At 37.8% G+C, this 69,901-nt stretch overlaps 1 protein-coding gene across 1 annotated transcript; it reads left to right on the top strand.

Moving 5' to 3' along the window:
• Positions 1-22,410: 22,410 nt before the first annotated feature.
• Positions 22,411-47,644, top strand: LOC140227773 (uncharacterized). The gene is made up of 9 exons (XM_072308171.1): positions 22,411-23,162; positions 32,305-32,504; positions 33,298-33,478; positions 39,796-39,980; positions 41,042-41,322; positions 42,578-42,755; positions 45,325-45,663; positions 46,439-46,855; positions 47,445-47,644. Exons 1-9 carry the CDS (start codon positions 22,411-22,413, stop codon positions 47,642-47,644), a joined length of 2,733 nt encoding a protein of 910 aa, XP_072164272.1.
• The last annotated feature ends 22,257 nt before the right edge of the window (positions 47,645-69,901 follow it).

The following is a 69,901-nucleotide window of genomic DNA, read 5'->3' on the forward strand; positions in this document are numbered from 1 at the left end:
GGATATAATTGACTTGTCAGATATTTTATCCGACAAGTTCCTTCATGAAATGCCCCCCAGGTAGTGAGTTAATGATGATAAGTCAGTTTTCTTGTCAGTTTCTCCTGTGTGTTATTCACAATTGATTCACTTCTGTATGGTCTGGGCAAAGAGAAATAGACATGTAATGATACATGTATCTAGAATAATTCCAGTGCTCTCCCAGCCCACTCAGTAGGCATTATGTAACAAATTGAGCACTGAACAGATTAAACTAGAACAACATATTATCGTAATAGGCAGACAGCATACTCATGTTATATGATTTTGGTTTCACATGCTAACCAAAATCAAGTAATTATAATCTTAGATTGAAGAGGTTAGAACATAAAGGTCTTATTTGATTATGACATGTAATTTCTTGGTCATTTTGTGCACCCAATATTTGCTGTGTGTGGAAATGATCTGTCTCCCTCACAGTAGTGTTTGCCACTGAATAGAACAATCTACTAGTATCGGTGATCTCTGCATTGCATCATGTACAAGTTTACAGTTTATGAGTTTTTGCTGTTGTAGTGTTTTGCAATATAATTATTCTCCTTCTTCGGCTTCTTCCACATGTATTCAGAAGTGTTTGAGAACACTGATTGTTCATTCATTTGCTTTCAAAACTGCACGTTTGTTCATGTTTTAGCCCACTGAACTTAGCCTGTTACTGAAATACAAGAGAAATTGTTATCAGTAGTTCTTTATCTCATTCTAAGTCATATATCTTTTTTATTTTAGTTTAGTTTACAAGTGTAGTTTTTAGTTGATGGCTGACTAGCTTGCCTTTCGAGATGAGTGCAGGCAAAGTGCAAAAAGAGAAAGGTTTTCTTTTGTGCTGTTTATGTTGTTTTTTCTTTTTCTTTTTTTCTTTTTTTCTTTTTTTCTTTTTTTCTGGGTAAGGAATTTTCTGTCTTTTGATCAGGCAGCAAGTCCTGTACACATACTTTCTTGGTAATTCTTCAGTTTTCTGCTCATATATTCCTAGAAAAATATCACCTTTTTTCTGTAGTTAGCAACTGTAGTATTGATTTCCCTTGGGCTGAAACTGTTTAAATAAAGAGGCACACCTCCTTGGTCTGGCATACACTTCAAAGCTGTGCCCTCAAGTTATTTCCTTTTCATGTGTTGTGTAGTGACATTCTGCAATATCAGTTTACTGTCTCGTTAATCTGCTGTATAACATTTCAAGCGTTCAGTCATTCTATCTTTCACATTTCTTTCTGAATTGTTACCCTTTGTTTCTCTGCTTCTTACATGTTCTTTTATCAGAGTGTTTGCCTAGATGGTGTCATGTATTCTTTTGGGCCAAAACTGAAGCATCATCAGTTTGATTGACTGAAGTGTGTAATGTTTGAACCCTAATTAGATCGAAGGAAGCAAATCATTTCACTCAACGTTTGCCATGCCAAAGAAAGTGCCAACCTGCCCATTTTGGTCCAGTTTCAACCTTAATTTCCCTTGAAATGATTCCTGCTTTACAAATCACCAAAATCAGTACTGTAACATATTTATGTAATGTTAAAGCAAATGAATTCCCAATGACTGTGCTTCGGGGGTGGATCATGATATTCTGATAGAAATGCGTTCATCAAAAAAATGTATCGCTTCATTTGTGAAGAGATCCCATTAAGCCAAGTGTTTCATAGGTCCATCTGAATATTTCTTGGTGTTTAAGACTTTGATATTTTTTTTTTTTTGGTGTCAAGGATTAATCTTGTTTGTCATTGTAGAAAGTATCAAATTCTAGGAACAATTTTTCAACAGTCTCTAGCTGCCCTTAAGAATTATATTAAAAGTTTTTGAGAGCAGCTGGGTAAGTGAGGAAATCCATATCTGTTTTACAATATTTTACCAATACCTAGCATCTACCACAAACGTGTTGAGGTTTCTTGACACAAATGGTAGTGTAAAAGGATCAGTGAGCTAGTATGCGTGATTGGGTGACAGGGAAATTTTTTTTTAGGTGTTAACTTGTTGCAAATCTTGTATGAAGTCATTTATAAGCACCTAGGACTCTTCATCATAGGATTTTATTTTGTTGGTTAGCCACTCTGGTATCATGACAAGGATAATTCATATACATGTAGTGTGAACTACCCTTTGTAGGTAGAAGTGGTCAGATCACATTGGAGTTTTGTGACTTCATCACCTATTGTTCTTCCTGTTCTTATTTCATATGTGGCTTGGGTCAAATGCAATGTCTTTGGGACGTATTTGAGTTTGTTGTTTGCTTATAATGTAGTGTGACAATCTTCCTGAGTATTATTACAGTATTACATGCCTATCAGCTTCAGCCACTTGTAATGAGTGCGGATTGGCAAAAAGTTTCTCTTTTGTCCTGGATGGTCCAGGTTACGTGGGAATAAAAATCTGTGTGTACACATAGAGACTGAAGTAACCAATAAAGTTCATGTTCTTGAGAAAGATATCTGTTTGTGTGATGTACATGGAGCCACGTCACTTGATCTCGCTCCATTTCAAATGAAAGACCAAAGCATACCTAGTCTGGCGTGAAGACCATCTGCCTGTGAGCTGGATGGTCTGAGATGCTTTGTCTTTGGCAAAGGTGGCGGAGGGCTCATTTTGTGGAACGGACCAAAGTTGGCAAAGGGTCTGGAAACCAGACTAATGCATAACTGATAACTGGTCAGTGCATGCATGTAATGTGTGTGTATGTGTGTGTTTGTGTGATGGCAGTTTTATTATGTGGTATCAGATCTGCCCGGGGATATCTGTGACTGTATTATGTGTGCAGTGTATTTATGTATGCAATATGTGGTACTTTTTATTTGTGCAATTATGTGAGGTGATGACATGAAGACTAATTGCCTTTGGCTGGTTGGTTGTTTGGTCGTTTTTGCTTTTTTGGGGGGTTTTGTTCTTGTTTTGCTTTCATTTGAAAAGAAATTGAGGTCTGTTCCAACTATGAAAAAAAGAAGAAGATTAGAAGTCTGTGAACATGTATCTTGCTTTTTGTTTGTTAATCATCTTCACCTTCTTTTCTTGTTCTATTCAATTGTGTGTGTGTGTGTGTGTGTGTGTGTGTGTGTGTGTGTGTGTGTGTGTGTGTGTGTGTGTGTGTGTGTGTGTGTGTATGTAATTCTTGTACATGTATCAATTTCATTCACACTGTTATATCAAAGCATCCTAATACAAGTTACGTGTTCTGTGTAACTTCTCGGGATATGCCGTCCCTACTGTTGGCTATCGTGTGCCATGTAAATGCAGCCCTATATTTTGTGATTAATCTGACTTGAACAAATATATCTGAATTAAATTGAATTGAATTGAATTGAAAACTCCTTCCGCCTAATGGATGATACATTACATTTTCAGGTATATACATCAGTTCAGATATTCATTCGCAAAATATCTACACAACCATTTAAACACATTTTTGTGTGCCACAGTAAAAAAAAGGCCGCAGGCAGTCAAGGATTTTTATTCCGAGAATGAAAATGATGTTCTCTGCCATTTTACATTTGTTTTTTGTTTTGTTTTGTTTTGTTTTGTTTTGTTTTGTTTTTTGTTTTTTGCAGTTGTCTGTACTGAATTCGTTGCAATCAAGCAAACTGTCGTCAGTGACTGTCGTTATTATATAGCGCCATCATCGACAAAGTTAGTCCAAGGATCTACCTTTGTGGTCAATATTGATCTCTGTACTGTGTACTAGAGTGCAAAGTGTCGACATCGGTGGCCTGGAATGAGCGGCTGGGTTGGTCCATTCAATTTGACGTGAAAAGTCCGAAAGATATTTGGCAGCGATCCCGATGCTAGAAGAAAATAATGCTGATGCTGGGTTGTAATTATTAGCGCCATCTACGTCTGTGCCCGTGATGCCATGGCCTTCCGTCGCGTCGTGTCCACGCATCTGGGTCCGATCGTTTCTTTGAACAGCTTATTTTACCTATGTTTCAAATATGATGGGTGCTCTTTTAAATCCATCCTTACATACTCGTCACATTTCCATACTTAAGACTCACTTTAGACGTCTTAATTATTGCTATGTCAGGCAAGCCTAGGGCAAGCTTTCTCATTGTTATAGGTTCTATCACTTCATTTAAAAGAAAACTGATTTTCAGACTTTTTCATTTGAACATCTATGAATAATTGATACACTGGATACAGAGTTAACAAATTTATAGTGAATGGGATAAGAAACAAGAGTTTCTTCTAGAAAATCATAACACATCGATCACAGTGAACAAGGACGATGACATAGAAGTTTCACATACAGACATAAGAATACTCATGAAAGTAGAACAAAGGAAGAGAACATGCATAAATTCAACACAGATGAATTTGTTGAGCAAGACAGTATGGGATTACATTGCTATAATATTACTGGAATATATGTTGACCTGCTATGTCATCATCCTTGTTCAGTGTAGATGATGTGCTATCAATATGCTGTAACATACCAGAAAACAGATGACAGCGTGCGCCGTGTGCATGTTTATAAACAAAGTGTTTTGCTTGAAGAGATTACATTGAAAATGATTTTGTGATATTTGCCCCTCCTTCATGAATACTGATTACTGATTACCAAAAACAATGTCTAACCTTGCATCGCACATTCCAGCGATATCTGTAGGACTTTGCGGTGTTACTGTTTGAGTATAATTGTCATTATTTTACAGAAAAAGGTATGATAGGGACCCATACTAGCATACCAACACGCCAAATTCCCAGTCATTTTTCCTCCTCATCCACGCTCCCCCCCCCCCCCTTTCCAGGGAAGGGTGTGACAGGTCAATCACTGAATATAAGATTAGACCCTAAGATAACGACAAGGTTCAAGGTTCAGTTTTTGATCAGTTGAAGAGGTTTACCACAGTATAATGTACTAGTGGGACCCACGTTGAAGTTTTGCGATCACCATGGCGACAGTGAATCAGAATAGGACATTAAAGGGATGGTACATTATTGGTGAAGATGAGAATTGGACTTTTAACTTTTTGAGAGATACAAAAAAAAACACTTATGGAATAGTACAGAGCAAACCATTTTGAGAGGAATTGAAAGTTTATTTGATGACAATCGGGTTTCGAATGTCTGAAACAGCCGAAAACAAAGTTAAAAAAAAAGTGATCCTAATAAAAGGCGGGTCCCACACTTTATTAGAATCGCTCTGTTTTGGATATCTCGGCCATTTCAAAACCAATTTTCATCAAATAAATTCCTCATGAATTCCTCATGGAATTACATGCTCTTTCATATTCATAAGAGGTTTCTCATTATCTCACAAAAAAGGTTAGAAATTAGGTCTCAACCAAAACTATACGATCCCTTTAATCTCATCGATTGCCGCTGAAGGTGCTAAAGGTATACCACGCCCTTTTCTGCCCGGCATCGTCGTGATTCAATACGTATACATTTGAAGATGCATAGGACGGAGTGGATCGGTGAGACTTGGATGCGCGAGTTTAACTTTGGAACTGTTTAAACCCACTCGCTGCGCTCTTGGGTTTTAGACTTTTCCAAAGTTAAACGAAAGCATCCAATTCTCATCGATCCATGAAATAGGCCTGTGCATCATTCGTTTTGTAAAGCGGGCCCGTAAAATAATTCATGAAATTCAACATTTTCCCTATCATAAGTTCAGTACACCTACAAAGCTTGAGCCATGATTTTACCGGACACATGACCAAGTTCATTGCCACTGAGGTAATAATTATGTCACGTCAAAAAATGTAGTAGAATTAATGTCATTTTTATAGTGTTTAATCGAAAGAAAAATATCATGGGAGCTGCAGGGACCTTAGTGGCTTAGTGGTGCAGTGACCCTTTGTCAGTTTGCCGTAAGTCCGTATGGTCCTCTGGAAGCGTATGGGCTTGTGTGATTAACATACGGTCTTCGTCCCATATTAGTTGCTCGCTCATGCAATCTTAAGCACGGCGAATTACGTTTTAGTGAAGCTGTAGACGAGTTGTCTTTTTCTTTTAAGTGTTAAGTGTTATTGAATACTGACAAAGGGGTCTGGAAATGTGTAAAAGTTACAACAAACAAACAAATAAACAAATAAACAAACAAACACACCATCAATGCGGATGCTTCCATACCACGCATCAGCAAATGCCAATATTATTTCTATTCAAATCAGGTATATATACGGGGTGGGGACACATTTTCGTAAGTTATGACAACGGGTCCTTTCTGTAATATAAACCAAAAAAGCACAGCCGAAATGCGTATGTGATCAATCATGTTTTTCCCAATATCTAATTATTATCGATATATTGAATAGCCCTCAATTACGTCATCAAGGAAGACATCCTTTAAATTTGAATACTGCAGGCGTATTGATAACTTGGCGCTATCGGAGAATGAGCTATTTATAATTATATCTCTAGTGGCCATATAGGGATGTGGCAGGTTTCACATGACATGTGATTTACCATATACTTTATCACGCTTCCAGTCTGTCAGAGCAATTCAAATATATATTGACTGTGATGGTGTATTGTTTAGTCTAATTATTGGTTGCATCTGTATGGATGTTGTATGTATACTTGGTTACTTTACTTACAACCTGTCGCAGAATGAAAGAGAAGGGCAAACTTTTGAATTGTCATGATCGAGCACATCATGGTAAATCAATCAATCATGGTATCCTCATTCGTGACGAATCAGAAGTTTTCTTGTGCATCTTAAACACTGCTAAATATCAGGTTTCATTTTGTTTTTCGTTTGTTTTTGTATATTTCTTTCAGATAATTATTTGACCTATTTTATCAAGGGTTGCGGATCATTAATGTTTTCAAATAGAAGACATTCTGTACTAATTTAAGGTGTCAGAGATGAACAAACCCACTTGGACCGTAATCAAAATGCAGGCTTGATATATACGTTTAGATGTATTTTCAACGTAAGTGATTGCTATACAAGTCTGTATTTTTCTGTAAACGTCGAACCTTTAAATAATGAGTCAGATGTAATATCTTATCTTCTCAGGGACACTTCTTATAAAGATGATACGATGTAGTAACTGCGCTGGCTTTGGATATTTAAGTCTTCTATTTAATAGGGTTTTCCTCATAAATTACATTGAAGGGATTGCTGTTTTGTTCATTCTGCTCATCGCTGTTAGTCTTAAGGATTGTAAACACAAGCCAGGCATTGCTCAGTCAAATCAAACAGTTACTTTTCTGAAACCTCGCCGAAAATAAAGCACCGCAGTGTGATGCCATGTCGCCATAAAAAGCCATGTATCGTAACTGTGCGATAAACATCTATATTTGGTTTGTATTATAGGCGCGCACCATCAAAAAGCACGGTTTGAGGAACTCTACCATCTCGTCGCTTGAGTGCAGCCGCCGAATGGCCGCTATATCAATAGATTGTGGTGGTGTCATGGTTGGAAGCTAAACCTCCACAGAGATAACATTGAGACACTCGGTACATAAAATCGGAATAGAGCGGAGCGCGTGTATAGTTATATAGATAAAGATTTGTATTCTTTGCATGCAGGTGCTAGCAGTTTAACCATGATCGTGAACCTCTTCCCGTGAGCTTACTGCAGCTTCCCTGAAAATGGTTCCGAGGCTTCGCTGTAAAAAAAAAAATATATATATATATAGATAAATAAAAATTATATATATATATGTATATATATATATATATATATATATATATATATATATACATATATACATATATGTATATATATGTATGTATATATGAATTAAGGAAAATTATGTTAAATTTACAGCTACAGATTTCAAATAATGGTACGAAGCAACATCAGTTCCAGTTCAGGACAATTTTCTTTAACAACTGATCTTTTTTATCCCTGTAATACCACAAAATGTACCTTCTATTGATGCTTTAAAAAAGAACCTCAAAACCTGCCCTTTCGATTCAAATTGACAATATTGTTTACATGTATGTATATATGTATGTATGCGTATATTGTTTGTTTGCTTGTTGTTCGTATAGTATGTCTTCTATGATACTCCGTTGTAGCATAATACATGTATTCTGTTTCCACAGCGCTATGGGTGTCTTTTTAGGTAGAATGAGCGCTTTATAAGAGCCTCTCTATTATCATGTCATTAAAATTTGGAATATACTTAGGAGTGGAATAATTGCAATTGACAGGGATGATTTCAATTCAACTATATTTTAAATCAAACAAAAAGTATCATAATACAAAGTATACATTTGTCATTTCATATTGTTGAACAATATTAGGAAAAAGTACAAATCATGAAAATGATACAGAATATTTCATTTGTTCAAGTTACTGAAATATGATAGGTCCCTATATACATGATATATATATATAGACACATAGGCCTATACATTTGTATTGATATAGGCCTACTTTTTTTTAAGAACATAACAATATTTTATTGCTTCCAATTACACTTATCACAGCCTACATGACGGTCTACGTAAAATGTTTATCTTATGATGGGACATAAATATCGCCCGAGTAAAATGTAATATGTGAAACATTTTTGAACACATTCTCAAAATATGCGTGATGCGAGGAACGTTTTACTCAATGATGAGCTATGAAATCAAATTCCAATGCAGAATGAAATTTATTCTCCCAGTATACATATAGGCCCACATTGTAGAACTGAACTAAAGGTTCATCTTCTCGTGTGTGTGTTTGTGTGTGTTTGTGTGTGTGTGTGTGTGTGTGTGTGTGTGTGTGTGTATGTGTGTTTTGTTTTGTTTTTATCTCTACAGATCTAAGAGTGGCAAATACTGAAGATGAGTTATCTCGGCCTGAGATCGTGAATCAAAATTTGGCGTAAAGATTTGGTGTTGACACGACCCAAAAACGTGACGCCACAGTATAACATGCTGGGCCCAGGCAAGTTGTAAGTTCTGTCTCAAAGGGTCTGCTCTGTCGTCATTATTATACTACTCGGACGCCATTGAAACACAGTCATGCTAAATCAAACAATCTAATTCGATGATCCTTTTACACTTAGAGCTTTAGTATATTTTTGTGTGTAATTTTTTTGTAATAAAAGAAACAGCAAATTGCAACTTTTAGAATTGAAATGACATTCCATGTTCATGGTGAATAATCATCAAGTGGTTTGCACAGAAATATCATGAATGTGTTTTTTTCCCTTGGTACAAGACTTAGCAAAATACTACCACTCCACATACCCCTTTGTATAGTGACCGCTTCTATACTTACAGCGCTACTGTAATTTGATGGAACAGTAATTTAGACAACGTAGCATCATAATTGCAGTTCATCTCCATATTTGGTTGCGGCCATCATCACATCGAGAAAATAAACGGAACTTTGAAATTCCATACATAAGCTCTTTTATCTCTGTGTCTCATTTTCAGTGAAACATCTGCCGCTCTGTCTGATGTTTCACTGTTCGGTTTAAAATTGTACTTGAACGTGTGTGTCGAAGTATTATACACTTTGTGTACAATTGGGCATGGATAACTGAGTTTCCATCTGTATCGATGTTGAATATCTCAAGCTAAGGCAATATTCATGTTAATGAATCATTGTAGCTATAATGGAGTGTTGTGATAACAACAATGTCATTTCAATTCTAAAAGTTGCAATTTGCTGTTTCTTTTATTACAACGTCTACACACAGAAATATACTAAAGTTCTAACTGTAAAAAGATCATCGAATTAAATAATTGTTTAATTTAGCATGACTGTGTTTCAATGGCGTCAATCAGTTGCAATAAAAAGCATCTTGACGGAAGAATTTCATGAATTTGAATAATTACGCAGTACCCGCTGCATGCTATAAGGATTAGAACCAACACTTGCTGTCGGGCGAAAGTTCAGTGGTCTAGTGGAGATGACGCCTGTCCGGTGATCAGGAGGTCGTGGGTTCGAATCCCGCTCGAGTATGTACGCCCATGATTTTTATCATGGCTACTAGTAAAACACTGATCAATTCAGTGCTTATTTACGTCGATGCAGGGCAATTTGTCAATCAGTTGCAACAATGATAATGTCTATCAACTATGATTGCAATGATCACTGGAATGATAACGAGAGTGAGATTGCTCATAACAAACACATGAAATGATATCCATAACATAATCATCATTAATATCTGGTGATGTGACTTTGATGTGACTAAAAACTATATTCTTTAAGATAAATCAATATGTCCAAGATGAGAACATCCGTATAGATGGTTATCACCTCGATCCGTTCTTGCAACACGATAAATATCGACTGAAATCCGATGTGTATTTTATATAAGAAACGAATCGTACGCATTAGTATGAACGTATGTCACTACTGCTCAATGTACTAAAAATAGTTAGTTAGACGTTCCACAAAATAGGAAGACGAATGTACTGTGCTGCGATCTCAATGCGTTTGTTGAAGAAAAGATAAAATCAACCTACAGTATGTATTTGGCAAGTCGTATATCCACTGAGTAAACAATGGCTCACATAATAAAACCACAATCGCTGTTGGATACATACTTTAGGCATAAAACTGTTTCGGAAGTAGGCCTAGTATGAGTGTATTCAGAAGAGATGTGAACTTGTTTGACATATTTCTATCGATTTTTTTTCTATCGGGATATAGAGAGTGTCACACTCCAACTCACATACAAAGTACTAGGATAGCAAATATCAAAATATTCGTTCATTTTCCATTTTACGTTCTCTTCATTTTCCTTGTGCTGTATATACAGTTGGATCGTATCACGTGTCGCCCCATGGGGATTGATTAACAGCCTAAATGTATTTTTCTACTGGAGATGATGACTTGAGTATTGTTATTTATTTAGGGTGAACTGTCAACTTTAGCTTGATAACTACTGAAAGCCAATTCTGTTTCGATTTCTTCTAAATTATAAAAATATCTCTGGCTTAACTTTGCCCCTTCTTATCTCAGCAGATAACATCAATAAAGCTGCATGAATTGCACAGAATGGTTTCATAGTGCACAAATACAGTAATCAACAACAGTACCCAAGTTGAATGTTAGCTACTGTTTGAGGTTGCAACACCTGCACATAGCCAGAATTAGCTGGCCTCGTGGTGAATCAACATAGCGTTTTGCAGATATGGCAGATGCACGGATTTTTACTCACATCAAGCAACTCTTCTTTCCAAACTAATCCTACGCAACTTCATCTTGATTTTTACTATGCATGCAGTGATGAATGATCACATTCACTCGAGGTGAACGTGATATCTGAGAAAGTACAGGCAGAAGTAAAGGAATATTATGATGATTATGATAGGACAAAGCTTGACCAAAAAAACACGTAATTTGTGATGACGGTATATCACATTATGAGGGCTCTCAATCACTATAGTGTTTGTATTTCAGAAGACATAACAGAAATTGTATCAGTTTAAATGTCTGGACTGTAATGAAATCAAATCATAATATTAGAAAGACCACTCCCATGGTAAGATATTATCGACCCGAAAACCTATCAATACTGGAAGTGTATGTATCCGTCTGGTGAAAATACAGCTCATAAATATTGATTTTACACTCGATATCAACGCTAGGACAAGGAATACTCCTATAGTCCACTTGTCAGGCATTTTTCCCCACACATTATAAGAACATTTCCAAAACTAGGTATGAAACTTCGAAACAAAGATGACAAATAAAAGCATTTCCAAACTTACTTTTCAGCTACCGCGTAATTTTATTTGCAATTCAGGCTTTCTTGGTAGAAAGACTCCTCCTAAATAAAGATGAGGTTTGATGGTTCACAATTGACTCAATACAATGAAGTGTACAATATGGGTAAGTTTCTTCTCTATCCCCGACACTTCCTGGCTCAATGGGATGTGACGAGTGATCACAGAATGTATTGCCTAGTATATGGTGTTTTTTTTTTATCATGTAATATTGCGACGACAACAACAACAGCTACAAAAAGGAAGTTCGCATATACATTAATGATTGAATATGTCTTGTTAAATTTTGTTTGGGAGCCAGACATAAGATAGCATTTAGCAGCAGGGTTGAAAAAAAGGAAATTTAAAAAAAATACAAGAGAGAAGATTTTTACTATGTTAACCGCATCTATCGTCCGGCTTATTTGTCTTCTTTTAATCTCGCGACAGTCAATCAGATTGGAGTGTTTACAAATATTTCATTGTTTAGATTGTTTGTCAAAGGAGGCAGAAAGGTAAACAAACTAAAAATAAAACCAATAAGCAGCATATTTTGTGAAAGCAGATGCATGTAATGATTATAGAGAGAGCTCTGTTGTTAATTCTCGTGAAAACAGCGATGTCGGCAACAGGCTACTTTCAGCGACAATCTAAGCATATCTGACATGGAATTTTGAGCTTTGATCCTTGATGCGTGTTTGGTTTTTCTCCTCTGTTGTCAAGATGTTTGAATTTTCATACACCAAATGCAGTGAGGGATCCTAAAACCATAAACGCATTTTATAGCTTTATTGAACGAGTTTTATCACGACGAACTTATATTTCAATCTATTCCACGCACCGACACAAATTTTAGGGAAAAGGAAAATCTTTTCCCCTGAAATTTGTGTATTTAAAAAAAAAATGTATACAGTGTAATACTCATCAATGCTCATTTAGTTAAGCTTTTAATTACTTCATCAGTACTACAATGCGAAATATTACACTATTGGTGTATATGAATATCACATTCAGATTCAGATTCATCTTTATTGATCTATGATAGGACATAGAAATATTGCTGCCATTGACATTTTGTACAATGATGCAAACACATCGCTCATCACAGTTACTTGTTTCCATGACAGTCAATGAACGTTATGAACATAACATATAAATAAATCAGCTAAAACTGTCCCTATGATTAATGTGCCTCCGTTGTGTCACATTAGGGCAACACAATATCATGATATCATTATTCAAATAGTTCTTACTTTTTTAATGTATTTCCAATTATCATGATTCTCGACTCAATAATGATAAAAGCACTGAAAAGAAATCGTCGGATCGGTATACCAAAGAAGTGTATAGAGTCGGGATGAACTTTTCCGCCCATGTCGTATCAAATCGTCACTGCGTCATGAGAATTTTAATGCGTACTATATTCAAAACGATATTAACCAAGATGTTTTACTGTTATTATTGTTTGTTTGTTGTTATTTTTGTTGTTTTTAGAGGGAGCACAAAATTTAAGTGAAAAGATCAATGAATGAAAGACTTTCATTTGTTGATCAGTTCAAATCATGTACTCCGCGAGGGGCTTGCTGAAAATTCGATCTGCATCTACGCCAGTTCTCCGGCGGGATGATTTCTGGGGATTGTCGCGCTTTTCACGTGCTCCGACATTTGTATACAGAGCACACTGGATATTTTCCTATTTCACCACAGAGCTCGACCGTAAAGACTGACTACACTGTTTGTTGGTTTTAGATGAGTTATTCGAAACTTATCCTTTTCATGTCGGGGATTCTGAGAATTCTTAGATGAATTACAAAAATTCTTTAAGAAAGTACAACTTGTAATCAATACGGTGGTGTATAACAAGCTCATAGTCAGGTCATTAATAAGTAATTTCGGTTAGAATAGAAACATTTCGCGACAAACGATGATAGCTAAACTATCATGAATTGTCAAGCAATCTAGCAACAGAAATTCAGTCAAAGATGTACCCCAGTGGCAGAAAGATATGAACAAATCACCACGGATTTAGAATGAATAGGGGAGAGATAATGTCCATTGTTTACAGTATGTGTCATCTTACTTCTCCATAAAGCTATGGATTATCATTTGCGGTCAAGCAAAATATATCTCATATCTTAGATATTAATAGGATGTACATTGATTTATGATGATTGTGAAATGTAAGAAAAGCACTGGAAAACTACCATAACCATGCCAAACTCTCATTGCAATAATAACATCCAGCCCTTTGTCCACAAGGCGAATAATATTCAATATATGATTTCATTGTCGATGAAAATTGATAGAACGTCTTGGCATTGTGGATGTGTGCTGTAATGTTTTATTTTCAAATACTTTTGTTGAGAATGATCATAACTTTCATAACTTCTTCCACATATTCATCTAAAAGATTGTTTAAACAAAGTTGTTATTTGTAAGTAACACAACCAAATTTCTTCTGTGATATCTGATCATTCCACTTAATAGCGATTTGATTGATATTTCGGCATTCTGCATGATTATGGTGAACTCATATTGTGGCATATTAGCTTTATGCTACTTTGCGATGTACACTATATATCTATGTTTTCTTCTGTATAGACGTCTTGCGATTCAATGTACATGATTATGTTCATCGATATTATTCAGGGGCCCATGGAAGACTACTACTGATTGGTGAATGAGCTACCCTGACAAAAGATTAAGAATAAATATTAAAAAAAATGAATAATAATAGCAATCTAGATATGACAATAAGTCATTATCACTGCCATTATCGACGTTATGATATGCATCGAGGTGTTTATCAACAACCATAATTATATACAATAATATTTCAAGATTGAGTTCAAATCGACGTGATCAGCAACTGAAATTTATTTTGTGAGTGGTTTTGTAACCGTGGGTCCTTTTTAACAGAAGATGGAAACTGGTGAAGGCAGCCATTAACTGCCGGAGTGTCAACCAGCATTCACCTCAATCAGGGACGATTAATTATGCAAAACTGGTGATTAAAAGCGCCTGGAATGTTTATTCTGCTGGGTGTTTTCGGTAGAGGTACAAAGTTCGGACAAAGCAAGATCCATTGGATACTTAAAGGCAGTAGCGCCCGTTAATATTTCTGAACCTTGAAGACATTCTTAACACCTTACCTTCAGCGGCATTTCGCCACATTAATTTAAGCAGGCTGATGCCACACGGACTTAAAAATCCCAAAAGAAAACAAAAGGGGAAAGCGATTACGTCACAAAGTATCTTTCACATGCATCAGCTTCTAAAGTTTTGCGCAATGACCGCAGAATATGCCGCGTTGCACTTTTTTTCCCTTTTTTATTACATCAGGGTTTTTTTCCTCCTAAAGATAACGAGAGTCACATCCATAACACATGAGATAAGAAACTGAACTATGCAGATTATATCCGCTTGGATCTTTATTCCATAGAAATCAAATTGTATAAAGTTGATGTAGATACGTAGATTCTGATTGTATGGACGACTATATATAATTCAAGCTTGAATCTCTTGATATAACCAGAGAAATCAAAATGCAATCTTATTTGCTCAACAAGATTGCTTTATTCTTCGCTGTTCTTCACTCTCCATTACTATTGTTGATAATGATTTGTGTGAAAATCAAGACCAACAAACGCCTTTCTTCTGTCATGTTGCTTTTTACAATAATTATAAAACTTGAAAATCATGCCTATAACTATGTCTTACAAAATCCTATATGCAAGATACTATGCCAGAAAATTGTGATTTCCATGTGATTTTAAAGGTTTAAGCAGCCTTGATGAGTATTATTTCTGTAACAAAATGACAATATATTGGAATAATTGTGCAAATATCACATTTATTGTGTATTCTTTATGTACACAATACGAGAGCTGTCTGAAAGACAAGCAGCAAGGGCAAGTAAAAAAAAAATCCAGAAGAATGGTGCGATTTTTGCTTTCATTTGAATGTGTTTGAATATCTTAAAAGTGAAACATGTAAGTTGTGATAGAAGAGTACCTATGATTCATCACCAAGCTGACAAACGCTGAATTGATTTAGAGCTAAATAATTTTTGATGCTGTGCTGAGTTTAGAAGAAAAAAGCATACTATAATTATCGTCTGCTCTGCGGCATGTATCAGATGAACATACACAATTTTTCTCCTTGTTACGTCTATAGGTATTTATGTTTTCGTTTAAATTGGTATAAGCGTTTTATAATATTTCTACTAATTCTACGAGTGAGATTCATTTTTGAAACATTTTGATATTTGAATGAATTGTAATGAATTCAAAAGCGGAAGAGACAAAGTGTAGCTAAAGTATGTAAGAAAACGATTCGAAGGTATGTGAAATAAACATAAACGAATAGCTACATGTATATTATGATAAACGATTTCAAACACAAAGGTCACAGCCGAAAAGTCTCAGGCTAGCCGTAGCACTCGAAAAGGAGACGGACACAGGGACAAGCAATGAAAATGTCAAAATGAAAATTATCGGAAACATTTCAAGATGCTTTTGAAACTTGTTCAGCTTTTCTCAACCGAATACACGCACCACCCCAGCCCCCCTCAAGCGGCGCTCCCCGCATCCCAACAGGCGTGTCTTCGGCGTAAAGAAGGCGAGACGGAGCAGGTTGATTTGGCGCGCACCTCATGGTAAACCTCTACTTGTACACCCCTGGGTCTCGGGCGACATCGTCAATGATTAACCCCCTCGCAGATGGACTTATGAAGAGTATGAGTTGGGGTTCGTGGGTTCGATGTTCGACTCCTTGATTTGATATGTTGTTTGCTTAGGAGTTTAACATCGCCGGCCTGCGTTTCCCTTCTTATAAACTTCTTAGACACCGAAAATAGTTTTATAAACACCATGCAGCAAAACTAAAAAAAAAAGGGGGAAAAAACATGAATTCGAATACTAATACTATTCTTGTAAATAAAATAATTGAAGTATAATTGAAAGTGCGTACCACAAAGTTTGACACTTTCAGTTAAGCCTACTGTGATAGCAAAGATCATAAGTTACTGTATGAACGTAAATGATAAAATCGTTATTCCGTCCATCGAAATTTTTAAAGAAAATTTCGTTGTATTTTACACCTAACAACTGGGTGAAAGCACGAGTCTTAATGCAACGAAGGTATCATTTATACGTATTGTACTTTGGCAAGAACTGAGTTGTTTTTAGATTATGAATCTTCAGAGAATATATGTAATTCGGAGTGTTTGAACACTTAAGGCTTAAAGGGGATGGCTAGTAACTGATCAGTGGGAATCAGTGGGAATGCTGGGGGTGATTGTTCCAATTCTTGTGGGATTCATTTAAGAGTACATTATATATCTATTGTTGTGTGAAAATTATTTGATTCAGAATGGTCTCATATTCATATTAGTAATGTGCAGTTTAATGTTTCCAGGCTAGCATGCCTGTACAGTGACGGGGCATTAAACTGCACATTACTAGAATATGAGACCGTTCTGAAGCAAATAATTTTCACACAACTATAGATATAATGTACTCTTAAATGAGTCCCACAAGAATTGGAACAATCATCCCCCAGCATTCCCACTGATTCCCACTGATCAGTTACTAGCCATCCCCTTTAAAGGTCAAGTTTTAATAGTGTCTTATCGTCTTGATGTGTTTTACTGTAACAGTCTATATAGTAAATCGTTACATCACTTTATTGTTTGCTCTTCTTGGCCCAATGCATACTGAATCGTATTACATCCTTCATAGGATCCTCATGCTGTCACAATGTATACATTTGAAACTTGGAAGGAACATAATTATGATGACGTGGCGATATCAGCAAGAAACGCGTATTTAAGATCTATGTTACAGACCTCGCCACTGCAATGAAAGGTATTCGATGCAAGTTATTCATAACATTTGCAGGAATCCAAATTCATGAAATTCATGGAGGTCGCAGGTTTCGAATCCTGCTCGAGTACGTACGCCAATGTTGGTTTTTTTTTTTCGTTTTTTTTTTAATCATGGCTACTACTAAAACACTGATCAATTCAGTGCTTATTTACGTCGATGTAGAGCAATTTGTCAATCAGTTGCAAAGCATTTGCAGGAATCGTTACATATTTGATGAAATCGAAAATGTTAAAACTCGGTAACTGTTGTTGAAAAGATATTCTTTAACAGTGTGTTGACTCGATTTCAAAAGTTGCGAAACTTTGTTGACTAAGCTGTGTAGTGATAATAATCAATTGTGTGGGGAAAGCACTACAGCATGCAAAAGTTTAAAGAATAAATTATGTCACTATCAAGAGTATGACTAATTGATCACCATAATGATAAACCGTTTATTGAATTACTCGTCCTAATGATACTCTCTAATGGATAAATGGAGTATGCTGAATCCGATCACTCACGGATTTTCGCTTAAAAAATCTTCAACCTTATTTTTCTTCATAGCTTATACACAGTATCGGAGGCACTCTATAGCATAATTATATGTAGGTAGGACCATTTTTCATAAAGGAATATGGTGCCTTTAATAGCACGTCAATGCTCAACGTGAGATGCTGAATGGGTGAGCGTTATGAGTGAATGATATCCAGACTCTTCAAATGTAAACAGTATAAGTATATTTCGCTGTTCAGAAATCATAAAAAGACAGTTTCGGGACATTTAAGAATACTTCATTTGAAAAATAAAAACGTGAGCGGGGAGCGGGGGAACTAAATATGATGTTGAAAGTAAAATTTGATAGCTCAGGTTTATAACTAGAGATATAACTGTCAAGTGAGTGATGACGAAAATTGGTATTATTGCGAATCACTCATTATTTTCAGTCATCGTAAGCATGATCAATCTAAACTCCTTTGGTTTCTCCAACGCATACCTTTACGAGCAATTCAGAGCCTGACACATTAATGTAAGCTGAATTTTTGTGTGGTAGTCATGGTTAACTATGAAATGATTGTTGCCTATCTTAAACAGCAACAGCGAAAAGCAAAAAAAAAAAAAAAAAAGAAGAAGAAGAGAGAATCCATGTAGTATCGTTCATTTTCATGCGCCTTATATGTAAATTCTTAAAATGATATTAAATTACTGTAGCCTTGTTATTTAAAAAATGTCAACTCTTGTAGCACACATAATCAGACACTGCATTTGCCATAAATTTTAATGCTTGAACACACTCAAGGTACCCTACAGCAATAAATGTCATTTGCCCACTGAAAGATACAGGTTACTAGATCTTGCAGAGCTAACACGTTAGATAATTCATTAAATGTATTCATTTTTGTTATTCGGTTGTCGTGACGCAATGATTTAATATGTATATTATACTCCGTAACTCATTTAAAATCTTGTTCTGTTGTGAATGATGAAATCAAATTTACTACTTAACACGATTTTAGATTTTAAAAAAATGATGAAATCGAATTAACATAAGAAGAAGCTCTTGAATTAGTTCCGGCTCATTACAGTAGTATATAATATACATAATATATACATGTGTATATTTTCAAACGAGTTTTAGGGTAAGTGTACCATTCTAATCCGTTCCCATTCCGTCCTGTCACCTCAATACGGTTCAATTCCAGTGACGAGCTGAATAGATAAACTCTGATTTTTTTTTTAAAAAGAGAGAACGAACGGACATAACATAATATTGTACAAAAAAAAAAGAAGAAAAGCAGGCACAAGACCAAGAAGAAGACGAAATTGAAACAGGCTTGCTTGGCAAAAAAAGTTAATTGGTAGGGAATTAATGAAAGAAGGAAGGTCGCTTCATCGGCTGCGTGTCGTGAGGGGCGGTGTCACTTTGAGGCCGATAAACAAACAAAACTCGCCAGGTGAACACTTTGTAGCGCGCTCTTTGGGTTTGTTGTTGTGTTTATGCAGTGTATAGCCTAGGTGGTTTCAATTTAAAAAAGAAATAGTTTTTTCTTCTCTTGGTACAACCCATCCTCTCCCTAACATAATGTGGAGGATATGTCAGTTTACGAAGATATCTGTGAAGCGAAAATTCGACAAACAACATTGTGATTAACGTTCTGAAATACCGTCTTTTTTAAACTCTATCATAAGCATGTCCACTTCAAGAATCAACGGGTAATACTGAGATACTGAAGCTGGTGTTACTGTGTATCTTAAGTTTCTGTATGGCCCAAACCCACACAGAGCAAAACTCAAAATAGTAATAGAAAGCGCCCTCAACGATTCTAAACAATAAGTGGAAGTATGAGACAACAATGATATAGCGACATACACGAGGGGTAGGTCAGACCACAAAGAAGAAGCCTTGAAAGAAGGAAACAATTTCCCGTTGATTAAGGTAGCTTTCAACTTCCACGCATTGCGTACTCTAGAAATAAGTCTTTAAATCTTTAAAGTCTTGAAATAAATCTTTAAATCAGATTCAAAATACATCAGGCTCGCAAACTCATGTTTCCGAATAATGATTTAAGTGCCTTCGAATTCATACAGAGCAGAGATAGATTCTAATCGAGAATTAATGAAATTTACAAACCGAAACCCCATCGGGCTTGACTTCTTCGCACACCTGTGAATCCAATCAAAGAGGAAATAGTCTCACGTTTTAATGAGCTACTGCTACTTCACAAGACTACTAGTATCTCAGGCACACTCTCACATATCGCATACACAAACATACAAACACTCATAAGTGAACGCATGTTTCCTCTTGCAAGTTTTGCTTCTTTTCTTTTCAAGAACTCAACAAAAGAATCGTAAACGTCAATCATGACATAATACACTAGTCCCTAGAACCGAATCAAATAGGAAATAAAATTAACGAATAATAAGATGAACACGTTTAAATGATTGCACTTTTTTCTTAAGCTATACAAAAAATAAAGTCATGATGTATGATATTTTATATCAACTAATAGGAAGTCTCCGACCTAGACATATAGCCTTTTGACTTTTATAACTTTTGAGTTTTTGTTTTCTTTTAAATCGTTTTGACTTTTTGTCTTCTGGTGGCCTTGAGACGAAGAGTACTACTTCAGTAGGTTTCAAAGAGCTGTTTTTATACTTGCTTTAGTTTTTGTTTCTGAATATTTAAACAGCAAATACAAAACAACCACGCTTTGATACATTTAAAAACAGTGCACAGTAGGCCTACACCACTACATTATCGAAAGCAAGAAATAACACACATTTCAAACCAGGAACCTTCAATCTTAACGTATTGATTTTGTTAATGTTACATATCATTTTAACGCTTATCAGCCATCGGGGATTTTGGTAAAGTGTCTTTAAAAATGAGAATGATAATAATGATATTTCAGGGTGTGCCGAGACCTCTACTGTTGGAGCCACTACAATCAGGCAATCCTCATGGTATTTTCAAATGAATGTTGGAATCAATAGGCAGAAAAGTATAATGGGTTCTTTTCCCTATATTATGTATATTTCTGCGTCTACCTTGAAAAAAAAATGGGTTGAATCACGAAAAAAAAAAAAAAAAACTCTGCAGTGCAACATCAATTGTTATTGCTGTGAGATGTAAAACTAAGCTGTTACACATCAGCTTCAGTACAAAAAGAAAATACCCCATAACCCCATCTACAGAATTCTTTGGGAGAATAAGCTATACGGTTGTCATTTTTACCCTGCAGTCCATGATGTATGTGTGTTTTCATGTTGTGTGAGTTAAGAGTGTTACTTCTTGTAAAAGCACTTGTTGTGGCCCGTACATCCATTTAGAGGTGGTTTGCGTGTGTTGTGTGTATTTTGTGTGTGTATGTGTTCTTTGAATACATAATGGATGTATTTAGAAAGGGCGAAAGTCACAAAAGGAAAATGTAACGTAAAAACTGCTGAAAGTACCTATTCATGTGACAAGGTGACGAAGGAATTTACCCCCCCCCCCCAAAAAAAAAAAAAAAGGCAGAACAGAACAAAAAACTTAGAGAACCTAATTCGTTTATCACATAGGACACACTCGTGAAAAGGGAGGGGGACGAGAGATAAAAATAACCGCACATTATGTCTGTGGAACAAAGAATCATAAATATTGTAAATTTGGTACATGTGTATTGAAATCAATTGATCGCTGAGAAATTGTTGTATTCAAAGTAAATAATAAGCTCTAGTTTCTCGACATCCTTAAGACTGTTCTGTCAAAGCTTAAAGAAATTAGTTGGGCAGAATGCCGACAAAAATATGAAGTCTTGTGCCAGCGAAATTTATGAATTGTGTGGAAACATATTCTGGTAACTTTTCCTCTTTCTGTTTAGAACGAGCACGAGCTGGTTGTGTAAACATTGTCGAGTTGTGTGTACACAGCGGGAGAAGCAGTTCACCAAGGCACCAACCCTACGATACAGCTGGGACTAAGGCAAAATAACATGTCTCTAGCGTTTTTGCTCCGTGACGCGCAGTAGACGCAACGGTCACAAAACAGGTTGCCCAGTTGGCCGCTGGCTGCGCTTTCGTATCATATACGGTTGGATATCGAGTACGATCATCCCTATGGGCTGCGGCAATACTTTGTGATTAAAAATGGCGGGAATCTGGCAGATACATTTTAAAGACGATTTCTGCAATTTTGTCACATTCCTCGGCCAATATTTGGTATAAGCTGATAGGTTGGTATAAAACACTGTGTTGCTTTTTTTCTACCCCCCTCGGCTACGTGTGTTGTCATTGAAGGTAGAAGAATCATAATATCCGGTTTCCGCCGTCTTTTTATACATATTTCATTTCATCGTCTCATAAACAAAGGTTCATATCTGAAACTAAAAATGGATTTATGACTTCGCTTTTGATGTTCATCAAATCATGCCCGGAAATCTCACTGAATTACAGCGGGAGTTGATTCACGCTTTGTTTGATTCGGGCCTTAGCCCCGACGATATACTCTGCGAATTGTCGGCCGAAAGCCTTCGCGTGGATGACGCCGAAAGCACAGAGAAAGCCGCCAGCGACGCCATCGACTGCAGGCCCGAATCTCTGAAAGTTTACTCCTCCCCGACCACCATCGCCTCTTCAGCTATAAATGAGGATAAATCGGATGAAACATTGTTGTCGTCTTCTTTGACGGCAGCCGGTGAAGAGCTATCCTTACAACAGACAGATTTGAATTCATCGGACCGTAGCCGCGGGCTCACCGTCATCAAAGTAGAAACACTGCAGCGAACAATAGCCTCACACGCCACAATCCCTATGTCCAGCGCCGCCGGAGCAGCCGGCGAGCAAACTACACACCAAGAACATTTGGACTCCCTTGACCAGGTGACGGATTTTGGGCCAGTGGGACCCGATCCGGAGGTGGTGATCGAAGAGGAAGAAGTAGAGGGGGAGGAAGAAGGTGTGGTCGGGGGCACGGAGGCTAAGCAAGTTTTAGAAAGCAATCTTGGGGGTCAGGACATGCTACATACAGAGGACGGGATGGTGGCGAACGCAATGGAAGAAGGTGATAACGACAGCAATTGTACCAGCATGTCGGACTACGCAGACGGGGAGGAGAGCATTCACGATTACAGCCCGGAGGACCCCGACAAACCATTCACGATGAAGGACCAGCTGCTAAGGTGAGAGAATACAACAGTTACATCTATTCTAGACCCGCGAATGTCTACGTCTACTCAATCATTCGGCAAAAATAAAATTCATCGGATCTTATTTCTCATTTTCACAAATGATTTATTTCATTAACCAATTCCCGGTTATATTTTAAACCGTTAACCAGATAGCCAGAAGCTTAATCAGCTTAGGACTAATCGATGCTAGTTATTAACACCCTCAGGTTGCACTTTGCATCTGCCGGGGCATCGAATCGTCAATAATTAATAGTTAATTACCTCCATTGCCCCAGGCGATTGATTAGAATCTGTTAATTTGAGCCTGGTTATGTCATCTGTAAATCATTAAAACAATTCAAAGATTCTTATCAATACATTTGCATTCTTCTTATCTATTTTCAACCCAAGGCCAATGAACACTTGGTTGAAACTTGACTTATTAATAAGAAATCATATTTAATTACTATAGGAACACAGCAATATGGATCAATACAACGGGGGTCACATTTCTACCTTTCCATACTATGTTGCAGTCGTGTGTTTTTTTCCAAACTTGGTCTTTATTTCAAATTGGCTTACAATTTAACCCACAATATAATAGACCATGAATTTACAAATCATGCTTGAAATATGCAACCCAATATGGTTTCCATTTTTGTTAAAGCGAAATCTTTATTTTTTTGGACATAATGTTAGAAAATTGCATCTTATGAAAGTTATTTCTGCATTCCTTAAACTATAGTGGTGGCATTGTCAAGTTTCTTACAAGGGTCATCGGTGAAAAAGAAAAGTAACGGACTTTGGGGGAGTCGTAATGATAATCCTCGATAGAACTTAATTTTCTTTCTTCTTTTTTGTTTCCTTTATTCACTTGTATTCATCCAGTCAGGAGTCTGATCGATTTTCATTATTTCCAATTTATATTTCCAACCATTATCTTGTCTTTTCAACATTCTTTAATCCAATCATTCTATCTTTCTCTTTCTGCCTTCATATGCACCATCAATTTGATCACTCTGTTAAACACCGTTTGGGTTAAACATATAAAAAAAGATATGTTTGCTGCCATTTAATGTTTAAAATCCAGTTTTCCACTTTAACACCGTTGCTTTGTTGATCCAGAACAAGAGTTTTAATGATTAAAGTTCAGAAAGTGAATAACAAACCTACATTTTGATTAAGTGAATTCTTTTCTTTTTCAATTCCACTCAATTCGAAATTTCAGAGTTTATTCCACTTTTCAACAGAACACAAGTTAACAAGAAATGCGAATGAGAGGACGATACAGTGTTATCAATTGGCGATTATCATTCTTGTGAAGCAAATCTGCTTACCATTGCAAGAAAAGCATAGATTTGAAACATGTCCAGCGAAAACCGAAGAAACCAACTCAAAAGCAGTGCTTGTTATGTGCGGGTCCCTCAAAGAAAACCCAGATAAGCAGATGAGGAATATGTGTTTATGTGTCCTACACTTATCTTATAATATATTGTTCCAATTCATGCAACCCCTGATCATCCTTCTTTAATCGTTTTTTTTTTTTTCTTTTGTCTATTTCATACTGCTTCACTCCTAGGGAATGGAAACGATATTGGGTACATTTTTATTTGTTTGATTTTTGGTCGTTATTTGGGGGAGGGTTATGTTGATATTTAATACTTTGTTTTTAGACAAAGCACGGAAGAAAACGAGGGCTACTTGCCGTTGCAGTCTTTATAATATTCACTTTCCGTAGGATGCATTGTGTGATACACTGCTATTAATGGGTCCAACGCTTTACACTGTTCTCGACGAACTCGATAATAAACTGCACGGAGCAGAGTAAAACGTGTGTATTTTGGTCGGGGGAAACTCGACCGTAAATTGCTCTATTGAAAGTGGTGAGTTCACCAACGTCCCAACGAGGTGATATATGATGCAGCCATTATTACGTCCATGACTCATTAGAGAATCGGCACTGCAGTATACAAACTCTAGAGGTGTAAACTTCGGTGACATCATAATAACAATTGTCATGTTTCACTTAAAAGAAAAAAAAATCCAGTATAAAGTCGATCGTTTTACTCATCAATACGCACTTGCACACTTAAAAGCGACAGCTGATCCGATCTGACATGACTGATTCAGGCATCATTTTTTTCCACTTGAAGAGTTTATTTTGTATTTTAGAGCACTTCTAAGGAAACGGAGATAAACATTCTGTGCTTTAACACCACGTGTAAATTTAGTTTGCTGGAAAAAACTGTCAATAACATAGCTCCGGAAAGAATTGTTAACACAGTCAATACACTGTACTCCGTTTACCATTCGGCATTAGTCACGTCTCTACCTTTTGTCAAGTTAAAGTCTAGATCCTAAATTGGGGTTTTCCAAGTTTTTATTCACAACTTCTCATCCTAAGAGTGTAGGAACTTTAAAGATATCTAAAGTATAATCAAATCAACTTCAAACTAATGAAATGGATATCAATATTGAAATTGCATCCTATCTTGATATTTACACATACATAGAAAACGAATAAAATAGAATTTAATCAGAAAAAAAGTTGAGTAAGGGTAACAGGCCAACTTCCAAACTAAATGCAATTAAATTTATGGATGTGTATTTCCGTTATAGTAACAAACTTATTCAGTCCACCTGTTCCCATTAAATGCATGTATAATTCGTCATACCAGCAACCCGCCAATTTGCAGTCATTTTCTGTTGTCTTTGATAGGGTATGATTCCCCGCAAGGTTTTTGATTGTTAACCTTTCTCACAGAGGTGTGCATACTTAGTCAGGTCTATCATAAGAATATTAAATACTTGATGGTCGAGTAATGACGAGAATAACAGGAACTTCAAGAATCGAGGTAAAGATACACCGTCAAATTCCCACTCATTTAAACCTCTTGTCAGCCGGACATTACCATTACCTTCTAATAGAAATGTGTATGCACCTATGGTCTAAACTAAAGTTGTGTTATTCATTGGAAATATTAGCGTATAGCTTCAAGCACAACATGTTGATTCTTATATGTGTAACACAATAAATTCATTACAAGACGCTGTATACGAAATCCTGCGAAACCTTTGTTGTCGTTGATGTATCCTCAATCTATGGTTGATAAAGTACGCATAGTATGACAATTCATTGTTGTTTCTAATGTTGAAACTAACTCAATATGACTTTGCACAGTTTGTAGAATACACCGAAGACTATAAATGTTTCTTTCTTTCTTTCCTTTTTATTTTCGGATGACTTTACATGCTGCCATGTTAAGCACTGCTCAACCGTGCTCCTAATCTTATCCATTTTCAAACAAAGAAATGAAACTCTTATTCGTTCTGTACTTTTATATTACCTCATAAGACAGGCGAGAATATCCTTTCAGAAGGCTTGGAATAATTGCCTACATCCAAGAGAGCAATAATATATAGATAAGAGAGCAAATATTCATCTTTTACAATGATGCCTCACGCTTGTCCAGCAGATTTTATATAATCACATCGGCGCAACAGGTTCCCATACCACCCACAACATTAAAAACAAAAATTATGCATTATTTGAAACAAATTTAACACGCAATAGCTGCTTATACACAGTTAAAGTGCTGAGAAGAATGAGCAAAGTTCTCTTGTCATTATTGACCATAATTACAACCTAGAATCGTCTAAAAGACAATTACTTATATCCCTAGCTTCAATTATTGTGAAAAGAACAACGTGGAAATAAGATCAGCTGAAAACAATATCACAGCTTTGTAGGCACACCTGAACAGAAAAGATACGATTCGATATGCAAAATATTTGTCTATGTTGGTTTGAAAAGAAGCAGATCAGACAAATATAGTGATATGCAGTACAGAAGGGTTGTCATGGTAAAATATCGTAAATAATCATGTAACCAGCATTTGCCACATGTAATATCGTATAACACTAACCGTTGTAGCACACGCCTTACCAAGACAATGTAGTGTCTGCATGAATATTGATGGTCAACAAGTGTCCTACGTCAAGGGGAAAATGCAATATTGATATTTTGAAGTATCTGTGAGATATTCCAGCGTATAATTAGAAATCCAGTCACACTGAAGGTTACTTTCCTGATATAAATCCGGTATCGATATCCTGAAGGATCAATGTATCGCTGCTCCATCCTTGAATTTAAATGTCCAAAAGCATATCGATGTGAATGGATGGAAATACGGTTTGAAATGCGAATCCTCACAGATGAAATACCCCTCGACCAACTGCAGCGCTAAACGCATTTGTTTCTGAGGGATATCTCAAGTAAAGCACTTCTTATTAATTCTTAACTTACTACAAAAATCTGATTGGGGAGGTTATAAGTTATGAGCTTAATGCCTGGTTATTTCATAACTAGACCTACGTACCAAATAAATAAATGATCAACTTGGTATTATGGCTTAATTGCTAAGAACATTGAACGGCGTTGGTAGATCATTTGCTAAGTTTATAACTTTATCGGTCCTGTGGCTGGATTGATTTGTGGCTTCGCTCAGGGGCGTCAAGATAGTGCAGAGATATAAAAACTAACACGACCGTGATAACTGACGTGCCTAAATATAAATTTGCTTCGAAGTGTTACTTCCCTGAAACAAAGTCATTGATGTGCCAGTTTTTCCACGTTTGCCCATTAAAGGAATGTAGACAAAAAATCGTGTATTTATGTCAAATCACACACATAAGTCACAATGTTGCACTTGCGAAGTTTTCATTTGATTATTGTATCATTTGCTAGAGGTGTCGAATCAAGCTTGGCAACAGAACGTGTTTCTTAGATCAAGACTTTGACCCTGTATCCATTAGTCTCCTTCTTATCTTCCCATCTGCGCACAGCCACCAAGATCATGGAGTGGGTCGACCCGTGTACAATTCGGCCGGTCACACACCAGGGGACAACGCCAGAAAACACCCAAAAATCATGCAAAAGTGATCTGATGCATGTATCATTATATTCTTTTTTCTTTCTCACAGCCTTTGGAAAAGTATAATTCATGGCTTCGCTTTGGGAGAATTTGAGTTTTTCCGGATTTTGTTGATGGTATTACGATAGCCTAATAAATGTCGTCTCGTCATACAGTGAACAAAAAATATGGCAGACACAAAGTTAAATGCGCCAAAAACGACAACAGGAATGGCAGAGTATATAATTGATCGTTTTATTTCCAAGTAAACGAAATAGATCGATGCGTTTTGCATTTCAATACGCCATGGTTATTATCAGGGTCGAGAGGGTACGGCATTTGAAAATCTTGTTTTGCGGCTGATTGTCTGCAATATTGGTACAGGAAACTTTCAACTCTAATTAATCAATACCTGTGAAAAAATGATCACACAGGCTTCAGAGAACTTAATTTACATCTCTTCTAAAGATGTCTTAAATATTAATGTGAAGATGTTCTTGAATTTGAATATCTTTATCGAGCAAAACAGCATCCATGAAAAAAAAAAAATATCTTGTACAACTGCTTTTAAGACTCTTTCAGTAATGACTGTTCGTAGGAAGAAATTGGCGTTTCTTTTTTGTTTTATTTTTTTATGGTATTTAAAGAAAAAGTAACAGACGCTACAAATTAATGATTTATAGCAACAAGTAGCATGCCACTGCCCTGTAACCAACAGGTTAGATAAATGACCTCCCGTAGGTCGACCATCAATACAGCACCAAACCGCGTATCTCCCATTCCCCGCACAACCCTGGCCCATTAGCACTTGCTTCTTATACCATGTATACCCTGATAGGCCCTATTTGTTGATATTTCTGCCATGAGAGGTATCATTGAACTGCATGGAATGATTCGGAAAATTTATACTTTTTTATGTTTTTAATATATAATCATGGATTGATGATATTAAGCTTGTCGAAAACGTTTGAAATTAAGCACGATCTCGATTTGGGTTTATGGTAATCATGATTTTATTTTCATTGTGTCTGGACGCAATTGCTTCAGCGCATTTTTCTACTATCTATAGCCTGTCAAGAATAACTTGAGGTAGTTTCAGACATTAATTGAATTTGTGAGCCTCGTTAAACATTACATGCCAATCATCGGACCATTGCACAATTTCATTTATTAATTCTGCAAACCAACTTGAATGATGATGATATTTATACCAATAAAGATATCTTAAAAGTATATCAAAAATCTCTCTTACTGTTCAATTTAATTAAACTATACTTTATTTCCATCTAACAAAAGATCGCACATGATATACAAAGTATACATTTTATACAATTTAAAAAAATGGTAAGAAGTGCAAGTAATAAAGTGCAACATAAAATAATGTACGAATTGATACAACACGAGGTAAACAAAGCATACTTTAATGCGTATAGCTTCTCTTATTGTATCGTAGATGGTTGTTTAATCATGTCAAGTCAACATTAATGAGCCTAGCTGTGGAATCGCCGGGAGTTCGGTCATGAAGCACACCAGTGGCTCAAGAATATACTGGAAAACGAATTAAACAAGAGCCGTGATCAATTTGCATGTCGGCTATGAAACAACTTACTCTATATGACCAGTTCATAATGAGATTGGCATATGATCATGTCGTCTTTCATGAGATATTTTGAGTAGTTTGTTGAGATGGAAAGGGATTGCCAAAAAGTATTACAAAGGAAGGGCGAATTCAGAGTTTTATATAGTTTGCATGGTATCGCATAAGATCAGGCCCGTAACAAGATTTTACGATATGCATATCCCACTTAACACACTCGACGTGAGTCATTGCCTTTTCACCGACTTGACTGACGTAATGAAATTAGGATTAATCGTCAATCAAAACGATGCCCATTATTTACGATATATAGAAGACCTCTCGTATTGTCCTCTACATGTAATCTGAACTTACAAAAAAGTTTCCCTAATTAAGACTACGATCGTGCTGCCCAACTTTGTGTTCTGGCCTTTTTAGACAAATATGTGAACAAGATAAAGTGCGAATGACGATCCCTCGCGAATTAGATGCCTCTTTTTCTAACGATTCCGAAGAGTGTGCCGCTGGCGCTCCCCGTTCTCTGCTCTCTCAACTCGGTTTGTAAGGTCATCAAGAAGTTTAGCACGTTTCTAGTTGTCTTCCGCTATGATAATCCACTGGTTACATTACCTTTGGGCTAGTCTAAACGATGCCGCTCTATTATGTATGCCTTTAGGGTTGTTTAGAGCTATCGTATGTTTTACAAATAGGATTTGGGCTGGATTGCTTGTTCCTAATCCGCCGCTTACGAGTGGTCTTTCATGGCAAATCTTCACAAGACTTCGTATTAACGACCCCTCTGCCCCCTTCTTGTACTCATTCCTTTTTTGTTCATGTTTTCTCTCTCTCTCTTATATGCGGGCAACAATTCCATTTCAATGATATCATTCTGCTTGTGGGCCACATGGTCGGAATCTTGTTCCTGTTGTTTGGAGGTCTGTTAGCTCACCAAACATTTAGTCCGCTTTAGGCTTTGCGCAAACAGAAAACACTTCACTCTCAGCTTTGCGTTGTGCGGGTACTTTGGACCGCGCGGTTATCAATCCGTCTACTCGTCGCAACAGATAGAGTGTTGAAATTGGGGTTGAAAATTAACAGAAAATTAAACCCTACCGTGCGATCTCTGCAAATGTTGGGAGGCATGGAATCCCTTTATTAGCCTATTGTTGCTAAGTGTTGAGCCACGAACAGAAGTCAATTTTAGATTCAATACACAAAATCGTTACTTTTTTTTTTGTTACAACTTTGTTGGGGGGATAGGTGCGCGCGTAAGTTTGGGAAGAGAAACCAACACGTCTCGCGCGCTGCGGACGAGAGTGTTTGCCAATGTACAAGGGTCATGCTACGCCACCTTGTGTCTCTCACTGAGTCACTCTCCCCCTCCCTCTCTCTGTCTAGCTTTTTTTCTCTCTCCGTCTGTTTTCCTTCTTTTCATTTCATATCACCGCTCAACCCTCATATTCTTTTCTGCCCGGTATTTGCTCGTCATACAGCCAACAATGTCATTACTGGGGCTCTACTTTTCATCGAGACATGCGGGCTTACTTTTATGGGATTGCTCGAGCGATAAATTGGGCAATTTGAACGGGATAAAGGACAACTTTGCTCAATAGGAGTTTATGGCAGTTTGACACCAGCGGCCTGCCGGGGGCTGTGTGTTCGCTGTCATACAACGAGGAAGCTGTCCAACTTTGAATTTGAAATCTTAAAACCTTCTGACTCTGAATATTTTCTCTCCGAAAAAGACAAAAAAAAAAACCTCATATAAATGAGAGTAACAATGATAATGTATAGCCTAAAATCTAGCTCATCACATTTTTCTTTGAAGAATCTGGTATAGATTTATATATATATATATATATATATATATATATATATACTATGAAAATTCTAGCAAGTTGTTTCATTAAGACATATAAAAGTTTTTTCTTTTTTTTTTTCTTTTTTTTTTTACTATACGTATGGGAAGTATAAGAACTCTCATACATATGCCTGAAAAATAAAGCATTCATTTGTCGCAATGGGACTTTTTTATAGTAGGACCATAGGATGATATGATCTATAACGATGAGTTAACAATAACCCTGTATACGAGCGATTTTGACTTCGATCCTTGTAAGGTACTGTTATCCTTTGTTCACACCACTCTGTATTTTCACATTCAACATTCCCTGACGTCTTCTTCTAAACCTTAAACCAAGAGTTTCCGAAGCGTGGTTCCGCTATATTTTCCACATATACATTCATTTTTACACTCATAGTATTATGATAAAGACAGAATTATGATGATAGCCCTAAAATGTTCAGTTACATAATATTCTTGCTTCAGTTTGAATCATACAAAAATGCTTATCTCACAATATTTCATTTGATCTTGACACTTCTACAAAATATGACAAAGACAGTTATGTTAGAACTTAAGCCTGTGAATAATAGAAAGCTTGCATAACACGAATTTCGAAAATGTGATAAACAACATTGCTTTGTATTTGACAGAGTATGCCTACTTATTATACACTAGTTAAAAATACATTTTTTATTATAGTTCAAAAAGCAAGAGGACCAATAGACTCTTTTTTTTTAATCATATAACAGCAGACATGATGATTCGGGGGAAGTATTATTGATATATATATTTTTTTTTTCATTATCCACCCATTTACAGGCAGGACCCCTGGCAGGTGGCAAAGATGATAAAGATGTACATGCAGCAACATAACATCCCCCAGAGAGAAGTGGTAGATGCCACGGGGCTCAACCAATCACATCTCTCGCAGCATTTGAACAAGGGAACGCCCATGAAGAGCATAAAGCGTGCCATGCTTTATGAGTGGTACGACAAGAAACAGAAGGAAGTCATGAAACGTAGGTCAAAACACATCATTTTATGCTTGTATATACTAACGACAATAATATTATGCATACGTCTCTTGGTTTAATCATGAATTATGTATACTGTGTTGCTATACAAATTGTTGATATCATTAACGCTGTTTTAGAGAGTATTTTGTTTTACCAAATTTGTCACCAACACCTCACTATAGTAAGTTCTTCAAACAGATCACAGTCTACAGCAAGTGTTTGTATTGCTGAATTTGTCGGGAATATGTCGGGATGGGGTTGTTTGTTTGCTTGTTTTGTTTGTTTGCTTTTTGTGTTTGTCTGTTTGTTTGTTGTTTGTTCTTTTGTCATTATTCGGGTCGCGAAAAATGTTAACTCTAGCGGGGATTTATATAATGACACTCTTGTATAAGAAAAACTGTAAGTATGAATCTTACTCCACATTTCTTTTGGTGGCATTTATAAAGTTACGAAGTTTATTTGAATTTCCGTGCGCTGGCATCGATTATTATATATTTTCATAGAAAATGGGAAGGAAATAGCTTCATGGGCAATAAATCAAAGTTATTTTGGGAAGCAGCCAATGTAGTTGTTTCAGTATTCCTAGTTTGGTGTAGGTTGCAAGTCACGGCTTCAATCAATAAAAACAATGATGGAGTGAAACTTAACTTGAGTGCAGCTTTATCATGTGTTTGTGTGTGTGTGTGTGTGTGTGTGTGTGTGCGCGCGTCTGTGTGTGTGTGTGTATGTGTATGTGTGTGTCCGTGTCTGTTTTGCTCTTGTTATTCCTTTTTTCAATGAATGTACGTGCTTTCAGAATTCACCAACCCAGACACTGGTCACTACGTCTTCACCACCGAGGAGAACCCGGCGAAGAAACAGCGGAGAAATCGCTTCAAGTGGGGCCCTGCCTCACAGCGAATCCTGTATCACGCCTACAACCTGAATCGGAATCCGAGCAAGGAGGAGCGAGAAAGTCTGGTGATCCAGTGCAATGCGTGAGTTTCGAATTTTGAAATCCCCAAACGAACTAAAAGATATGAAATTTATTTTAAAAAAACCCCACCTGATTCATGAAAGATGCACTGATGTCTCCTGACCAAAATATAACGTCAATGTCCTCGCTTGTTCTAGTGATTTGCAATTACATATTCCATGTATATAATAGAAATATTAACTCCATCGAAACAGTTCGTATTCGGAGGTTATGTTTCATGGCAGTTTCTAGTTTGTTTAGACTAAGAATTGTTGTTTTTTGACTCGAAGTATCAGTACGAATTTTCGGAATGAAATCTTCGGGAACTTTACATTTTTAATTTGTCGCTTCCTCTGTGATGGTTTTGTCTTCACAAACACGATTTCACAAACCCCCCAAAACATGTCTTTGATCTAACACACACACACACACTCACACACACACACGCATAATATATGCATGTATTCATAAATGCAGGCTTCTGCTCATGTATACCATGTATATGATACAGAGACAAAGGGGGTAAGAATTTCGACGTAATATATCCCTTAACAATGTAGCAAGACATTTAATATTCACAATTCATGTTTATACATCTATTGACAAAAATTGAACGAGGGAGAGAGAGGGAAGAGAGAGAAAAAGAGAGATTCTTCATAATTATTCATATTCTCTGTGCTGTGACAGACAAAGTTTATCTGTTGTATCATTTCGAAAAGCACCTGAAAGTAATAATCATTCGTTATAAACGTATATCGGAATACTAATAAGGATTAGTTTGATTAGACCATTGAAGTTATCAGGCTCTTTCCGGTTAATGATGGAGTGGGGTTTTATTTCTTCTCCTTCTTCAGAGTCCCTTCCCAAATCTAATTTGCGTGTGTGTGTGTGTGTGTGTGTGTGTATGTGTGTGTGCGTGTGTGTATGTGCGCGCGCGTGCGTGTGTGTCTGTGTGTGTGTGCGTGTGTGTCTGTGTGTATGCGTTTGTCTGCGTGTGTGTCACCAGTCTGTGGTGAATCCTGAAGTGACGTCACCATCGGTGTCGCAGTAACCCAGATTTTCGACAAATCCTTATAAGTGCCCCGCCCTGCGGTTCTATCATCATTTAAACAAACGACCATGTGTCCGTATACAGTCTCGATTCGATTCGTGGGAAACGAAACATACTCTCCAAATAGAATGACGGAATTTCTATTGTCGGTTTCTATAGCCTCTAGACACTTTCATCCTGAAGAGACATTCGTTTATGCCGAAGACCCGATTTCGTTTCAAATATCACTGAATGCTTGTTCCGAATTCAAACGGCATTAACTGTTTACATATTACTTGAGTGGCTGACAGATCAAGTTTCGGATTTGAAGAAAAAAAAAAACCGATCAAATCAGCTGGAAAGAAATGGTTTCTATCCGTGTTTCAAGAAGTTTACAGTTGTGAATTGGGCCATATAACGAACATGAGCTCTTTATACAGGCAGTAAATTTGCACGAGTACACGATACGTGTAGAGATATAATATTTTGTGCACCTGTTTTCGAATATTTTCAAGCAATTATTGGAACGAAAATTGAAGCTGGTTTGAAGCAGACAGATGGCTAGAAAATGTGTCGCATTACCTCTGCTGTGTTAATTATTAAAATGTTGTTACAATTTTATTGCACAAGTCCATGTCGTAACTTGAGAAGAGTAGAACAACGAATCGTCTAACGTTTGTTCTTTGAGTTCAACGCTCTCTACTGCATGCATCTTGAAAAGATCTTCTTGGTATCGACTTTTGGATCGACCAGCGAACGCGAGAGGTCGGTTTGATTCAATTCTCCTAAGACATGTTCTCAATATTCTGTTTCGTGATTGAAGTCGTATCGCATTACCCCATCTGTACGGAAAGCCAGTAAACATTTAAAACAGAAGTAAGCAAGGATGCTCCTTCTGTGTGACGTATTAATTCACATCAAACTTCGATGTACGTACACACACACATACACACGGACATTAGCCATGTGAGAGAGGGGGAGGGAAAGAAGGAAGGAAGGAGCGCATGAGTGAGTACACGTCTAGATTTTTTAGTCCGACAATCTGATATCACAAACCGGCATATATTGAGGTTGAATGTTGACATAATTACAAACCGTGATGATCACATGGAGGATATTTGAAGCCATTTCCCCCTTTTTCTTTTTTTCTCTCCCCCCCCCTTTTTCCCCTCATGATAATAATTCTCTTGACTCTCTCTCCCTTAATTCTCTCTCCCTGTGGATCATAATTATTATATAATACACCGATGTTTTTAATATCTACTTTCTTCAACGTCAAATTTGAGCAACGAAGGACTTATTAAATGGGTCCTTCGAAACATTATTAATAAGTTAAGGGGTATCCCAAGCTTCGGTCATCGCATCTATCGATTTCTTAACGCCGGGATTTGATGATTTTGCCCACAGAATGTGCCGCCGCCGCGCAATCTAGTTTTCTTGCTGATAGATATACCCGTATAGCAGTGTACACTCAACGGACTGAAGATTGCGATGACGAAAGTGAAAACCTATTACATTCAAATCAGTTTTGTTCTAAAGACACTTGTGGAGGAGTCAAACTCATGCAATTGTGAACTTGTTTATATTGAGCAACTGTCCTGTACACTCCAGGCTGGTCATTGCATGCATGGCATTTGCGAGTATACAGTCAAACCTGTCTATTGCGGCCACACAAGGGAAACAAAACAAGTGGCCGTTATATATAGACAGGTCTTTAGCATTGTTTTGTGTCAAGGGAATTTGTTTTAGTGGTTGTATACGGCAGGTGGTCGCTATAGACAGGTGGCCGCTAAGGCAGGTTTGACTGTATCGATAGACCTTTGTGGAATTTTCGTGATTATGGTGTTTCCCTGAGCTCTGAAGATAGCTGCTAGGTATAGAATCAGACACAATTTGCCACTGATTTTAAGAGGTAAGAGACTTTACGACAATTCACCGAACTCAGTAGTGTAAGAATCAAAGAATATTTGTTTGTTTCTTTGTTTGTTTGCTTGTTTTAGGAGTGTATTGATATTGAGAGATCGACTGATGTTGATAACAATATTGAAAATATGGTAAATGAGATGAATAGATAAGTGGGAAAAGCTAAATGAAGGGTTGTATGCTTCAATGAGTAGATGATTGAGAGGGCTGTAAGCCATCATTATTATTACCATTACGTGACATTTTCGGCAAAAAACGTACTTCCCGCAACAATAGCCGGAATGGTACCAGTAGAGGTATCTCCTTAATGACCATTCCTCCCCTCCTTCTTCTCTCTGGGGTGTGGTAATTGTTTGTATGAAGTGCGGAAGTTTTTATCGATACCACATGGATGTATAAACATCAAGCCCAAAGAAAAATGGTGGTTTCCATGGCGCATGTGTTGCGAAAGCGCGAGGGGTCACTGTGCCACTCCGATCCAGCCCCGCAAGCCCTCGGTGCAAAGTAGCCCAACCTTGGCAGCTTCCTTGAAGTCGGCAATGCGGTGTTGAGGCCTACGTGCGTGTCGTGTTGTGTCGTATAATGTCTTGTCGTGTTGCGTCGTGGCCTCATGCAACCTCTCCGGTCATTATCATGCTCGCCTTGTAGCACATATTTATTTTGATGTTCCCATACATCCCATATAATTAAGAGAAGAAAAAGTATCACCCCCCCCCCAAACAACCATGATAATGGGACAAAAGCAATGGTATGTATATGTCGTGTTTGCATTCTGCGTATTCAGTGACATTATTATGGCTCCACATTTTAGCTGTCTGCAGGTCATAAGCTTCTCTACCCCTATTGTTTATCTTATGCCTTCATTATTTCATCGCTAAAAGTTAATTGTGGCAGAGGAATGTTGCTGATGGGTGCGGTATGAGATATGGCGGAAACTGTGTGCACAGCTCCCATCGTACTATATAACCGCAATGATTTTGACGTGAAATATCGTCGGCCTAGGTTTACACAAAAGGTGATTACATCGTGTGAGTAATACGGAAACACGGGCGTGAGATGGGTGGTACACCCTCATCAATCAAAACAAGTTCACGTCCCGGGATATAAAGATGACGTCATAATGAGCTAATCTGTCAAGCTGGTGTGACATCCCGTAGAGCGTGTAATAGTGCCGAGCTTTATCTACACTCCTGTGATCAAAGTGGGTCTTTAGTCTTTCTCTCCTTGATTGGACAGTATTCCTCCAGTACCACCTGGCTTTGAGTTTTGTCGGGATTATATCAATGTTAGTGAGACTCCACTGCAGACGAACCTACCTGCAGTAATAACGTTACATTCGTGATTTATAGGACAATACCCTGACTCACTGTTAGTGGCAAATAAACAAGATTGATCAGTCTTTGAAGACTAACGGTTCTTACTATAAGGTCATTCATTATGTCAGAGTGAGAGAATGAATACGTCAATTGGAAGATAGATTGTCAAGAATAAAAATGACTACAATCACATTCACAAACAAATTCAAAATCCACAATTATACAAATATATCGACATTGCTGCAACGCAAGCACATCAGACATTTTGTTATAGGGGAGGAGCGGTACAGCCCATCTTTTCTACTGCTGTTGCGTTATATGGCGTTGGCTACTGTCCTTATAGACGTGATTCGAAGATTAATCGAAGGTGTTTCATCATAACGCTTCTTTTGAGAACATCAACAAATGTTTATCTCGACAAAATAAATAAACAGATAAAAATCGTCAACCTCTACCCTTGTCACGTCGTGTTTGCATCGTATAATAGCACAGAGCTGACGTGTAGTGTACGTTATACTGTGTCCCGGTATGAGGTGAAGAAGAGATAGATGGATAGATAGATAGAAAAGACAGACAGACAGACAGACAGATAGATAAATAGAGATATAAGAGGATATATCCCAGAGATACATATGACAGAGAGAGAGAGAGAGAGAAATGGATAGATAGATAGATAAATTGATTGACTGACTGATTGATTGATTGATTGATTGATTGATTGATTGATTGATTGATTGATTGATTGATTGATACCGTTACATAGATTCTATAATTCTGCTTTCTGCTCGTATCGAAACGTTCCCCTGCCACCTTTTCACTTTTTTATGTTCCGTTTCTCTGATTAATGTTTGTTGGTGGGATTTATAGACGCACAGTGTCTTTTCCCGTATACCATAGTAAATATACAACGCAAAGCAGGAAGTACATTAAAACAACAGTTGATTGTCCGACTTTGCAAACTTTAAAAAAAAAATCAAATTTTTGTCAACCATTTTCACAAGGCCCTTCTCGCGTGCACACTCATTTCGTGACAATACAAGTTATACATTTTCCTCTCAATGTCTACATGTTTGCCAAGGTTTCTTCAATTTCTTTATTCTTTCTTGAGATGAAATGGTGCGTTACTAGTATTAAGGAACATGGTTCCAGATGCAATATAATTACGTTTTTGCTGTAAAATCCAACAGCCATTACACCGAAGTGTTACATTTCGATTTCAAAATGACGCAAAAGAAAAATTTGAAAAAGAACCTACCTGTCCAAGAGAGGCCAGACGGTATAATTACTAAGGTCTTCAGCCAATCAAGTCAATGATTAATCCACAGGCTGAGGAGGGCTGAACAGGTGCATGGGTTCGATCGAAAAGTTACCATCCTTCTCAAGTATCGCTGTATTAGAGAATGACGCACATATTAAAGTAAAACCAGGTAGACGCATAGTGACCGAGCCACCTGTCCCTGTGCTCTATTATACCATGTTAGGTATCGGAGCCATACCTCTCGCTTCGAATTGGGAGTTTTGATTGATGACCAAAGAAAGGATCATTAGGCCTTTTTAGGCAAAACAAAACAAGAAGAAGAAGAAGAAGAAGAAGAAGAAGAACAACAACAACAACAACAACAACAACAACAAAAGACAAAGCAAATAGACTGCACATAATATTATGCTAGTCATCTCCATTTGTTTTAAACGACAAAAATATCATGACCAAAATCATAGATTTGGATTGTAATTTTTTGTGAGTGTGATGTTAACAGTATGCCGGAAAGAAACGGTTAAAGTAAAGAAATCCTGGGGTATAACTTCCACAAAACACACTTCATTTTTACACGAGATGTCAAAACGACAACCAGCAGTTCGGAATAAAGATAATTATAGAACCCATACCTCATTAATAAACCACAAGGAATGCCGGTAATAGTACTGGAAATAAGGAAGGTAAAAACGATGGAAAATCAATAAACGTCACTTTTGCAAAAGCTATAAAGAACACATGGACCTTCTTTTTACAGTATTTATATGTATATAAAAAGTCCAACATTATTTTTGCCATTCCTGTACAACCCACAGGGCCGAGTGCGTCCAAAGGGGCGTGTCCCCTTCGCAGGTCGGAGGCTTGGGTTCGAATCTGGTGACGGAAGTACGGGTGTACAACTGGTTCGCCAATCGGAGGAAAGAGGAAGCTTTCAAGAACAAACTGGCGACGGACGGAATGACCATCAACTCCCAGACCAACGTCAACTTTCATCACTCAGGTAAGAGAGCAATTAAATGCTTTGATTTTCTGGACATCCGGGACAGCGGAGTGACTCAATATATTAGCTAAACCTTCGAGATAACCGTGTCACCTCTTTCTCATATTCACTAATCATAAAATAAGATTGTTCTCATGTTCAATATTAACCTGCATACCTACATATCAATCATTTTCCTTCATTTTTGTTATAACAATTAGGACTAAGGTAAGTATAATTCTGTAATCGTAATATTGAACTGTAATTACTTCATATGCCATGTCTTTGAATATCCTGTTGCACATATCCATAGGCATGTATAGTTAATAGCCACAGCGTGGAATCCTTGGTCCTTGAAACTCGACCTAAACGGTGCTAAAATGCTTCCTTGCCTGTCAAAATAATTTAATGTGCAAAAATTCCAGTCATGAAAGTGTTCACAATCTCTACGAACAAGTCATTGTTGTGTCATTAAATGTTGAATTAATGATAATTAAAAATAAAGCCCCTTTATAGTACAAAACGAGTATTTGCTGAACTTGAGATACTCTTGGCCCGATCGTGTCATCTACTATCCGTGAAAACTGTTACAGCGACTGCGTTTCATTGGAATGAATATGATTGTGTATAATTGTTCTTTTTTTTCTGAAGAAAAAGGAATGCTCTGCATGGAATCAATATTTTGCTTAACGCTGTTCTCATCCACGTAATAAGATTTACTGCAGGTCATCCCAGCTGTTTGGCTCCTTTGTTGTAGGACCATTACCCCGATTTGCCATAATTGTCATCGCAACAAACAGATAATCGATGATCATAATGAGTCAAGCTTTTTGCTTATTGTTGGCAACCGTTCTGTATGAAAATTCATAACGCATGTCATTATGTCACAGATGTATATAGCGTAATGAAAATTGTTGAACTATTGTTTTAAATATAGCAATATGGCGTGTGGTACCATCCAGTGTTTGTTGATATTGCTGAAAATAAGGAATGTAAAGTGATGCCATACAGAGAATGAATAAACCAAGTCAAATCAAATCAAATTGAGAGTTAATCACAGTACGTAAATCACTGTAATTCAGTGTCAGGTGTGGAAACTAGCCCGGTGAGCAGCGTAGCGGATGCACTGATCGGTGATCTACCGCTGATGGGTCAGGCTGGGGCGGGTCTCCAGCCAGCTGTCGCCGTGGCTCCGCAAAATCTGCATCACTCCAACACATCCATGGCACTGGCTCAGCTACACGCCCTACAGGACAGCGCGGTGCTCGGCGGCGGGGGCACCGTTACCGGCGGCTCGCCCAGTATGCAGATGACCATGTCTTCTCAAGCCATTGGGGCGTTGAAAACAGACGGACCAACCTTGGTACGAACTTGTAAAACATAAACAAAAATAAAAAAAAACAACAACATAACAAAACTTTAATTCTTTACGTTTGACTTCAAATCTAACCTCTTATCAATTCATGCAATCATGAGTATTCATTTTTGCCCGTATTGTTTGTTGAAATCCATTAACAATGCCTTTGATTCTTTTAGACATTCTTAACTTGTAAGCTTGTATTAAACTTGTAGAACTCGAAACTTTGGCAAACTATTTTTTTCCAAGTATTCTGAATTTTACCCTGTCGCGCAATTTTCATTCCTTTCTGAAAAGATAAATCAAATTTTGTTGTTGTTGTTTTTTCCATTTCTGCCTGCAAGATCCTATATTAGTTTTGTGTGGTATAGCGATAACAGAGATTTAATTAATTCTCATTACTGTTATAATAATATAGACATGAAGTTGGATTCAATTCATCTTTTTCGATAATAGAAACTGATATCACGCTTGACTATATAGAAAACAATGATCTTGTCATTTTGCGTGATTTATAAGTGAATACAAAATATTATATACATGTCGAGTTTGTTAGGAGGAAAAGAAGTAGGGCTACACAAACAAACAAACAAATAAATTACATTATAGCTCAATCCGCGCAACATATTTAGCCTACAGGTGCACTGGTACAACCGGATTCAAGCATTATGGTTACAACGCCTGTGAACGTATACGGGATGACCTACTAACCCACCCGTGGAAATCTAACTTTGATGTGAACTCATTATTTGATCGGAACATACACAGGCTGATTTATATAAATGAAAGTATTATTCATAATACTACCACTTTAATTTCGCAAAGAGAGAGAGAGAGAGAGCGAGAGAGGGAGAGGGAGGTAGGGACTAAACATTTTTAAGACAGAAGTATCAAAAAGAAAAAAAAATACTGACAGAATGCAATACAGTAATGTAATTCCCAGCCCATGTGAGAGGAACTTTGGAAGTAAAGACGGACAAAAGTGCATTACGCCACAGTGGAGCGAGCGAGTGATTATATACAACAGCTGAAGGTAACCGCATTGACGTTATCAACAATGATACACCCGGTCTACATCATACCACGGGAAAAGCATGTGGGTCAGATCTGTCAAAACGGCTTCTCTTCAGAAGAATATCACCCCACCTATTGTGACGATTGATTTTATGATATGAAGGTGTAAGAATCTGCCGCAAGGTAAGACATCTTCTTTGAAAATTGTCTCTGTTTTTCGTCTTTTTGTCATAAGGGTTCGCTACAGTCCACCAAGCTACCGTCGGTGAGTAGCATACAGCGCGGGTACACCACCCGCCAGCTTCTCACCGCCACGTCCCCGGGGAACGCATACGGCCACATGGGTCAGCAGCCCAGCCAGCAGCTCTCCTACCAGGGCGTGGCTCAGCAAGCTAACCACGTACTCCTAGCCCAGCAGTCTGGCGGTGAGTGACTCGTAGTCTTGGTAACGACACTGGGTGTGTGTGTGTGTGGGGGGGGGGGGGGGGGGGAATAAGGTAGGATTGGGTTATGGAAAAGAATATATGTAATGGACATCTTCTCCGTTATTTCTTCTTCATCTACTCCTACTTCTTCTTCTTTTCTTCTTCTTTTTCTCCATTATCTTTTTCTTCTAGATATTTTCTTCTCTTCCTGCCTTTACTTGACATGATGTTTTCCTGTTAGGTTTGACAGCATCTGACACGTCTGATCTCAAACCTCTTCTAGTCTTCTTCTTCTTCATCATCTTTCTCATCATCAGCATCAGCATCTTCTCCTTGATAGTCCTCTCTTCCTGCCTTTACTGGACATATTTTCCTTTTAGGTTTGACAGCCTCCGACAGTCCTGTGATTTGATCTTCTTATCCCCACATTGTTGAGAAGGGCATCTTTTCCTCTTACCCTTCTCTATCCCCTGTGAAGTTTTCATTTTATGACTAATAGGTGGAAAAACTGTTCTCCTCAGAATGTGTCCCACCCATGCACATTTTCTATCTTGCAATGTAAGCAATCATCCCTTGCATCCTGGATTTCTTGCAGTTTACACTTCCACAGTCTCCTCACATTAAACATGTGGTTCTGCACACACTCTTCCATTATAGCTACATTTCCAGTCCTGTGAACATACTCTCCTTCATCCCTATTTAGCTTTCAATTCCTAACAATAGTTCTCAAGTCTGCATACTACCCTATGCTTCACTGCATGTGCTAATAGCTATAACTCGCTTCCAAGACCTCTTAACACCCTCATACACACAAACACAAAAAAACTACATTTTTTTTTTGAAGTGCTGTGACTTTCCACTGTTGGGTTTTTCTTTATTGTCAAGGGATAGATGCAAAGCTTGGTGATTTTAGTCCAGTGCCTGTGCACTTACATGCATATATTCACTTAAAGAACATATATATTCACTCACATTTTGTTTTTCAATTCAGTGTGATTATCTATAGAGGCATTTTGCGTAAAGGTTTTATTTGAGGGCTAATTGGAACATGCCTAAAATGCTGTACCAGAGAATTGATTCCCCAAAATGAGATAAGGTTGTCCTAATTGCTGAGTGGTTGTGGACTGTTTTAATTATCTAACGGCAAGAAGATGGATAAATCAGTCAGGCTGATAAATGCTTTCATGAAAGCCTTGTCATTATTGCTTCGTCAAATGTGCACCATTGATTGCAGTGAGTCGTTTTGCCAGAGTGACAGGCTTTGACAAGATTTTGGGTTACACATTAATTAGCGGCATATCGTTGTGGATGAAATGTTTGATGACTTGTGCTACTATCCAGAAACGTCCAAGTTAATCTTCATAGCACTACGTGCAATATATGGGTACGGCATGAACAAAGCGCTGCCCGAGGCCCGCTGGCATGGCAGCGCTTATCAGCAAGCGTATGTGCCGTACAAAGTACAATCGCAGAGAGAACAAACAAACAAGCTGCAGAGTGGCCAAGCGTTTATAGTCTAGCTCTATTAGATTACTCACTGAAACAGACATTGCATGGGATACAAACCTGCGTGATATAAAGAGTATGATTTCCTTGATTGTTTGATGCACATTTTGGGGAACAGTTTTTAAGATTACACCTGCTATTTTGTTTTTGTTGTGTGGATTTTATCCATTGTATCATCTTTCACTCGGTGTAAGTAAAGGCCCTTTATAGGCACTGCTGCATGACGTATGATTTGGGCTTTAGTTCTCAATGCTGTCGTCAAGATGTTAGTTGGAAAGGACTTACAGGGCTATAGGCCCTAGAGTGGAGCTATCAGACATGACATACATATTCTTGTAATGCAAATACTTTTTAGCTTGATTCCATCCCAATCTTCATCATTGTGTATATGAAGCAGTGGCGGATCCGGGGGGGGGGGGGGGGGGGGGGGGGGGAGGGGTTACACCGGGCATGCGCCCCTCTTTATTTTTTTTTTAAAGACAAAAGAAATAAAAAGAAAAAATGGGGGCATGTGCCCCCTCCCTTTTATTTTGTAAAGGTGCCTCCCCTTTAAGGAATTCCTGGAACTGCCCCTGCGAAGGGTGATGTAGTAAATGCAACACTACTGCATGTTAATGTGTAAAAAATAAGATTCAAAGTAACCATGACAATCACGCTAAACCTTATAACCTAGTACAATCTTGAAGAAAATTAAACTATAGCTTGTATAATGTAGGATTCTTTTTACCAAATCATAAATCCATACAAGATGTTTAATACAAATATATCTTAAATGTTATGAGACCACAAGATTTCTTGTTATCAAAAATTTTTACTTTTTAACATTGTTCCAAAGCTCTTCATATTCCTGCCACTTCTGATTAAGTGACATTTTGTCAATCGAAGTAGTTTGTCACATCCTAAAACATCTCATAATGTGGCAATGCAGGGTAGATCTGTATGTTCACTTGTGGTATATCAATAAATGTTGCACTGTATAAGTTGGCAGAGCATGCATCCCACTGCCCTAAGATTCTGAACTCGTGAACTATACTGACTTGTGTTGTTGGTCCTATGTACGCAGGTGGGATCCATCAAGACACTGCAACTCGTCTTGGCAACCGCAGCCACCAGACATCTGCCACCATGCAGGCCCTGCAACAACACCATCAGCCACAGTCAACGCTGCAACGGATGATGAGAAGCAACCAGCAACCATCCCAGCAACCCCAGCAGCAACACCAACAGCCTCAGCAACACCTTCACGCCAGTCAGCTCAACGCCCACACTAGAACGACACTCAGTCAGCTGCAGTCACAACACCTGCAACATCAGCAACAACAGCAGCAACAGCAGCAGCAGCAGCAGCAACAACAACTGCAGCACTTCATTGATCCAGGACTGTTGCAGCAAATCACCCAAGGTTGGTTGGTGCACTACCAGTTTCATCAGGCCAACCCCCAAATTAACGCATTGTTTCCTTTTGATATACTGTGTACACATATATTTCCCAGGGTTTGTATATTCATGTATTTCACGAGTCGGGTGCTATTCACAAATTTAACAAGACCTGATGACATTAACTCTAATTTCACAATGAATGCAACCTACACACATACATTTCTCAGTTCATTACTCTACTCAATGATTGAATTTAAACACTCACAAAATTGTTGGTACTGTAAGTCCCAATTCACACGCACACAAAAAAAAAATACAAATTAGACTTGCTAAATATCTACCATGTACAGTATTTGAATTCTGCCAGAGCGTTCCCTTGATTTATCTGTGTAAAAAGAGACAAACATAAATATCGGTATTAACTGGATTGGTATCCTTGGCAATAGTTTGTGGAAGTAGACACATATATTCCTATGACATATCTGTGAGCTGTTTTGTGTCATTTGCCATCTTAATCACAGTGCACATGTGTTGCAGATGATTAGATAATTGAATGTATAGATGAATATATGATTGCTTGAGAGTGTGTATACATACATACCACGCTTATGTATGCTTGTGCTTGTCTTTCTTTGGTTACTCATTCGTTCATTTGGGTGATACAAACGGACTAACATCTGGAGGAAAATAATCATCATTTCCAAAACTAATTTCAGCAGTAGGGACTAGAATTGGATGTCAAAGTCTGGACAGACACATTAAAATCATCATATTGTCCATTTCTTTTTTTTTCCCAGCCATCAACTCTCAATCACACCAAATCCAATCTCCAAGCCACCCTCATCTTGCCTCCTCAAACCAACAACAACAGCAACAGCAACAACAACAACAGCAACAGCAACAGCAGCAGCAACAACAGCAACACCAGGTGGTGTCTCAAGCCGTAAGCCAACAACTCTTGCCGGACTTCACCCTGCCGCTGAGCGCCATCACAGCCATCACCTCCACCAGCCACATGAAGCTGGACACCAGCGAGCTGCAGGCGCTGGTCATGACCAGCTCCGGGGCCAAAGGTCAGGGGTCGGTGGTAGAGGGCAGCTCACACGCCGCCGCGGCAGTGGCGGTGACGTCATGCAGTAGCCTGATGGGATCTGGTAGTGTCAAACATGTGACCCCCTCTTCCTGTGCCAATGAGGCTACCAACAGATCAGCAGGTGAATTTCAGGGCTTTTTTTTTCTAACACACTGTATTTCTTCATAGATCATAAAAGCATATAAACATGCTTTTGCAAGAAGAAAAAAATAGTTTCAGTTCATGTACATTCCTATGAGAATGTTGACTGAATTCCAGCAGTGTTTGACTTTCAATGTCTTTGTGAGCCTGTGTTTAGATACAAAAAATCATTCTCAAGTTGTATTATCTGCAATATGTGCTGTTCACTGTGTTGTGTTTTCACTAGTTGGATATGTGTAATGAAAATCCTTGTGTTTCTAATTCCAAAATCATTTTATCATTGTATTGCAATGTATCAATTTTCTTTCACATGTTGAAATACAACTGATGAAGAGTATCTTTTTTTATTTTTTTATTTATACAAGTTAGCCTTGATCAATGTGATATTTACTTAATCACCTTAATATAATCAGTTTTAGGTGAATACCAATTTGTTTCCACCCGTGTACAAAGTTCATATTCCTTTTATATCACTTGTGCTGTAGGCCCCCTATTTGTGACTTTAATTTGTATGTTGACCCATTACACGTGATACTTTGGTACCAACATGCTGATTTTCCTCTCACCAGGCATGGAGCTGCCAAGCCGTGTGCTAGACTTCAGCGCCAGCATTGCGGAGAGTGCTGTGAACAACACGACCAGCCAACTCCACACAGATCAAATCAAAGGCGGCAGTAGCGGTGGTAGGAGAGACGAACACACCACCAACGCCACACTGGAAGGATACACCGTGGCGACACAGGTCCCCGTTACCGTCAATGGAATCTAGCAGCAGGTCACATGTCGCGTCACCACAGAGAAGTGGTTCTGAAACTGCAGGTCGACTCTTCATGACATTTAGGTTGCTTTACGTGCATGCACTGCAGAAGAATTACACCTTGAATCCAATAAGAGGAATTTTGTTTTTTTACCTCATTGGTTTCTTAATGAGCATACCATGATAACATCTGCAAATAAGAAGTGAAAGTAGCCTAATAAAATGCCGACAATAAAATTTTTGCCTCAAGAAATCATAATCTTGCTATGGTCAAATTATGCACGAGAGGTAAGGGGTCTTATAAAGGACGTTTCATTATTTGTGACCAAATGCCTCTAAGAATTGAACAATTTACAAGAATTACCATTATTGTGTTTGACAGTTACATGGGTACAGATTCTTGGAGCTACATCTGCAGGGTAATCTTCCCTTCATTGAAGGGGTTTAGAGCAGAAAACCTGAAATAAACTTACAGATGTCAAGCTCAAAAAAGCTGGAATGACTTTGCACTAATTGATTTTGAAACAATAGGCAGTCAGTGTGGTTCAGTTCAAAGAGAGTCATATCTGGCTGCTGGTTTGATGCACAGACAAAATATATATTTTATTATGTCACTGCATTTGTGCTTTTTATTCTTTTTTAATTTCAGGTTTATAAATGATAGTATGTGCTGTCTTGTTTTTGTTTTTGTTTGTTTGTTTTTTTTAACAAAGGTTTCAGAGCTTTACAAATATCATTGCATCACATTGGTTTATATCACACTTCTTTATTCCTAAAATGTGGGGACTACTTCCCATCAGGACTCACAGTATCTGTTTTAAGTGACACCAATGCTATTGGAAACTACTCAAACAGTTTTTGCATACTAATCATGTTAAGGACAATAAAAAGAAAAGAAAAAGGGAGTAAGAAATTGTTATGATGGTACCTCAATGGAGTCAAGTTGATATAATATTTCTTCTAAGATACATTTTATTATCACCTTTGGTGTCAAAGAACTTGCTTTGATGTTTGCCTGTAAAGGACATCAAACTCTACCTTCATCATATCAGGCCAGTCATATTGAATAATGGTAAGAATATTTACGTGCTAATGTAAATGATTACGGATTAAATTCCCAAAGGAGTGGCGTGAGGCCACAGAAGGAATGTGTTTGATTCCAGCAACAGGGATGGCAGTATGTTGTCATGTGCTCTGAGATTACCAGCAGCGTGGTGGAAAACACCACATACACACTGTCATCATTTGTAATGTCCAAGAATTTTTGTACATGCGATGTCAGTGATGAGCCAATCATGTGATGAAGGAGTGATATACTATGAGCAAAATTAAACCATTGCTGCTGAGTTTTCAACATACACATTTGTAATGTAATGCATGCAATGACGCAACCTTCTCTAGTAAAGCGACTCCACTACTTGAAGACACGTTGAGGTCAGAGGAAAAGCTTGTCGCATCTTCAGTGCACCCTTCAATTCACAGTGGACTCCATGTGCGTGGCCCCTCCCATGAAGAATCTCTAGTAGAGAGGATCGCGTATGGTGACACTCGGCATCTTGGGTCATAATCTTGCTGTCAGCCAATGGTCAGTTTTCAAAGGATGACACACGATCAACAATGCTATTGTGATTGTAGGTTTGATGCATTGAGATGAGAAGAAGAAGTGCTTTGGGACCTTCCTTCAAGAAGTGCAAATAGTTTGATGACTTTTTCAGCAACATAACTTCCATCACTGCATCTGGGAGGAGAGTCAAGCGAGTGATGACCAGTTGGGCAAAACTTTTTGGAAGTGTTACACCAATGACTGCTGCGTGGATCCTAACCCGCCGAGGACGGTTTGATTGTGCTACAAAAGGCATTTCCCATAAATGCTTGCCCAAGTATATTTGGGACTTGTCCTCAGTGGGTTAATTCAAGGACAAGTGTGATCCTGAATTGAAGACTAGTTATTACTTCCAGCTGCTATGTAAAATGGAGTATTAAAAATCAAAAGGAAAACGACTTGATAATAAGTGACTTCTGAAAAAAAAAAAAGCATGATTGGTCATCAGCTATTGTGGGATAAAAAATCATGTGGATTACAATGCAGGTGGCAATGCAAACCTTAAGATTATAGAAGATTGACTTGGAATGTGTGTTTATCCACTGATTGCTGAAACCAGGAGAGTCATGTGCGCAATCTATGGTGGATTTCAGAATTCCTGTTGGAATCGGATTAACATCACTTCAATTTAAGAAGATACAGCAAACAGACAACACTGGCAATATGGCTTCAAGATTAAGAAGGATATCATCCTCGGTTAGAAATGAATGTGCTTGAAGACAAATTATTGTAAGGGTGAAAGACAAGTGTGTATGAAATACAGTTGGAAAGAATTTGCACATTCAGATTTATTGGTATTTGAGTGTTTTCATGTGTATCCATGTTGTAATTGTACAATCAAAATAATGACATGATGTCAGTGTTTGTCACACTGCCAAGAGTTATGGCATGGCTAGATGAGGAGGAAAGGCAATCATATTAACCCTTTCTTTGCCAGGGACTTTGGACAGTGTGTACAATGCTATTGGGTTTTCTGTGCTAGTCAGCATTAAAATCACACAAAGGATTAAGAAGTATTCATAGTGTAATCATCAATTCATTTTAAAGAAAGCTGCCATGTATTCTGAGACCATGTGTGTCAACTTATCACCTACTGTTATTAAACTGCTCAGTGGACAAACTTCATCAATAAGTAATGGATGGAAATGTGATAATGCAAGTATGAAGAAGCAAATACAAAGTTCTGTGGTACACCATGCACAAAAATGAAAGCTCTATGATATTCAATCATCAACTTGTATGGTACACCTATTTTATGCTTGTTTTAATCCATGGACTACATTCAAGCCATGGATTTGATTAAAAAAACCCTTTTAAACAATCTTTTAAACATTTGCTTTAAACAACCTTTTAAACAACCATTAACATTTGATTTAAACAACCTTTTAAACAACCTTGATTTATTATACGGTCACAAAGGTTCATATGAATGATGCGTTTGTACAAATGTCACTGTTCGTATGAATTTTGGAGTTCGTACGGCCACCTTACAAAGAGAGGGTTTCGTACGAAGTTAGAAAAAAATCTTGGACAAGACCATTGACCAGGCTATGAACTTATGAACAGTTTACGAACGGTCTATGAACGCTGGTTTTGTACAGCATTCATAGCAATTCTTGATGGTATTTGCGACCGAGCCATTAAACAACCTTAAGCAACCTTTGTGAGTTTAGGCCTATGCATTGCATATCTTGTATTGACCAGAGAGGTTATGTGATGAGCTACAATACTAGAAATACCATCATGGAATGTTGAGCTGAAGTCAGGGGATGTTATTATGAGGAGGGGGAGAGGGAAATAGATTCCAGTCTCAAGAATTCTACTATTTTGGGCCTGGTTCATAATCCCCATGAATGGTGACCCCACTTGCTTTGTGTTTACCATGCACACTTTATCTGACAGGCCTGCAAGTTTACCTTTTAAGTGTTGACAATCTATCGTATCTTTCAACAGTCTCTCCCTCACTCTCTCTCATATTCAAATATCACAATCTCTTTGTCGTCTCTCTCTCTCTATCTCTCTCTCTCTTCCACAAAGTTTTGTGTGGCTAGCATGTCTGGGAGAGAGCAAACTTGTTTCATTGCAGGAAATAAATGGCGATAGCATATTTGCCTTTTAGTGTTGTCCTTGTATGCTCTAGGAGAGTAGAATGGCATATTAGCAGGGTCAAAGGTCAGAGATTTGAGCCATTTGGCCGCTGGGGTAAACAAGAAAATATTTCGTTTGCCATTCACCGATTTAAAAATATGAAATAAGTGTCTTGAGCGTAATCTCAAAATTGGACATGGGGGGAAAAAGGGAATTTTGAAGAGAAGAGTGAGGTTTAAAGGAGTTGAAAAAAAGGGGGAGCAGTTACTCTTGCATTTAGCCATTGGATGTGAGTAAGGGTTTTCATCTAATTTTTATCTTTTTATATGGATTTTGTCATACTTAGATATGGTTTTTGACTTAAATTGTAGTTTATCTCATCATGAATTAATCAATGTGATCATCCAGTTAGTAACTGAGTCTGCTTTGAGGTGTCATTGATTTTATTGAAGGAGGTACACAGAATTACTAAGTGGTGCCAGTACTTATAAGTATGATTTTACACACCCATATGTGTGAAGTTCACTCCGATGGACTATGAATGGAAAAGTAGAAGTCATATTTTTCACATGTATTCTCTGGCATGTACTCACTGCATCATCTGCCTATCTCAATGACTGCAGTCAAACTCAACTAATATTGCATTTGAAAACAAAGGGAAAAAAAATCTTCTGGGTGTTTACATTAATAGTGTTTAGAATGTGTTTAAATCTTTATGTGCCATGTTCGCACACCTGACTCAGTCTACAGTGTGCCAAGTTCGCATATTCTGCTCAAACCCACAAACCCATCCAAACCAATCGATTAATTGCTAAATGCCCCAGTGCAATGAAAGCATTTCTAACGATTCTATTCCTGTCATATGTAGCTGGCATTTTATGTGGTGATTGACTATGAAGCAGCATTCCGTACTGAGCAAATTTTAAGTTTCTGTCACTGTTTTGTATGCAAAAGTCATGGCTTTTATAATAATGTTGCTACTGGTCATTTGAAAGCAAAAAAATATCATACATTTGTCATACAATTCATATCAAAACAAAGCTTGGCATTTTCTCTACAACTTTGCTCATTACATGTCCAGGGTAACACAAATCTGTAAAAGTTACTTAGACTTTAAAAACAGAATGTTTCCAAAAGCATGACTATGTTAATTGCTGTCTCAGAATAATGTGGCACACAGGGGGTTTACACCATCGCACATAAAGAGTTAATAGACTTTGTCTCCCTTGGAAAACTGGTCAGTTTTCCTGTCCTCTGAGAAACAAGAAAAAAATGCTTATATGTCTACACTGATATCCAGGTGCAATACAGAAATTCTCGGTGGGTAGAATGTATGGGTTTTTCACTTCGTCGTTACAAATTGTGAAAGTTAATGACTGTGAGCTGACACATGATGGGGCATTTCACTTTGCGAAGAAGAGATGGTCAGCAATGACCGGTCAGTAAAAACTTACAGAAAACTGTCGTAGTGAACATACAAAGTAAATGCACTTGGTGGACTGGGGGAGGGGGACCCTTGATATTCAAGAACAGGCATAAAGTATCAGGTATTCATCAATTATTCAAAAATTTGTGCTGCTACTTCATAAAACAAATAATGCCCCTCACTTGATATGGTATTACTAGAATAATCAATTCTTTGTGAATTTGAACAGTTGCATCATTTGTTTCAGACTGTTGACTGGTTGAAGAGCAATTCTGAGTATACTCAAGCAGGCATCTATGGGAAATGCACATCATAGCAAAATCGGCTCGTGCTCAACAGGTTAAGAAAAGAATCACCATGTGAGGACCATTGATACTAGCAACATTCCTGATGTGCACTATTAATGTACTATCTTCTCCCCAATTCAAATCCCTCTTGTTAGATTTTATCTATTCAAGAGCTCAGGTTAAAACGTGAAGGCTTTGTTTCTAAGCTTGTATTTTTCCTCATCTTGTATTATTCAGTGCAAGAAATAATTTCAGTCACTTAATATCTTTTCTTTTATGCTACGGAAGAGTTGCCTTTGAAATGGTAAACACATTTAAACATCCCAATTTTAAGCATTATTACTTGCCAGTCAGAAGGAGGGGGGGGGGGGGGGGGTCCTCTTTTTCTTTGTTCAATTTCTGGTACTTCACAAAGACTAGTTTACACAAAACATATATTAGTTTATAAGCTTCAAGGGATATTAGAGTACATCGTAATCTTCACATTTTTCAAGTGATTTTCATTTCAATACAGTCTATGGCGATAGATTTTTAGGGCTTGCTATTTTGATGACTTATGGAGTGACATTTTGCTATGATTTTTTTTTTTCAAACATAGAAACACTCTTAAATGAATGTACTTAATTGACAAACCAATGACTTTCAGTACTATTGAAAATTCCTACTGATCTGAATTGAAATGTATATATTTGCTCATTTCATTACCGGTATATCTTTTGATTACGTTACTGACAATGCTGTTTTCATAGACTTACTCTGTGCTGTGTAAATGAAATATACCTGGTGTAAATATTTGTAGATACCATATTTATGAATGGATTGTGCGTTTGTTATCATGAACGTCTGTGCTCTCTCTTGGATTTGTTCACATCCCAAAGTTAAACCAGCTCTGATGAGGCAGTCCCTTCCAAGTGGGATTGTAAGTGCTGAGTTGGGAGGAACGCTGGTCAAAATATACATTAAATGTGTCAATGTATGGAAGTTACACACTTGTCACTTGTAAAACTTTTCTTATCTATCTCTTGTAGTGTCATTTGTGTGAGGTGTGTGAAACCTGTGAATGAACATATATATACACAAACCATAATTTGACTTTCCAATTGCAACACACTTGATTTCTGGCTTACATACTTTACAGGTCATCTAAGAAGTGTTTAGCACATATTTTCTTGTTTTCCTTGTGCATATACACTGTGTAGTGGTAGTAGGTAGGATGAGTGGGATGATGATGATGATGATGATGATGATGATGATGATGATGATGATGATGATGATGATGATGATGATGATGATGATGATGAAGACGATGGAAATTATGAAGGGTGCGGTAGATGTGGTGGTAATTAAATGCAATCAGGCACTCCAACTTCTAACATTACTAGTCATGCACATTAAAAGCCCTTCTTACGAAGGTATTGACTTTCCTCTCCAAACAAATTCTAGAATCAGAACCATGTATTTCTGCTGCAAATGGCTATTCTAAAGTAACTAATATCACTCCCAAGAAGAAACCAGCACAGATTGTTATTGCTACAATTCTGCACATTTACATTTTGCAGATACGTTACACACTTATCACTCGCACAAAAAATGGCTAAACCTTACCCAGCATTAATTACATCCTGGCAATTGTTAGCATGATGACAATATTCATAAGTAAAGTAGAGGAATAGATAAATAAACAAACAAAATATACAATCTCATGTATGTATTTGTTCACATATCGTCACTTGGGTGACAAGACCTTTTATCTCAAATTTTGGTGAAAATGACTTTTTTTGATTAATGGTCAGATAATCAGTTATTAAGTGATGTCCTGTCCAAATCCTAGCTGTCTTACCCCAAAAATGAAACCACCACAGCATGTTCAAGAAAGACTATCCCATCCCATTTGAGTGCTTTGGCTGCCATATATTTTTGCTCTCCTGAACATTTGGCATTTTGTAAATACGAGGTCTTGTCACCCCAGCGATGATATGAAGACATATGGACATACACTGTATATGAGTACGTATAATCTATATACGTAATTATATATCGATAGGTGAGAGGAAAGCGTCCGCTGTAGATGAACTGGTGTAGATCTAGTTCATGTTAGATTACCTGTGTATCTTCACTCTATAATTATAACCACTCAACGGTAACATTACCACACCATCATAACAATCGACGTTCAACCTTCAGGCATTCAACACTCTTTTAAATACTGTACCAGGCAAGTTTACCAATAATCACAAATATTTTGACCAGAAATTATCAGTTATGAGACAATTTTAATTCTGTGTCTCAATATTGAAATTTGTAACATGACAAACTTTGACAATTTGTACATTTTTACATGGTAATCAATTTTTAGATTATATGAGTGCATACTGTAACTTACTAGTGTACTGATATTCTGCATGTACCAGCATACTTATTATTATTCATGACACAATGTGCTTACTTAAGAAATTCCTAAAGGGGTTCACTGATGGTTTCAACTTGGTTCTATGGCAACTTAAGGTGGTTTTTTAAAAAAAAAAAAAAGCATTCACCCAAATAAAATGGGTTTGTTCGTCTGTTTGTTTGTTTCATTTCCTTCTGAGAAGATGGCTAGATAGCCAATATTCAGCTGCAATAGCTGGCTTTCCATGGGGTCCAGTTGGATGTTAAGGCGGGACCACTTCACCTGGTTAAACACACCCTGCTATTTCTGATGAATAAATGAAGCTGGATCATTTATGTGCATGAATTGTGACTCTCTCACACTTCTGTAATAGCAGACATAAGTCTTTTTTAAGAGTTGTTCATCTGCCGGTGTTTTGTCATCTGTGCAAACACTCAAGATATTGTTAACCATTGTAAAATCCTTACTACAGGTGCACATCACTCAAGGTGTAAATGCCCAAATTATTTGTAGTGGATAATATTTTGCAAGTGGCTGTTCAGCTGAGAAGCCATGATGTAAGGTTGTTTTTTCATCATAAAGCAAGACAATGTCTTCAAAATACAATTCAAATTTCACAAAATGTTATAATCAACAGCATGCAGTATGTATGAAAGTGTCCTATGTTCATAATTGGAGATTGCAGAATACTCACTTTCTCTATAGGAATGGATGTTATTTACTTATGAGAATTGGTGTATTTGTCCTTCACATTATTCTATTAGAGCACAAGCCCAATCAATTGAGCGCATTGACATCGTAGAAGAAGTGTTTGGAGATGATGGTGATGAAACTGAAGAAGGTGAAGCAGAAGAAGGCGAGGGAAAAGGCAAAGAAGCGGAAGCAAAACGTTCGCGCCTTCACAAAAAGATTGATTCCGCTGAGGAAGCCCAGCAGTGTTGGCTTTATTTAGTGTCTGACACTATCATCAAGGAGCTGGCAGCTGCAGAAGTAAAGGGAGCAAAGCGAGCACAAATATTGAATTTCTTTCTGCTTTTTTTTTTATGTGGAAGGCTTCATAAGTATGCTTTTTACATCTAGCATGTTTCTTACAAGACAAGATGATAAATAATTCAATCATGCAATTATTTCCCCTAAACACCTGCACAACTGCTTACAACTTGTAGCATATGTACAACTTGTATATGGGGGGGGGGGGGGGGGTTGCTGTATTTTAGGATGTGCATAAATTCTTTATTATGGAAGGCTGATGTTAAAAGCACTTGACATTGATTTTAATTTCACATTTAAATTGAGATTGATAAAACAAAGGAAAACCTATTTTTGCTGATTTGCTTTATCATTTTGTTTTCATGAAGTAACTTGTATCATTTGATTAAAGTTTTTTCCACCACCCCCTCCCCCCCAAAAAAAGACAAATGTTCTGATTCTATGACGAACGGAACTCAGTATGGCAAAGATAAATTGAACTTTCACCTGTCTGTCAGAATAGATTGATTACTGGAAGTCTTCTTTTTTTTTTTCTTCTTTTTTTTCTAAGGGGACAACACTCGAAAGAACTTCAAAGCCTTTCATAGAATTTACAGTCAACTTGCAGAGCTGCAGTCCATCAAAGGGGGAGGGGGGGGGGAGGCTGGTAGTTTAAGTGAATTCAATAACTTGTTACTTGATCCTCAAAAAGTGCTACATTTCTTCCAAAGACACAAACCATTATTGACATCATTATTAACCTACTTACAATCCTTATAAATGACCTGCTTTCATGTAATTTATGACAAGTGGCAAAATATCACTATGTACATTACCTATGGAATGGCAAAAGTGTTCAGGGGGACACCAAACAATATAATATTTTGCAGGTTTTTGGTACTGTTTTGGACAATACCATCTGTTAGCGAGTAATTAACAGAGCATTAGTAGTTCACACAGCACTACAAAATATATTGATACCACAAACCAAAAAATGAAATCATTTCATTTTCGTAATTTACCAAAACTTGTGGTTTTCATATGACAACATAATCATTGAAAGGTGCCTTAATTTTCTGTGTGATTTACAGGGACAAGACTCACAGAAGATCAAAGCACTTCATGCTTGCTATGGTAGACTGTCTGAACTATGATCAGTTATACCAAGCGCTGTATACCAATCATCAACTTGACTGAACATCATCCATCACATTAAGATAACAGTTAATAGAGGCCTTGGGGTTACACCATCCCAACATCGCCAGACAGGCCCAATGTGAGGTATGCCGTTGTCAAGACATCACTAGGAGAAGATCCAGAAATTTTTGCTTCTCTGATTGATGAAGTGCAGGAAGTGAAACGTGACACTCCACTCCACGCCACATCCGTTAAAAGTACGCCAGTGGGAGCCGCTCCACAGGGCGCCTCTTCACAAGTCAATTCTGCATCAGTGGCTAAGGACTCGGTCAAGGAATGCGAGGCCCATTGCAACCAAGCCAACGATCCAAACCCACCACTGGAGACCTGCAAAGGGGCATTCTTGACTTAAAGAACTTCCTAACCACCAAATTGTTCAAACTATTGGCTGACATCACCGGTATCAATCTACGTTTCGATGAACTGAAAATCACCATTGATTTCAACTCTGACAAAATTTCAGATATTGAAAGGAAAATCTTGAATTAGTAGAAAAAGTCTCTGAAAGAAAAAATTTCATCTTTGGAGAACAAAATAATTTTCTTGGAATTCCACAACAAGAAATCAAATCTATTGCTTTATGGTGTGCAACAGAAAAAAGGAGATGACATTTATGAGGCACTTCAAGAAGCGTTTGCAGCTCTGGGTCTTGGCGACACTGCTGCTTTCCAAATTGTGACAGCCAACGCCCAAGTGCTTTTACAGCAAGAGAAGGGAGCCCAAGCAGCCGGACAAGTGCCCCTCCCTGTCATAGCACAGTTCCCCTTCATGCACAAATTCAAGCAGCCTTTGAAGATCAGCAGAAAAAGCGAATGAAGGAGCAAACCGAGCCCGACTACGCCCAGCCGCATATCACCATTCGAACCGACCTACCACCTGTAATGAAAGCCCGTCGTGCAGTCCAAGTGAAAGAAGCCTACAAGCTGCATGAGGAAAAAGGGGGGTAGCAACCAAGATTTTTGTGAGGGGGATCAATGTCCATTTGCAATGGAAGGAATAAGGCAAAAACAGGTGGAGTGATTTTGAGGGGTAGCTCAAACCATCATGTAAGTAAATATCATCTTCACAGTTAACTGAAGCATTCCAAGCTCTCCACCTATTTTTTTTTTTTATTCTTTTTGTCTTTGTTGAACCTGAATTGTTACAATTGATGTAATGAAGAATGAATGCGGTTAAGTCAACCACTTTGGATTTTTTGTTTTTAGTTTGTCATTATGCCAAAATTAAGTTAAGACTTTCATCGGATGAGCTACTAGTAACAGGAAAATGAATGATGAATGCAACAATGTATAACAATAGATAACTGGAGTATTGTGATCCAAGTTGCCTGCCAAGGGCCTGTTACCATGATACCTGTACCACATTCACCAGTGGACTATTTGTCAAGAACTATGTGGTCTGTTATTGACAACTATTTTTCTTCTGTCCCTCTACTTGAGAACCTGACAAAAGACTGCATCTTATCCTGTGGCACAATCCGAAACAACCGGAAGCATCTACAGGAATTGGCTGCAGACAAGATTCTTATCTCCCCCCCCCCCCCACACACACACACTTTTGGCTGATAAAAAAAAAAAGAAAGAGACAGTGGATCAATTCCATCTTAGTTTGCATCAAGCGGCAGCCTCCTGCAAATTCTTGGACAAAGATGCTGAAGTGAAGTCCCAGATTATCCTCAGATTCAGCTCGTAGACACTCCGGAGATATGAACGTCATGAGACTGTAACTCTGTAAAAGCTACTTCACACAGTCCGAACATACGAACAAGCTGATAAACATGCCTCAGCTATGGAGAACTCCTCATCTGGGGATTTCGCAGCCAACGTCCGGTCATCAACGAAGCCTAAGAGCACAAGCAGCAATTTGGAAACACACGTCATCACGCGAGCAATGCGAGCAAGCAGAAATCAAAGTGCAGAAATTGTGGTGGACGATTTCCTCATCCTGTTCATTAACCCTGTCCAGCAAGAGGAGCTATGTGTCATTCGTATGGAAAGTTAAACCACTTCCAAAAACACTGCCTCAGTAAGTCAAAACCTACTACGTGTCAAACTGCAGTTAAGACGGTGATCACTCCATCCCAAAGTGCAGCATGTGATCAGTGCAGTCAGCATCGGCAGACTGATGAACCCCAGCAAGGTACAAGTACTAAAAACTCGTCAGGTGCAGCTGATCATGATTACGCTTTTCACATCAAGTCAACCACAGCTAAGAAACCTATAGTCCAGATTGCAGTCAACAGTACTCCGGTTCCTATGCTGATAGATACAGATGCTTCAGTAATGATGATGAGTCGGGACACATTTCAATCTCTGCAGAAATGCAAGGGGAGTGGACACAGTTCTGTGCAAATTGTGGTAATATGAAACTCTGACAAATATTCTGTGATGAAGAATTCACAGATAAAGAATTAGATGATCAAGGAAGAGGAGCCTCTTTCTCAAGTTCAACTGTCTGGGCATCTTTCTGATGTCATCAAGGTCATCAACTTCAAACTTGTATTCTTCCTGGGCCACATCTTTGTAAAACATGCTCAGTCTTCGTCCTTCAAACAGAAGAAAGCCAACCTATCCGCAAACACAATATTTCACTTTGACCTCAGTGACAGTTACCAGTTTGTCCCACAGGATGAAGTAGAGAGTGGGCATTGGAATTATCTGTCTTGTACTTTCTTCACTTTTAGGACATTCACAGCCATGACATCAACGAGTGAGCCAACTGCTATCGTCTCTGACTACATGCATCATGACAAATATGCTGTTCATGTCTTCTTGAATAAAGCTTTTGAATTACTCGAGAAGAGTCACGCTAAATTGCGGATTGAACACAAGATATTTCAGAGTGATGGTGCAGCCCAACATTTCAAGCAGAAGTTCATGCCCTGTTCAATAACTTTGATGGATGGGGATGCTGAGTGGAATTTCAGTGCAATGTCCCATGGCAAGGGAGAGGTTGATGGCTTAAGAGGGACCTGCAAGCGCAGACTTCGAGAGAAGGCCAAAGCTCAAAGAATTGATCCCCAAACTTCTCATAAAAAGAAATTGAAACCTTCCCCTTGACTCAGCATAACTTGCATATTTCTGTGATATTGATGTGACTAACAAAAGACATGGTGAGGGAACATGCAAGTTATGCTGAGTCGAGGGGAAGGTGCATTCCAATGTCTTTTGTCAAACATTTCAGCACTTTAATAGCAATGATTGACAGATGAGGACATCTGAGGAATATTGGTTTGGAAGGATTTTTTGTGGGCATTCCCAAGTAATCTGAAGAAAAATAGAAGAAAAAAATCATTAAAAATAGATGGAATGTGTCTAGATATTCGTTTCACACAAAAGTGATGTTGAGGGTATCATAAATCAACACAAATCAACATGCATTTGGATTTTCAGGGGCCCTTTAAGAGCTCTGAACAGCAAGACTCTACAAGATCGAAAGCCAATCCCACGAATGTAGGCCATTTTGGATGGGCTTACAGATAATGTCTTTTTCAGCATATTAGATTACAGTAAAGCATATGATGAGGGCTTTATGTCTGAGGAAAGTACAACACTTACTACTTTTGTCACTCCCTGGGGTCTACATGAATGGGTGAGAATCCTGTTTGGACTATGAAATGCTCCCGAATCCTACAAGAGATGCACGGAATTTGTTCTGGACGGTTTGAACCATGTTATCTGCAAGGCATATCTGGATGACATTATTGTCTACAGTACTTAGTAAATCGTTCAGCAAGCAGCACACAGTCAATCTGAGAACCGTCCATCAATGCTTTCAATAATCCTCTAAAGTGCCACCTGTTTCCAAAGGAGGTGAAATATCTGGGGTGTGTGGTCACTCATGAAGGATACAAACCATATATGGCTGAAACAACAGCTCTCCAGATACTCTTTCCCTTTTCAAGACGTGCCTATGAATATTGTTCAAATTGAAATGCCCGTCTGTAAGACATGTACTTGAACGGATTCAGAAATATTTGTGACCCACTTTGGCAAAATCAGGCTCTTGTCGGCAAAAACCAAAAATGAGTTTTTCATTTCATCTTGTAGAGAATTTTGTCCTCTTTCATATGATACCCAATTTGAAAATTTTGAATAAAATTTGACGAAGTTATGAGAATTTGAAGTTGATAAGGTATGAAAACATGAAACTGAGATAATCGCTTTCAAAGTTCAATGAAATTTCCCCAAAACAGAACAGTTTACATGCTGACACAAACTCCATAGCAACAGTATCTCATATTCAAGCAATCACCCTCAAATATCACACACACACTTCAGACACACTTTACCGTATGATATTAGGAAATTAGTGTTCTTTGTCTTATCAATTTAAAGTAAGAGCCAATTAAAAACAATAAAAAACAAAAGATATTAAAGTGTGCTGCCAAAAACGGCGATAGTTCAAACATTACAATCACTACAACACATTTTCAATATTGCTGAAATCATAAATATCAATTATTAATATTTTGAGTAATTTGTATTTTTGATTACACTGTAGAAATATTAATTGCTTGATTAGCATAATAATGATAAATTTGAGATTAAAATGAAAACAATAGAAAACATAGTTTTTTTAACATCTTTCTCTCTCAAATTGATGTTGTACAGTAGTGAAGCATGTTGTGGTTTCTGTTTCTTTGCCATAGTGCTAGACACAATTAAATAATGTACATGTCTCTCCTGATAATCTAGTTTTTGGGATTAAAAATAAGAAATAGCAGATGCACTTAAAGGTACAATACAGCCATAGACCTGGGACAGAATACCACCGTTTCAATGACATTAAAAAAAAGGGTTGACGTCTTCCGCAAGTCTCAAATTAGGTGCAGGCGAATTTCCCAGTTGTCAAGTACTGTTTCAACATGATTTATTAGCTATTGTTGCAAAGGGAAACGTACAGAATTAATATATTTATGAAAAAAATCATTACATAACACAAAAAAATTGTTCCTTTCCAACCTGCTAGCACTAATGACCATTGACTCTTAAAGCAAGTGTTTGAAATCTCCTGGGTTGAAACTGATCTAAAATGATACAAAGTTATCAATATGTTTGTATCACATTAACTGTACTACAGGTTGTATGACTGTACTGTACATTTGAGCATTTTACTCTTTCCAGCAAGATGAAAAAGCACAACACAGAAATGCACTTTCATCCAACATTTTCATCCTATCTTTAGACATGTATACAAATACAGATTACATATTGTATACTGATATTTACAATATAATCTTTATTCTGTCAGTATAACAAACTGTACAATGTTTCCCTTACGTTCATCTGAAAAATTAAGCTATCTGTGGAAATATAACAATAGTTCAGCATTACAGAAGTAAAATCATATTTAGATAAATAAAAATATAAAATTTCAGCAAGTATGTTATATTATTAATAGTTTAGAAGATGCATACCAATGCACTTGCTGTTCACCTGGGGAAAAAAATGAAAATGAAAATGTATAAAAATGCTGACCAGAAACCAGACTTGACATTTACTTTTAATTTCAACCAAACGAAATGTTTAAAAGCACACACGGAAAAATTGTTAAAACGTAGTACAATGTATCTGTAGAGACACCTACAGAGCCTTTGTATGCATTAATTTAATATGGCCAATTATCTTGCAAAATCATGGATTAGTGACTTGCATACATACAGCCTACCTCAAATGAGTGCAAAAAAGTCAGGTTTGTAACTCTGTTTCACGTGAAAATTATTCATTCAATTAAAGATAATGGCTTCTGAAAAATATGAATACAGGTAACAACCACTAGAATATGAACTTCATCCAAAGGAAATTATTTTTAATGCTAACAAGCATGCAGGTTACAATGACATTGACGTAACATGCTATGGAATATTGCATTATGAAAGGATAAGAGAAATACTTCTAGAGGCACAAGGAAAAGAAATTGTTATTTCAGCATTACTGATTGTGATTGCCAAAGGACACTGTGATATCTGAGAAATGTTTGAGGAAATATGATTGATATAATCTGATGTGAATTACGTACAGTGTCTTGAAGGATGATACTGGCTCCACAATAGATCAGATAAAACACAAAGCAACAGAACATATTATTAAGACAGACAAGCATCAGCATGAAATCTTGGAAGGTTGAGCTTGTACGTCAGTCATGATACAGCATGTTCTGTACCATGGGACACACCAAGTCCTTGACGATGAAGTCACTATTTCATTGGAAAGTCCAACACAGGTAAGTCGCTGGTTTATAAACGGTCACCATTTCAGAGAAGAGCTCATTCCAGAACTTTAGCAAAAGTTCAAATTAAATAAAAATAATCGTCAGTTCATGACAGTCTCCAATAATTTCTAAAGATTTAAAAAAAAAAAATGGGGGTTAAAACACAAGGCAAGCCATACCAGATAGCATCTTAATTGTTTATCCTGGCCTGGGACAACTGGTCTATGAAGTGGATTTCACTGAAGAGCTTGCAGCGGCAAGTCCTCTTCCTCAGTTGAATCACATCCTCAAGCGACTCAACATTTTACATCACCTGTTGAATTTTCACCGTGCTGTCATCAATATGTTCACTGAGCGTAACGCTATCCTCATCTTCAGAACGATGCACAGCCTCATCCATGCTCCTGTAGACTGTAAATCGTCACTGCACTTGAGTTCTAATAAATGAGAATTTCAAGATACAATTTTAGCAATGAATACAAATGAACCCCAATTGCATAGAAAATCACGTGCATGCAACTTTATTACGGGTCTGCACTATAAAATACCCTAAGACAAGTTAAGTCGATCACTGTACTGCTGTTTATCTCATCATGCATGCAAGGTTAACATTTCATTTGTTGCAGCCAAACATCATTGGATCTACACTGTAACTTCTATGTGCTACCTTGACATGTATTGCAGTTGTCAAGAAATCACCATTGATTTCGATGGATGGAAATGTAGTAATCTCACCATTTTTTTTTTTTTTTTGGTAAAAAAATAAGCAATTACTTACAATCATGCAGTAATCATGGTGGTGCTATAGCTCACATACCACATTTAACTATATACAAGGCTTATCAATAGAACCGTCAATGTTTGATCTTGTCATTGGACATTGTATGTTAGTATTATATATTCTTGTTTTGTCAGAGTTTAATACATGCCAAATAACGCAAGGCTTTGTTTACTTCACTAGCTAAGCGAGATCAGAGTCTGCTGACTATGATGATACTGGAGTGGTCGCATTTGATGAGGGACACTGCTGAATTCAATTCTATTATGTGATTGTCACTGTAGGCAACATGTCGTGTCAACATGACAATAGAAGAGAATAAAAAATGAGTACATTAAATCAGCGATAATGCGAAAATGACCATCATTCCTTGCTGCACCGTGATGCAGCAATGATTCATATTTTACTAATAAGAATCACCAAGTCTCGCATGAGTCTCGCGATGAAAAAATTACGCCTATCGTTAGATGTACACAAGACTGTGATAAAGTGTGATCGTAAGTGAGCCAGTCAAGCAAGTTCATCAATACATAATGAAACTCACCAGCAGAGTCGTCAGAGTTGTCTTTTGTGGTGGCAAAGTAATCAGAGATGAACTTCCGTTTTGTCTACGGATATTCTTAAGCAAGTTTCAGCTTTCTTGCATGATTCGGCAACTCTTCAATCAATAGCAAGACGGTCCATTGTTGTACGGTAGTGTTGCGTGCACTCGTGTTCGCGTAATTGGCTTTGCTTCGGTGCCACGCCACGTGGAAAGCTACATGTGGGGCTAACACTGCGATGACCGCACCGCGACGTAAACAGGACCAGCTGTTCAGTGATGTCTTGTTGACCAATGGGCTGGCTTGATTTAGATCACGTGCCTAACGACACGCGTTGTTTACAGTCTTGGCAACAATTTTGCATAAAAGGCGTCTCCTTTAGACAGTCTTTTCATTGGCTGGATTATGGATGACATCACCCTACATTCCATATTTGGAATCTGCAGACCTTGCTCGTTCTAACGATACCTAATGTGTTGGGGTTCGGCTCAACAAAAGACATGAAGGTGTGGATGAAATGATGATAAAATTCGCGTATTTTGCCCAAAATCGGGATGATCAATGAGATTTCCGTCAAAATCTGAGTTTGAAAGGCTTCAAAAATCATCTAATTTCTCATATTTTTAATTGAGCTACTGAAATAATTCCAACGGCATATGATTCTTGAGATGTTGCTCAACTCAAACATATCAAAATGTCAATTTGGCCCCTGTGACCCAGATTCACCTTATTTTGCCCGCTGTGCCGTTCGAGCATTGCCGACAAGCGCCTGATTTTGCCAAAGTGGGTCACATTTAATATTGCTGTGACTTGCATGCAATTGTAATGTTTTCTCTCTTTCTCTTTGTTGGGTTCAACTGTGGACCAACTTGAAAGAGAGCAGTATATAATTATGTAAGTCATGTCACTTATGTTTATCATGAAAAAAGTTGGATGTATATCATTAAGGCTACAAAGCATCATAAGAAAATGCCTACTGTTTTGTTTACTGTTTACCATTGGGAGCATTGATTTTAAAAAAGTTCGAGTTATCATATTTGATTTATATGTGTATATAGCTGTATTACAGAACATCCTACCATATAGATATTTATACAAACATGCCTTTAAATTAATCCCACATGGTATATCTGGCTTCTGCAACTTTTGAAAGTGCTGACAAGATTAAATCGATGCTCAAAACGTACATATTCAATCAAAAGTCATGTCTGTCTTTTTACGACAGTGTTCGTAATTCGTTATTTATATAAATTCAATTGTTATGTTCAGAATCAAAACAGTGAAAATGCCTTTACTTAACCCTATCTATGTTATTCATCACCTTTATAATAACAAGGCTAAATAAACATATAAAGTAATGGAGGAAAATGCTTTTTGATGTATGCATGAATGTGTATTTTTTAATGTTCCTCCAATTGCAGGCCTCTACAGAAGGATCCCGTTCTCCGTAGCCCCCACTCGGCATCAAACATTGCTGCGCACCTCAACGATCTGACTCATCACCTGGATGTTCCTGCAAGGGTCCAGAATGGAGTTTCTGCACTGTTTCTCATCATCGCTAGAGGCCCAGACTTCAACTTGAACCATGCTCATGCTGTCAACGCTTTCTACTACAGCCGGTTCTTCAGAGACATGTGCCTGGACGCCATGGTGGTTTCCGCGTACTGTCCCAGTGACTCAGCGATGAACCACGTGGAGCATCTCTGGGCATCCCTGTACCAAGGTCCTGACCAGTGTGTATTTGCCATCCACCCTCCCTGACGAGGATCTGCCCCCATGTCACCAGAGCATCACAGAACCAGAGAAGAAGCAAAAAGAACACACCGTCTTTGAAGCTGCAATGATGGACATCAAGGATGTTCAATAGCGACACCTTCCTTTTTCAGGCAAGCGAGTGCTGGTCTGCGCAGAGCCCAGCAGTGGAGAGCAACAGCCATAAGAAGCAGACTACAACTACATCAAAGCCACCATCGAGGGATCAGCCAGGACACTGCGAGGAAGTACTATTGACGTGGAGCACTCCTTCATCCACCAGCACATGGACAGATGCATCGGATGTATCATCTTCACAAAGTGTGACAGCTGCGACCACTGCACACTACACCCTCCTTCACTCAATGCCGACGACCTACATGTACGCATCTTATTAAAGGGGATATCCATCACCATCACCATCTACAGCATCACTGGGACACTTTGTCACATTTGTGGAAGCTCTTCAAGCACTTCGTGTACCACCATGCCAGCATATATGCCCCTGTTCCAGGAGAAGTGGCTTGGTTGGTGCACCTGCGACGGATGCAGCTACATCTTCGCCAGCAAGAAAGATGTCAACTACCCTAGAAAGTTGTCCCTACGCGTTCGCCAGCAAGAGAAACCGGTGTCAAACACTACCAGCTGTGAACTACGGTTCACAGCTGCTGATATTGTATTGTACTATACTGACGTGTCTTCGTATCTAGTCTAGTTATTTGTGTTTACACCAATAAATACATATTCTTCCAACGATATATTACTGGTCTTGTCTCATTTCTTGATTTGTTGAGTGATAGAAAGCGGATTATTACAATATCAGTATTGATCAGAAAGAGTGCATCAAAATTTGCCTGAATCGGAAAGTGTGAATGTATCTATGAATGTGCATGTGTTAGATAGAAAGGGGATGCGCGAATGTGATAACGATAATATTTAATACACCAACACTACATAAACCACACATAAACCCAAAACATGACATCATTGTTAGGGCGATTCATACAAATCATTATACTTTTTTTTTTTTACATCTGTCCAATTATCAGTTGTGTGCGGGTGTGAGATAGCGATGAAGACAAAAAAAAATCCCACCTTTTTTTTAAAAACAACTCATACAAAAAAAAACCCAAAAAAACTGTGGACCAGTAATTCCAAAGCATAAAATGTACTTTGATTATGCGAAAAAAAAAATCTCAGTGACTTGAATGGGTAACTGCCTAATAAAAAATGATTTATATACATTCAAGGGTTAGCAAGGCGTTATAACACGTCATTTGAAGTCAATCAGCTTAGTACGTATCAATGCTGAATCCTTGTATGAAGCCCTTGCAGACATGTTTAAAGAGTTCAGTTTACCTTGGACAAACTTGTTATCGATTCTGATGGACAGCTGTGCAGTCATGCGAGGATCGAAGTCAAGCCTTGAAACACGAATCCGTGCTAAAAAAGCACCTCATCTGCTGGATGTTGATGGGGATTCGTGCCATCACGTCCATAGCGCAGCCAAGAAACTTTGTGAGCATTGGATATCATTTGGAGGGCCTCATCAAATACATTCACACAGATTTCATGTGGTCAGCAGAATCCCTTCAAGAAATACGCCAAATTTTGAGTATCAAATACTGTATACGCCGAATATTTCGCGAGGTTTTTATTTTCGTGAATTTCGCGAGTCGGATGCTATTCACGAAATTAAAAACACGCGAAAATATTGACTCTGTACGCGTCTACATTTCTCCGTTCAGCGCAGGACTCCACGATTGCGAATTTAGTCACTCGCGAACTCGTCGGGAATTCCCGATTCGCGAAAATTTAGACTCGCGAAATATATGGCGTATACAGTACATGCAACCATTTAACTACATTGCACATCGTTGGCTTAGTGTGTATAACACAGGCAGTGACCTCTGCCGCATGTTTGATGCTCTCACCTTATTCTGTTTTGGCTTTTTGCCAGAAGCAGAGCAGAGATTGTACTTTTCAACTGTATCTGGGATATACAAGAAACATAAGTTGAGTAAAGAGGCACGTCAGCAGGTGGTACAAGTCAAGTCTTCAGTTATTTTTAAGATAACTAGTTACTTTGAAAATTCCAAAAAGATTTGCTATGTGTTGGAAACACATTTCCAACAATCAAACATTTCCCTGTAATAAAGAGAAATCAGATTATTTTTCTTGCAGATCATTGTAGTTGCTTGATTTGATTAAAATGAAATTTAGAAACCCTCTTTTTATTGTGTTTCGTTCAACCTGTCAAATATGCATTGATGTTACACACATGAAATAATGCATGCATAATGATTTAAAATGTGTTCTTGCTAGTATCAAAATTGTATAATGAAATTACCATGTATAAAGGGTGTGCATACAATGATTGCACTTGTAATTTGAAGAAACACTAACACATTTCTTATCGAAGTATAAGCCTTTTTTTTTTCTTTCCTTAAAAGACGAAAACAAACCAAAAGGACCAGAAACAAAAGTGAAGTAAATGAAACAAATGTGCAGGTAGAAAAGTGTGGAAAGATGGTTAATATTTTCTGTGTGCATGTGTTTTGTTTTGTTTTGTTTTGTTTTTTTGTAGCGAATTCAGGGGTCGAACTTCATTCCTTGGCAACAACCCGAAGGGCATGCTGAGCAAGTTGACAGCAGATCAGGGCCAGAAACTGAGACAAACCATGCTGCAGATGGTGTCTGCAAAGCATCCATTTCCAGTGTCGCGGAGATGAGGGATCAATGTACTCGCAGATGTAAGATGCTGGGGTGAAGGAAAAAGCACCACGGACTCTGGTGCATAAGGGTACACCGTGTCAAAAAGAAAGATATGGGCCATGCAGTCTCTGTCCAAAAAACATCACGAACTAAATTTTTTCATTTGGCATCAACTAAATCTAAAGAACTACTTCTTTTATCAAAAGTAAATATCCTGACGTATAGAGTGAAGATTGCATTTGCAATGCACGCCAACAGAAACTGATGAAAAAGACGAAAGATTCGGAATATACTCCAGAGAAAAGTCAAA

The sequence above is a fragment of the Diadema setosum genome, chromosome 4 (genome assembly GCF_964275005.1).
Source record: "Diadema setosum chromosome 4, eeDiaSeto1, whole genome shotgun sequence".
In the NCBI taxonomy this organism is placed as follows: domain Eukaryota; kingdom Metazoa; phylum Echinodermata; class Echinoidea; order Diadematoida; family Diadematidae; genus Diadema; species Diadema setosum.

What these genes read in the sequence shown, in the direction of transcription:
- LOC140227773 (XM_072308171.1), top strand. Translation starts at nt 22,411, where the DNA reads ATGCCCGGAAATCTCACTGAATTACAGCGGGAGTTGATTCACGCTTTG. An exon ending in ATGAAGGACCAGCTGCTAAG is followed by an intron (nt 23,163 to 32,304) that starts GTGAGAGAATAC and finishes ACCCATTTACAG; the next exon opens with GCAGGACCCCTGGCAGGTGG. An exon ending in CGTCAACTTTCATCACTCAG is followed by an intron (nt 39,981 to 41,041) that starts GTAAGAGAGCAA and finishes ACTGTAATTCAG; the next exon opens with TGTCAGGTGTGGAAACTAGC.